This window comes from Ixodes scapularis, unplaced genomic scaffold (genome assembly GCF_016920785.2).
Source record: "Ixodes scapularis isolate PalLabHiFi unplaced genomic scaffold, ASM1692078v2 PGA_scaffold3__209_contigs__length_174095766, whole genome shotgun sequence".
Classification (NCBI taxonomy): domain Eukaryota; kingdom Metazoa; phylum Arthropoda; class Arachnida; order Ixodida; family Ixodidae; genus Ixodes; species Ixodes scapularis.
The window spans coordinates 65,451,825-65,523,663 of record NW_024609868.1 but is presented as its reverse complement, the minus strand read 5'-3'; the positions used below and the strand labels follow the sequence as shown (position 1 = coordinate 65,523,663).

At 45.5% G+C, this 71,839-nt stretch overlaps 1 protein-coding gene and 1 long non-coding RNA gene across 4 annotated transcripts; both read left to right on the top strand.

The window, feature by feature from the left end:
• The first annotated feature begins 21,639 nt into the window (after window positions 1-21,639).
• Window positions 21,640-43,169, top strand: LOC120847730 (hyaluronan-mediated motility receptor-like). The gene is made up of 9 exons (XM_040219594.3): window positions 21,640-21,851; window positions 26,512-26,607; window positions 27,142-27,203; window positions 29,334-29,730; window positions 34,110-35,526; window positions 39,246-39,299; window positions 39,876-39,924; window positions 40,719-40,895; window positions 42,856-43,169. The coding sequence occupies exons 1-9, from the start codon at window positions 21,812-21,814 to the stop codon at window positions 42,994-42,996; spliced, it is 2,433 nt and encodes an 810-aa protein (XP_040075528.1). The 5' UTR covers window positions 21,640-21,811; the 3' UTR covers window positions 42,997-43,169.
• Window positions 43,170-59,258: 16,089 nt separating this feature from the next.
• On the top strand, window positions 59,259-69,348 carry LOC120847728. Of its 3 annotated transcripts, XR_005717434.2 has the most exons (5): window positions 59,259-59,493; window positions 65,389-65,575; window positions 66,200-66,349; window positions 66,431-66,502; window positions 69,222-69,348. It is a non-coding gene; the product is annotated as an uncharacterized LOC120847728 (long non-coding RNA). The 3 variants fall into 3 exon arrangements; XR_006078097.1 differs by lacking the exons at window positions 59,259-59,493; window positions 69,222-69,348 and adding an exon at window positions 62,544-62,775 and having other exon boundaries at window positions 66,431-66,629; XR_005717433.3 differs by lacking the exon at window positions 59,259-59,493 and having other exon boundaries at window positions 65,195-65,575; window positions 69,222-69,262.
• The last annotated feature ends 2,491 nt before the right edge of the window (window positions 69,349-71,839 follow it).

Below are 71,839 nucleotides of genomic sequence, written 5' to 3'. Positions count from 1 at the left end.
GTTTGGAAAAGATTTTTTTATGAAAAAGGTTATTTTGTATTGTGAACAGCTGCAATTAAAAGAGACTAATTCTAATCAATGTAGAAAGTTAATAACTTAATTTTTAGTACTGTATTAACTGAAATAGCCAATCAGTGCTGCACTTAATTCATCTCTTAGCCATTATCATCCTATCCGAAGCCAACTGGCCAGCCTGTCACGCATGCGCACACGAGTCGAACCTCAATAGAAGGTTCGTCAAACTTTCCACTAAAAGTTCGAAAAAGTCGAACCTGGTCGAACTCGAACCGCGGCCGGTTCGCGTTCCTAAAACGAAAACCCATCTCTCACAAAAGGTCGTTGACCTTGTTCTTTCATATCATAACAACCGGTGTAACGAAATATGTTTTCTAGTCATATAGATATTTATAAATCCTTTTTACCAATTAACAAACGTCTGGGTCCATAAAAACAGTCATTTTACCATTCTACTACGTCGGTAAATCTATGCGCTATTTAGGGGTGTCGCGAACCGGCCGCGGTTCGAGTTCGACCAGGTTCGACTTTTTCGAACTTTTAGTGGAAATTTCGACGAACCTTCTATTGAGGTTCGACTCGTGTGCGCATGCGCGACAGTCTGGCCAGTTGACTTCGGATTGGATAATAATGGCTAAGAGATGAATTAAGTGCAGTGCTGATTGGTTATTTCAGTTAATACAGCGCAAAACAATTAAGTTAACTTCTTCAGTGATTATAATTGGTCTCTTTAATTGCAACTGTTCGTAAATTTAATAATAACCCTTCGCATAAAAAAAAATTCTCCAAACCTAGACATGCTTGTATCAAGGTCTGGCCACACTGTCCACAAAGTCGAACCGGTCGAATTTGGTTAAAAGTTCGAAGGTTCGTCGAACCGGTTCGACCCAGTCGAACCCCGAAAGTTCGACCAAAAAATCTGGTTCGACAAAAGTTTGCGACACCCCTAGCGCTATTCAGCAAAACATTTTTTTTTTTCTGTGTCCATTTTGCAGCAAGTGCAAACAAAACTATGTCTCAAAATTTGCTTGTGACCATTTTGTCCGAGTTTGCCATTGGGGCTTCCGCTTGGAACCATTTCGTTTAGGGTTGTTTTCCGTCTGGGGACATTTCGTCCGAATCCCGGCGGCACCCGGAACAATTTCGGAGAACAGAATCTCATTTAGTGACTCTAGTATCACCCAAACGGGACATCGAGGACATTAAACTAATCCCAACAGAATGAGCTAGCAACAGAAAGAATAAAACAAACTCGGGACAACGAACATTTCTTTCGACGTCCCTCGTCCCGAGTTTGTTTTCTTCTTTCTGTTGCCAGTCAATGTTACCAACACGCTCTTCAGTTAATGTGAATGAGCTACTTCCCTGCAGTTTGTGTTTCGATGAACACGTTTCTTCCGATGCTTGTAATGTTGGTATTAGGGGTGTCGCGAACTTTTGTTTTGTCGAACCAGATTTTTTGGTCGAACCTTCGGGGTTCGACTGAGTCGAACCGGTTTGACGAACCTTCGAACTTTTCGCCAGATTCGACCGGTTCGACTTTGTGAACAGTGTGGCCAGCCCTTGACACAAGCATGTCTAGGTTTGGAGAATTTTTTTTTATGCAAAGGGTTATTTTATTTTGTGAACAGCTGCAATTAAAAGAAACTAAATCTAATCACTGAAGAAGTTAATAACTTAACTTTTAGTACTGTATTAACTAAAATAGCCAATCAGCGCTGCACTTAATTCATCTCTTAGCCATTACCATCCAATCCGAAGCCAACGAGCAAGCCTGACGCGCATGCGCACACGAGTCGAGCCTCATTACAAGGTTCGGCGAACTTTTCACTAAACGTTCGAAAAAGTCGAACCTGGTCGAACTCGAACCGCGGCCGGTTCGCGACACCCCTAGTTGGTATGGTTTTATTAAGGGGTGTCGCGAACTTTTGTCGAACCGGATTTTTTGGTCGAACTTTCGGGGTTCGACTGGGTCGAACCGGTTCGACGAACCTTCGAAACTTTTCACCAGATTCGACCGGTTCGACTTTGCGGACAGTGTGGCCAGACCTTGATAGATGCATGTCTAGGTTTGGAGAATTTATTTTTATGCAAATGGTTATTTTATTTTATGAACAGTTGGAATAAAAAAGAAACCACTTCTATTCATTAAAGACGTTAATAACTTAATTTTTTTTGTACTGTATTAACTGGAATAACCACTGATCTCTATTATAGGGGGCTGGATGGCGCTTAGCCGCTCTTCGAGCCGGGCGCGCATGAAGCCACCGGAAGTTCTGGTGCTTGTCCCGGAAGTCGAGCGTCTGCTACACTTCTCTGAGCTTCTGAACATATGAAGTCGCTGTTTTTGCCCGCGATTTCTTGAGGTCTAATTGTGATTTTTAGCATCGTACTGTTAGAATAGGACACTTGAATGTAAAATAATTAAATCTAATGAAGGAAAGTTTGAATAATTGCAAAGAAACAATTGTCAAAGCTGAACGCTGGGCTAGTTGGTATTGGGATGTCAAATTCATGGTAGCGCTTTTAGACGAAGACGAATAAGAGACAAGACACACACGAGCGCTCGTGTGTGTCTTGTCTCTTCTTCGTCCTGGTCTAAAAGCGCTACCATGATTTTAAACAATTGTCACCGCTGTTTTTTTGGCTGTCGACAGAGGGTACGTAATGGGGCAGTGTTGCGCAGCCTTTTTTGGCCTCCGGAGAGTAGAGAAGAATTGACCGCTCCTCAGCTAGTAACATCAGACTATACGGGTTCCGCCCTTCTATATCGGGTTTACGGCTAACCCGTAACGTCAGTAACTGAATGTGCGCGCGCGAAGTATAGTCACCATGAAGTGATGTTCTTAGATGTGCTAGAAGGAAATGCCATGCACGATTACATTCATGAGCAGGGCCTATACCTAAAGGCTCTAAGGGCTGGCTCGGACCTGACAGTCGCGTAGATATGCAACCGAGATACCTGGGCTTCGTACGCCGCGTGCCAGCTACTCGTAGGAATGTCCGGGCAAGTCGCGGGCGTAAGTCGCTGCACGCACCCGTAACGTAGAAAACAACTTTGTCAGTAAAGTGGTCTGCGCGGTATCCAGTAGCTTTAACTGCTTTTAGAGACAGGGAACCAGTCTGCAACCTCGCGTGGGGAGCAGCATATGCTGCAGCCTGCAATTATTATAAAGTATAATAGCTTTCTCAATCATTTTAACTGATTTCCTTAGTACTGTAAAAATAAATGTTGATTTAGGTTTAGCATTCTCTGGCCATAATACTATTACTAGAAATGACACCATATAAGAGCCCCATCAAAGGCCATTACCTGGTTGCTGGCCCTGGGGGCATACTAAATGTAAAAGGAAATAAAATTCTGGTTTAAAAAAAAAAAAAAAACTATTTTGTGCAAAACTGACACGCTTGTCAGCAAGTTTCAGACAGCTTGGTTTTTACTGGTGGTTGAAAAGAATCAGTTTGGTCAAGCGCTTACGCATGTTCGGACCAGCGATCTTCATAGTTGCTCTTTTTGCAGCATGGTGCATCCTTATCTTTATGTAGCATCCAATGACACATTTCACGAGGCGAACAAAATGATTTGAATCGACTGCGGATTGGAACATGTGCTCATGTAGCTCTGGATAGAGCATGTTTAATTGCCCCGAAAGCTCCCTCATAACTCTGGCTGTCAGAGTGTCGGCAGTCATCCCTTTCTTGGGAAAACTGCCACCATCCACCTTCTCCTGCTGTCGAACTACCCGTTCCGCCAGCTGACAGATGTATGTTGTGGAAGGCGATGGCTTGGTCAGGCCACCAGAATTTTTTCTGTTCAGAAGTGCTGACGAGCACGCCTCAGCCTTAGATGCTGAGCGACACGTTGAGCAAGGTATCTTTTTTTCAACCATTCGGCATACAAACCCTGCGATGTAGCCTACAACATCTCCCAAGTAGGGTGACAGCAGAGGAAGATTTTCAAGTTCACCTTCCATTTCACTCTCGTCAGGGAGGTCTACGCTTTGCACAAGGTCTTCTGTATCATTTTGCTTTGCTGTAGTCATGTCCAGTTCATCAGGAGCGCAGAACTGACTGCTCACATACAAAATCCGTGTTTTATCTAGTAAAGCACAGTTTCCCACGCCACCTTTTACCTCATTGTGGACAACCAGTCGTTTGTACGCTGCTATGAACTGACGCACCGTAGGGTTATTGTTCCAGCCTCCCTTGGAACGAACGGCACCAAAGAAAAGCTCAATGTGGTCCTGCGAAAGCTTGTAGGTCAGGAGGTAGCGCAGTGGTGGGGTTTCACCAAAAAGGAGGGAGGATGCAAGGCCCATTGTGCTTTCAATGGTGATCAGGAAACCAAGAAAAGCAGTTTGCCTTGGTGTGTCGAAGATAGGTCTTTCTGCAGCATCAGTGAGTGCTCTTATGTAATCCTTGGCTTTCTCAAGAAAAGAAATCCAAGTGCCTCTGCTGCCAGGTCGGAGAGGAGCCTTGAATCCCTTAGCGAGGGGGTTACGCGAGTTTAAGCAATCAAAGAGTCGATCAAAGAGCCGGATGAATTTCACAGTTGCTTCCGATCCCTTGAATTGTGGGAGTTTCAGATCTTCCCGGCAGAACTCTATGGCATCTGCAACACTAGAGCTCAAGGTCTGGGCAGCAAGATTAACCTTCATTTTTTGCTTCTGCCAGTCAATGTGTGCAGCACGGAGCTTCGTTGCAGCATGCAGGCCTTTATTCTCCTGGAGCTCATACAGTTGTCGGATGTAGTTCCATTCTACCAATGAGCCGGTTGAATCTCTGAGCCACTTCAGTGAAGAGAGAGCATTCCGCACCAGCTTTATCATGTGACATGCATCCAGGAAACAGTATACCCTGCCGTCTGTGACAGGGTGAGGGAATGATGTCACCATAATCGATCTGTCTTCAAGTGAAGCCCCCAAATTCTTGAGCATTGTAAAGTTACAACGGAGTCCATCACATGTCAGCGATGTTACACATGCTCCTGCATCATGCAATTTTGTCAGACACAGTTTGACTATGTTCGTGCGTTCCTTTCCTGAAAGTCCATTGATCAGAAAATATCCGCAGGGGATCTTCCAGTGCGCATCCAGTGATACAAGCATAAAAACGAGGGCTTCAGTAGCGACATCATTGCTGTCATCATCAAGCTCGTTACCAATGTCAACATAGCCCCTGCACTTTTTTCCATCCCATTCTATGTGTTTTCTGATCGCCATCTCGTCAACGACAAGGTTGCAAAGAAGCTCCTTGTTTTTCTGCTTCACTTCGTTGGCTTTTGCCCGGATGGCATCCATAGCTTCACCTGTAAAACCAGGTTCTCCATTTAGAGAACTGTACCACTTGGTCAACGTTGATGGATGTGGCAAGGCACATTCAAAAGTCTCTCTTACATAGTTGTACGCTTTAGTTGAATAAAACTGCAGCGTGAGCGCAAACATACGTAGTGCAGGCGAGTATTTCTCTCGGTTTAGCTTAGCCAGCTTGTCACTTCCGACTGGAGTTTGTTTGAGCAAACGCTGCATCACTGCTAGGGAGACTGTTGAGAAACATCTCTCAAGCATTGCACTAGCATCTTCTGAAATTAGCTGTTTCTTTCTTAGGTCTTCGATAATTTCACTAAATGTTTCTACTCTCCTCTTCAGTCGACGTTCTCGTTGCTGACTGAGCTTGAGCTTTTTCTTGGCATTGGTTGCAGCAGTTGCACAGGCATCAAGCTTCCTTTTCAGGGTTTTTGGAGTGTCCTTGACAGCATAGTTGTGCTCGGCAACCTGAAAACAATGCATTTGATAGATTAATATTATGCAAGTGTAATACATAACTGGACTGTGCATTGCAACCACTTAAAATGTTAGCAAAAGGATTTGGTATCTAAATGCTGCTTCCCCCACTCCTCCTTGATGCTTAATCTCTCTTTGCAGCAAAAGAAAACTATAGAGCATGAAAGCCTTTCTTGTCTACTACTTGCGGTGTCTCTGCATTGAGGCAGTTTGCTCAAAAGCTTACATCATTTGAGGCCTTTTGTGGCCCAGGCAGCACCGAGTTCTGGGCCAAAATTTGGCTTGCGTCTGGCAGTTTAGGGCATTAAAAAGCCCGAAGAAGCCAAAGTAGTGCCAAACCTGACCTCCCTTGGCAACAGTCTGGGTATCTTGGCCCTAATTCGCCAAATAAGTGCCAAACCTAGGCTTCGCTGCCGGGTAGTTCGACCGCCATTTGGCATCTTCGGGCCTAAATCGCCAAACAAATGCCAGATTTAGGCTTACTGCCCCGTAGTTCGGCAGATCTTTGGCATTTTCGGGCCAAAATCGCCAAACGAATGCCAAAGTTAAGCGCGAGACACATGGACGGCAGAATCGTCCGATCCGACGTCCGAACCGACAGTCCGAACGCCGCTCCGAATTGCCGCACGCAACAGTTTGAGACACACGCTTCCGACCTCGCATGCGACACGACGATCCGTTCGGCTCCGCCCAGAACCCAGGAGATCCAGGCGTTCCAGCGGACTCTGGAGGTCAACTCTGGTCCCAGATTGACGGTTCAACTCGCACGAGCGAAATTACGAGCTCGTTCTCAATAGTGCGTGCATTCTTTGCTGGGGCCATCTTTCTCGAATGGGTCAGCGGGATTCACGCGTCCGGCTTCCCCTCGCCCGTCCCGTTATCACGTTCGCTTCGTCCCACCAGACCCAGTACGTCACCATGACGTGCGCGCTAGCTGTGCTGTCATTGGCTGGACGCATCCGACAATCCGTCCGCCGTGCGAAACTATCTGGCGCGTTGGACGCACGTCGGATCGCCGATCCGACGTCTGAAGCGACCAAATTTTTCGGATCAGGCAGTCGTACTGCCGGATCGGACGTCGGATCGGATGGATTTTTCGCGCATGTGTCTCGCGCTTTAGGCTTCACTTTTTGATAGTTCGGCTCTCACCTGGCACATTCGGGCCAAAATCGCCACAGATGTGCCAGAGTTAGGCTTACTACCTTGTAGTTCGGCAGAGCTTTGGCATTTTTGGGCCAAAATCGCCAAACGAATGCCGGAGTTAGGCTTCACTTTTTGGCAGTTCGGCTGTCACCTGGCACATTCGGGCCAAAATCGCCACAAATGTGCCCGAGTTAGGCTTACTGCCTTGTAGTTTGGTTGACATCTGGCATCTTTGAGCCCAAGTCGCCAAACGAGTGCCCAAGTTAGGCTTCGCTTCCCGATATTTCGGCTGTCATCTGGCAGCTACGGGCCAGAGTTGCCAAACAAGTGCCAGAACTAGGCTTACTGCCTTGGAGTACCGCTGATGAGGTATTTGATGTACGCGGGTGGTTTTCGTCTTAATTAAATAGAAATCAAGTCTTTTTCGGCTGGCAACTTTACTTTAGTTTGGGTGTCTCTTGATTTCTGCAGTCCAAAGGTTGGCTGAATGTTTTGACGCGGCTGGAGCAGGCTTTGCAAACGCAAATTGTGCCAGATGTTGTACTCGCGCGTAGGCACACAAGCCAATATCGACTGGTTCGACATTGAGACTGGTTCGACATTAAGGCGCGTTCACACCGGCGATGCGATCTAGTCGCGCCATAACTTTCATCGGAAAAGCGACCATCGCTGGCAAAAAGTGACGAGATTTGAGCAGTTTCTTGCTGACCCGACTTTTTGTGATGCACTCTAGTCGCGGAGAGACCGAGCCAAACAACGGCGTTCGGAGCGAGAGTTATTGAGAAGCGACTCGCCAACGAAGGCGTTGGACTCGCTCATCGCGCACGCCAGATTGACCAACTAATTACATTTTTTTTTCTTTTTTTTTGAGATGCGATTTAGTTGGATCGCGCGACTGCTTACATCCCCGGTGTGAACCGCTTTTACAGAAAGTGCTGCCATTGAGCTAACACTGAGCAAGACGGATGTGCGCACGTCTCCACAAGAGATATCATTATTAGGCGGCGCATTGCAAAAGCGAGCGTGGCTCTGTGCGTGTCTTGCATTGTGAGTGAGCACTGTCAAATCCTAGCGATAACAAAGTGACAAAGCGCGGAAACGACCGGGGCTCCGTGGTGCGGCTCCCGCATCTCACTTGGGGAACGAAAATGAAATCCCGGAAATTTTACTATTTTAGCGTGTTGATACTTTTTAAACATTAAAAAGTGGAGACACAAAAGGGACGATACACTACAGACAGGACAATCTTTGAACTTTAAAGGCCGCTGTACAAACAGGACGTTCTGCAGAGAAGAACCTTCTCTCCCGAAGCTGGGGGACGGGGAGGGAAAGGGCCAGCGTTGGTTAGAAAGAGGTCTAGAGAATGGGATTAGCCTCGGGGCGAGCCATCCTCTCGAGAGGGAGTGGGGACGGAACAAAGCTGCTGTGGGGTTTCCGGCTACAGGTGGAAGAAAGATAAGCTTGTCAAACGGTGACCTCGGATGCGAGGACGGGCACGCCAGAGAATTTGAAAATAGCTGCTTGATTAGCTGGACGACCCAGTGCGGTCTACTGGCTCTAGAAGCTGACTCGGATGAAGAAAACTCGTTCTGCTCCAAAACTCTAAAAAGCATTCTGGAGCGTGAACTCTTGCCACAAATAAAAATAACACATGCATGAAAAACTACGAAGGAACTAAGCTTTCTCCTATGATGGGACAATGCGTGAGCATTACAGGCAGAGTTACCTTGGCGCAACTTGCAATAAAGAAAGAAAAAAAAAAAAGTTATGTTGGCGCAACGGATAGCGCGCTAGTTTCACGATCAACAGGGCCTAGCTTCGAAACCCGGCAAAAGATGGTTTTCTTTCTCGTGTTTTTTTTTTTCGTTTTTTTTGGTCACGTGACAAGAAAAATCACATAACAACAAATTTTTTTGGCTACGTCACCAGAGATTTGTTTTCTTATTTCTCCTTTTTTTTAGTCTTCCTTTATTTTTTTTTTTTCGGTTTACCCTTCCTATCGCAAAACTCTTTGCACCTATTTCGCGTTACATTGGCGTTAGCCAAATAATTTTATTTATGGCAGGGAATTCTGCCGTACGTATCTTATGTTACTATTACCAACCCTTTGCTTGCAATTCGCATAGAGAATTTCGTCCGGCAACCAGTTTGGGAATGACGACGCCAAATTTGTGTTATACACCAACTCAGGTTTACAAACAAACCGAAGTGCCCCTAGCGGACGCCATTGGCGCCGTGCATGCGCGATGGAGGTGTGAGCAGGAAGCTCGCCGTCGCCCATAAACAAACCATTGAAATGGGATGTTGTTGGCGTCGGTGTGAGTCCCCCTGCCCTTTTTCGCGTTCGCATTGTTGATTCTACGTCTTCGTGGCGATGTCTGACTGCTTGAGCGGCGTCAGCGAAATTACCGAGGCTCGTTACACCGCAAAACATCGCGTGAATAATGTGACATGTGCCGATTCGTTCCGCGTGGACGCCGCAGTATGTACGCTAGTGCTTGGCTCGCTTGATGAGATTTCGCTCGCAATTTTCAGTCGCGACGCCACTCGGGCTGCAAAAGCGTAAACCGTAGCTGAGATGGCCGACGTCGATACTGAAAATCGCAAGCAGAATCGGACCAAGTGAACTAGGCGTAACAAGTCGGTGATGGTCACTCGTACCAATGATCAACATCTTCATGTATCTACCGTTTACATCGAGCCTGCTTACCAACCTTCAAATTTAAGTCTTTTGAGGCCTGCACTTACTTCTTATCGCAAGTACCAGGACAACATTTGGTCTACGGGCCGGCGTCGTCTAAGAGAGCAGACGACAAGCAGAAACGTTTGAAAGAGCAGACGACAGTTCGAACGACCAGAAGGCTGTTGGAACTTGAAGACGCACTGAACGTAATCCGCAGGTGGTCCGCACAACTTGGCGGTTTTCTCGCGTTCATGTTGGAACAAAACAAATAAATCTGATGACCACAAGTATCCGTGAATTCAACCCAAAGTGCTTCCCACCCAAGCAATCGTAGTCCGACGGCGTCTGCCTTTCCCTTTTCACGGCACATATCCAGATCCTCGCACGAACCGAACACGTGAAAACTGACCTTCAAACTTTTCTCGACACTTTTGGTGCGACCCCAGTCGCGGCGTTCTGAGGAGAAGGCAGGTTTTTGTCTGGTTCCTTTCAAAACAACGCAGGAATGCACGTCTGGCATGGGGACTTGTGCCCACAGTTCCAGATCGGAAGTGCGACCGACGCGCCACAGCCACGGCGTGACGTAACAGAGATGAGTTCGTGTATAATTTGTTTGAGGTCTAAGCATAATTTCGGCCTCGTTATCCGTCGGTTTCTAAGATTTACTCTTCAAGTATCTTTTGGGAAAAGGTAGACGTAGGCATTTTTAAAGAGCACGTGTGTCGACCAGAGTGAACATTGCTGAAGCGCCTGTAGTGTGATTTTGGCCGTAAATAACTGGAGGCCCCGGGCAAACCCACCCAATGTAGAAAAGTATCTACCTTTCTGGTTTCATAGAGAGCTATGAAAGCCAGAAGGGACGAATCCCAGCCGAGTCAAACTACCGGCTTGCAAACGCAATCGTGTGGATAATAGCGCAAAGGAGTTTGTATGACTCTCTCTGGCGGTGCGCAGAGGGTAAAGGCACGGAGGTAATATATGCTTTTGCCTAGTCACCTCGTGAACGGTTGGGTATTGGCTGCAGAGATCCATTTCGCGTTGCTTTATTACGGGATTATATCTTGATTTCTGTGCTCCTAGTTTCACAGTCAGAACGAAATCGCTTTTCTCGTGTGATGTCACGGCGGGAAGACAGAAATCAATCATTGAACCAAAATTCGACGCATATGCTCGTTCTATAGCCCTTCTAAAACCGTGCGATCACGGCTGTATAACGTCAACATTGCATAAACTGCCGTTACTTGTACTCGTATTGCATCATGAGGGAACGAATATGACTCGGGTAAAGAGGAATATGGAGAATGGGTGCGTGTGATTTGTTGAAGTTCGAATCAACAGATCGAGCTTCCGCGAATGCGATAGTATTGCATTCACTCAACCAGCTAGATGAGTTCTCATACCTTCCAAGTACGCGATTCGTGTTCTGCCAGTGGTACCTCAGTTAGATTAAAAAGCAAAATCCACGCTGAAAAAAAAGAGTTTACGGTGACTCGGCCACTCCCGCGCCGAATCATGTTTCACGTAAGCGTAATTTTGGGTTCGATGCACGACGAGGGGGTCTTCAATCATAAAAACATTTTGATTACGATTATTTGCAGCGCTAAAGATTTGAAAGCCAAGCGGTTTTTATAAATATTATACACATTTTATTTTACACTCTTTGAATACGCTGCCGTCGTTATGTCCTTGAATTATTGGTTAGCTTGTGGCGGACAAGGAAGTCTTGCAGGAACATATGATAGGACCTACACTAAACCTGCCGCGCTTCGAAAAATGTTAGTCTAATGCATACCAGCTTGTTCAAGGCGGACGGAGCATTGCGCATCCGGCAAAGCCCATTCAATCGCTGCCCGCGACGTTTTTTATTTTTTTTATTTATTTATTTTTTTTTTTTGAGCAGCGAGATAATCTTTGTCAAGCAGCAGGCCCCCTGTTCGGCGGGTTATGCCGGATTTAACGGAGGCGTCTCCTAATCCATTCTCCGTGTTGGCCCCTCGGGGGAGGGCGGTAAACAGGTGGCTGAGGACGGTGAGGGGAGGAAAGGTGGGCAGGAGAGGAGGAAACTAAAAAAAGTAGAAAGAGCTAACTTTATTTCCGGCTTCAAGCTCAAAAACCCGCCCGCTCCGTGGGAGTGCCGGAAAGAGAAATCTTGGGGGAAGGAGACGAAGCGAAGGAAGTGTACGCGATCCCCCTGTCCTGCGCGACCAGGTACATCGGGCAAACGGGGCGATGCCTCAACGACCGACTCCGAGAACATCAAATGGACGCCGAAAGGGCTGCTCTGGATTCCAAGCACCCGATCGTCATTCACGGGAGAAAATGTCCCGGCTGCGCTCCTAATTTATGTAATAGCAAAAACAGTACCTTGCCGTTTTTAGATGTACGTGTCCATAGAACTAGTGAACCTTCCTTTAAGATGAAGAAATCCGTATATCGTAAACCATGTGACAGACAAAACTTTCTTGACTACCACTCTCATCACCCTAGTCAACACAAAAGCTCAGTTGTAAGATCGTTGCTTCATCGTTCAGAAACAGTCCCATCTAACTCAACATTTAGCAATCAAGAACTTAGGCATGTGCGGGAGGCTTTGAAGAAACGTAACTATTCCGACCGGTTTATCAATCGCGTTAAGAAACAAATGTCCCGTCGGCGCCCGGATCGAGCCGAACGAACACGTGACGTCGTGTGCATCCCGTATGTTACGGGTTTCGGAGGCATTGGGACGCGCCCTTAGTCCGTTGGGGGTACGAACTATATACAAACCCTACAGAACAATTGCCAATGTTATCTCCAAGCCAAAAGACCCGACCCCGCCAGAGGCAGAAAGGGGCGTGATCAACCAGGTGCAGTGCAAGGAATGTGACGCTTCTTACATTGGAAAGACGGGACGAAAAAAAAAAAAAAAAAAAGAACACGCACGTGATGTCGCCAGTTCCACGAACGGCAGCCGTTTCAAGACCGAATTCGTCGACCACGCATGGACGTCAGGACACCAATTTGACTTTGACAAGGCATCGACCTTGGCGGAAGATAAAGGTGGGGACCGAGGAAGCTGCTGGAATCTTAGTTCATCCAGAACGACAAATGCGGAAGTGATTCATCGCTGGTAAACAAGAACCGTGGTCCCCTGCCGGACCTGTACACAAACTTTATGCCTGAATAGCCTAACTTTTTTGTGCGAATCTCACTCGCTCTGCGCTCTACTGAAGATGCCTCCCGCATGGGAGTCGAAATGTTTAATTAAATTGTCAATTTTGTTATGTCAAGCCGTTTTTGTTATTACATTTATCATGTCTTCGCCCGGCTTCTGGAGTATTTTTGCGCTCCTAATTTCACTGGCACGACAGCCATGGGAGGCCAATGCGAGCGAGTGGGGAGAGAAATAATTGAAGCCTATTGGATGGCGACAAGCCCGGAAAACATAACCACACCGTCCATTTCGCTCCCAAGAAAGGAGATTATCTTTCTGAGGCCATCAATGGAAGCCTAACACTAACAAACTATAAAAAAAAAAAAAAGCTTGTCGCCGCTTTTGCCGGCGACAAGGTCACCGGCAGAAGCGGCCTTTTCTTTTATGCGTTGTTGATGCATTTTCGACCTCGCCTTTTGCAAATCCTCCCCACCTGCTTTTGTGTCTTCGTGTGGCTGTCAGCGAGCGCGACAGCCGCTTTAAGCAAATCAAAAGGGTGAAGCCAAACGCGTGACCCAGCGCGACCTCTCTGCGTAGGACGCGTAGGACAAAAACGTTTAGACGAAAATTTGTCACGTGACTTTCTCTGTTACGCTGATGGGATCTCTGGCGCTGTAGTTTTCGCCGTTTGCCTAGTTATAGAAATAAGCGGGCCACGTAGGTCCGGTTTTCGAACTGCGCTCTTCAGTGTTCTCTTGCTGTCGTGCGTTGCAGACGCGGCCGTGTGTTTTCATCGTAAACAGTCGGAATACGTCCACGCCAATTTTACAGTAACAGCCATTTTTTTCACCACAGTTCGTGGAATACTTGTGATGTGTTTGTTGAACACGCTTCGACAAAAACTGCTCTTCGCCGACGACGAGACGTCAGTTGAATGTGCGCAACCTTCTTCCTCGAATGTGTTTGTGTGGTGCCTGAGTTGGGATTATGCATCTATCAAGGATTACATGATATCGCTCTTTCACTAGTAAGTGCACTGCAAGCATGATTCTGATAGTCGTCCTGGTTTCCTCTCAATCTACGCGGTTTTTATGTGACGAGTTTTGCTTGACATGAGGACAGTGGCAATTGTATTTTATAATTTGCTTTTGGCTTTACAGAGAAGTGTGACCTTTGTAAATAAGTTGAGAATACACTGTGTGTAATGATAGTTGTTTAATAAACTTCTGGGAGCGATCGAAAAAAAATTGTTTGTCCGTATAAGTGATTGGATATGCAACAAATGGCATGCAACGTACACATACTTGCACGACGTTCGGCCAATACGGAGCAGACGGATCGTAGAGTTTTCGCACAATATTGCGCGAACGCTAGGCCGGGGCGAAACAGCTGTACGGGAATACCTGCCGGGTATCAAACGATGGTGCAAAACTGGACATTTGAGCGATATTGGAACCGACTTTCGGCCGGCACTGGCACGATACTGCGAAGTATTGCCGTGCTGCTTGGGAACGGAGGTGATGACATCTTACCATCGTGTTTCCAACGCTTATTTAATTTATTTCTCTTCTGGGACGCGTGAAAGAGCACTTCTGTGACAAACCAGGGATATTCGAAACTTGGGCTGGCCTCTCGGCTTTCTTTACCACTTTTGGCATTTATTTGGCACTTCAGTGGGTAGCCAGAGAAGAGACAAACTTCGGCATGCCCCGAATCGACAAATTAAGATTTACTGCGGCAGTTATGGCTCAAGTCTGGCACTTACTTCGGCACAACTGTGGCAGACCAGAGAAAAGCCAAACTCGGTGAGGCCGAAATACCGAAATTAGGCGTTGCTTTGGTAGTTATAGCTCAAATATGGCACACCTCGGCACTCCTGTGGCGTACCAGAGAAACGCCAAATTTTGGCGTGTCCGAAATACCCAAATTAGGCGGTGCTCTGGCAGTTATGGCTGAATTATGGCACCAACTTTGGCGCTCCTCTGGCAGACCAGAGAAATGCCAAACCTTGGCATGCCCCGAATTCCCAGATTAGGATTTACTATGGCAGTTATGGCCCAAGTCTGGCACCAACTTTGGCGCTCCTCTGGCGGACCAGAGCAACGCCAAACTTTGGCATGTCCAAAATACCCAAATTGGGCGTTGCTCTGGAAGTTTTAGCTCTAGTATGGCACTACTTCGGCAATCCTGTGGCGGACCCGAGAAAAGCCAAACTTTGGCACGTCCCAAATACCGAAATTAGGCGTTTCTCTGGCAGCTATGGCTGAAGTATGGCACCAACTTTGGCACTCCTCTGGCGGACCAGAGAAACGCTAAACCTTGGCACGTCCCAAATACCGAAATTAGGTTTTGCTCTGGCAGTTATGGCTGAAGTATGGCACCAACTTTGGCGCTCCTCTGGCGGACCAGAGAAACGCCAAACCTTGGCATGCCCCGAATTCCCAGATTAGGATTTACTATGGCAGTTATGGCTCAAGTATGGCACCAACTTTGGCACTCCTCTGGCGCACCAGAGAAGAGCCAAACTTTGGCATGCCCTAGGATCGCCCAACTATGGCTATAGTTAGGCACCGTACTTTGGCACTGATGAGTGCCATGGTGCAAAAACCTAACTGCGCCAAAGTTGGGCCCTTATGTTTGCCAGACCTTTGCCCAAGTTGGGCATTCCTCTGGCGTGCTACCTGGGGGTGTACTCGGCGAGCCGCTGGCTTCCCCGTCAAGTAGTGTCACATCTAGGTTCGGAGTTCTCAGCTTTGGTGGCTTCCTTGTCGCAGTTTTCTGAAATAAGCATGTAATAAACATGTTCTGTTAGACAAATTAATCCTCACCGTAAATGCAAGACACTGCAAAAATATTAGCATATAGATAATATTTAATCATTAGCTATTAGCACATGCTACAAATGGCATCTATAGTCCCAGATATTTATATGCCTTTTAATAAGCCAGCAATATTGGATCTTATCATCTTCGAGAACTTGCTGAGACATTACCGGAAAAGTTTGTGATTATACATTACATCAATCAAGGCGGAACTATTGCTGCTATGTCACTTCCACTGGGTCAGTGAATTTAACTTATTGCTTGATCAAAATTTCTGTTGTTCCTTTTCCCAAAAATGCCTGTTCGCTTTTCAGTTCCTACATGCACTGCCTGCTGGTCCTGCTGTTATGCGCACTTAGCCACAAGGCATCTGCAGGCACATTAGCAGTGTGTCATCAATTATAGCCTTGAAGTTGTTTGCTGAGGAACAGAATTTCACCTGTGCGTTGGGAAAAGTTAAAACGCACGTGGTTTTGCAAGACAAACGTCAATACGAACTGCCTCGCCCAAGCAAGATGCGACGACCTGAACTTGCACCCAATCGCGCGTACATCATGCACGGCACAACTAGAACGGTATCCACGCTACTGCTCGTTTACCGCCTGAAAAAGGCAGTCCTACCTTTTGCAGGTGTTCTGGGAAGTTGAAGAGCGTCGGGACTGCGCCGCTTCGCAGCCGGGTTCTGGCTCCTGTTCGGTCGAAGCACGAATCATCGAAGTGGTCGCTGCAAAGTCTGCTGCCGGGAGATGGTTTCCACTTGTCCCTTTTTAAGTTTACGACCCATTGCTGGTACAGTTTCGGCTGACAGCGCGGAAACCTGCATGAAGGAGCCATGTGGCAGCGCCGGTTCTTGCTTTGATCAACCCGAGCTAGAACTGATAGCTAGGTTCGACATTGTACATGTACCTTTTTTTAGTACACGGAAGTGACGTCATCACGTCTGATTGGTTGGAAGCAAAAGTGACGTAATTTCCCTAGAAAAATGTGGGCGGAGTCGGCAAAACTGGGCGGAGTCGGCTACCGGACGTGACAACAAAATGACGTTTCGTTTTGTACCGAGTACGTTTCAAAAGGTACTTGCTCGGAACTAGGTGTCATTGGCAGCATGCTTTCGGCGGCGAGGCGTCGCCGTCTCGTCACTTCGACTTTTTCTTTAATAGAGCTCTTTTTTTCGCCCGAAAGGCTGTATCGGGAACACCGCGATGCATTCGAGCTCTCGGAGGAGATCTTTCGGAAGCAATACCGCCTGCCCAAGATCGTGGTGCGGTGGTTGTGCGACGAACTTCGCGAGGAACCGGAGGTGAGGAGAGTGCATACCTCGTGGACGGTCATGACTGTGGAGCTTCAAGTGTTGTGTGCACTGCGCTTCTACGGCACGGGGAGCTTCCAAGGCATGGTGGCGAGCGTCGAACACGTAGCGCGGGACCAAAAGACAGTCAGCGTTGCGGTCCGCGCCGTGTCCGTCGCTATCGTGCGTCGTCTCGGGGTCAAGCGTGGCTGGATCCACTTCCCCGAGACGCCGAGCGAGAGGTTCGACGCGGAGAAGGGCTTCAGGCTGCTCGGCAGGATACCCGGCGTCATCGGTTGCGTGGACGGGACCATGGTCTCCATCGTCGGCCCGTCCAAGAACGACCCCACCGTCACGAAGGCGACGTACTGGCGCCGCAAGTACTTCTACGCCCTCAACGTGATGGTGGTAAGTACACTCATGTTACGTTGTCAAAACGCGCCCCAAATCTGTAGAAAAAAAAAAAAAAAACGTATTGCCGATACGGTTTAGGTATGCCGTTTTATGACTGCGGGCTGTGGGGTCTCACGGCTGCGCGAGCGTGTGCTCTACGTAGCATGTGAGCCATGAGACTCTTCTCCCAAAAATAATACTTATTTTTGGTTTCAAAACGTGCAAGTTTCCGTAAAAAAACAAACAAAAAAAAACACATTATTTTGTTGTACCTTGCATCCAGGAAGGTGTGTTGACATGCATGTGTCAGACAAAATAACTTAAAGGTTCTGAAATTGCGACTGCTTTGTGAACCATAAGTACAATCTACTACTTGTGGATTCAGGTAATTACACGTCAATATCTCTCTCACTTTCAGGTGTGTGACGCCGACTGCCGGATAATGTGCATCGACCCACGGTATCCCGGGTCGGTGCACGACTCCTTCGTGTGGCAATTTTCTTGGCTCCGAAACCAACTCGAGCAAGGGCAGCTGCCGCGCGACGGCCGGTTCCTGCTTGGTGAGCATACTAAATTCATTCCTTACGCACACGGTGGCTCCCACTGCTTGAAAGCCACAGTACCACACGTACTGTGCTTGTTGTGAGGCACACAGACACAGTTGCTGGAACTCCTTGAAGTGAGACAGCACCCGAAGTTTGGCCATAAATCTCTGTTTATGTCCACATAACTCTCACACTCTGCAGGCTACGAAAGCCACACTACACCAACCTCACGACAGTGATAGACTATGCAAGGCATGCGACCGCAGTGCGAGTCGCTGTCCGGTTCGGCCCACTCACTGTTACCGTGTCTGCCTGTACCCTCTTGCTGGTTGGTTTTCGCATGAAGTTGGAGCTCTTTCACTGATACCTGGGGGCTCGCCTGGTCGCTTTGACGGTCGTCAGTTTGTACGGAATGGGATCAATTCCTCCTTGGCCACTTGGGGCTCGCCAAATCTGTCCTCGGGTCGTCTCTGTCCCACACACTGGATTCTTTTCCCTGACCCTTCTTCTTCGGTCTGCCTATATAGCTCCTCCTACTAGACCCTCCGTGTCCCAACAGGACCTGACTCCTTTCCAATCTAACCACCCCCTCTCTTTTCCCCATCTCCAACTCCACCGAGGATTAGGAAAAAGGTTCGTCGAACTGGCGCCTTATCCCCTTGTTTGCCAAAGACAAGGCCAGTGTGTTCTGCTCTGCCCGTGCCTAAGGTCACGGCCACACTCCCAAAAGCAACAGAGCTTTTATCTGTCGGATGCAAGGGCCTAATAATGCACTTGCATACAACACAGCACCCCTAAGGAATCGTGCACACATCCCATACAACCCACCAGGAAAACATATAGTTACATGAAATAACAGGGAGTTTGCAGGCAAGCTAGTGCTAATTAATCATAATGTAAACTGATACTGTAGTGCAGAAATATTAACACACTTTTAAGTCACACTTAAGTTACATTATAACTGACATAGTTGCACACAGCTGTTTTCTTGCCTTTTATTTTAAAAAGTAAAGAATGTAATATGTTCCATCCTCTACATGTGCAGGTGACAGCGGCTACCCCTTGGAGCCTTGGCTCATCACCCCTGTCCCCGGGAACCACGCGACCTCCACCGCTTGCGGCCGGTTTAATAAGGCGCATTCCTCGATCAGGTCTGTTGTGGAGCGCTGCATCGGGCTGTTGAAAAACAGATTCCGGTGTCTGCAAAGGCACCGGGCTCTGTATTACCACCCTTCAACAGCCACCGCCATTATTTCGGCATGTGCAGTGCTCCACAACATCTGCCTTGCATCGAGCGAGCCAGAACCGGAGTCAGACTCCGACCTTGAAGAGTCAGAGTTGGAGTCTGAGCCGAGCTCGGACGGTTCTGAGCCGAGCTCGGAGAGGTCAGCGTCGGCTCCCGAGAGGCTGGCTCCTGCCGGCCCTCCGGTCGGCCTTCCGGTCGGCCTCTCGGACAGGGGCAAGGCTCTGAGGCAGCGCCTTGTCGCCCGGTTCGGAACCCGCCGCAGACGTGCCCGTGCAGAGCGCCACACGCAAGGGGTCCGCCGCCACGACGGTAGTCCCGACCACCAGGGACACCGTCGGGAAGCCCCTCAGTGCCCTCGCTGCGGTGGTGCCCAGCACGGACGCCGCCAGCGACAGGGAACCTCTCGCCACCACGACTGAGGTCCTGACCACCAAGGACCCCGTCACATCCTTGCCCTCAGTGAAGCCCTACGCGTGGAAGCCGTAAAGTGCACACTTCGCTTCCTGCTCCACAGTCATGGCCGTCCACAAGCTACATACTCTCTTTAGCTCCTACACCTTGTGAAGTTCGTCGCACAGCAGCGTGCTGCCTCCGGATACGTGTCGAGTGCATCGCGGTGAAATCGATACAGCCTTTTTTTTATTCTTATGAGCAGAAGGCACGAGACGCAGTCGACAGTGACAGAAAAGGTTCGCAGGTTTAGTTGCCAAACCAACAGGTCATCTGGATTGCCCCTGCAAAGAACTCAGAAGTAATTTAGACTACCTCTAGAAAGAAATGCTTGCTTTTGCAGAGATTGCTTTCTTAGTTGCTGATTGAACCAGGGATATTGTTGTCATGGACATTGTTTCATTTTACAAATGCTTCAAAGCGTCTTGCCTTCTGCTCCATTTTATTATCTCTTTTATGGTACTTCATCAAAGTTAGGTGATTGTGTTATCTCAAGACTGTGCACATGTAGTTTGTTTTAAAAATTGCTTTATTTCTTAAAGAAAAACCTGTGACTTCATGAATAAAAGTGTGATAACATGGAATGTAATATTTCATTCTTGGAAGTAAAACTGAGCATCGACTGGAACCATGTAAGCAATTGGGCAATCTTAAGTATATATCACAGATATCTTGTTGAACACTCTGGTCTTATTTGAGCACAATAGTTCAATTTCGAAAGGAAAAAAAATATATATATATTTTCTGACTAGCATACCACCATATAAACACTGGACCACTTTGAAAGAATTATCACAGATGTTGCGCCAAACATTCTTATTTGAGCACAGCAATAGAAAGTTCTCGAAAGATAAAAAAATTGTTTCTGACTAAAGCAGCCGTCACTCGCGCGCTCCCCGTTGGTTCCGCCGACCCCTCCGCTGCCCCCGGCACACCCGGCTCCTCGTGGTTCGACATTTTGGTTTGAAGAAGGCGCGTAGCGCACATCCCGCATAATATTGGAACAACTTTCTCTCCAATTAATTCTTAAATGTATTGCAAAAGGGTACAAAAAAGCTGTTTGTTTTAACAACGCCCAAAAGGTTTTGATTGTTTTTCAATACTTTTACCTGTACTAGAACAGATACGACGGCCAGCGACGCACAGGATTGGTTGCCGTTCCTTCGCTAAACGCAGGAACTGCTCCCCGCGTCGTAGTAAATCCTACCCCGTATCTCGCGCGTAGGGACGCCTCAGGGAATGCGTAGCTACTTCCGCTCGTCGGTGGTTGGCTCCGGACGTCGCTGAAACGGGTGACGGGTGTCAAGTTTGCGATGACGTAGCGGCGTCAAAGTGGGCAGAGCCGCCACGTGAGTGTTGCTTGGATACGCTCCTCCTTTGCATTACGTCACTTCCATGTACCTTTTCTCAAATGTCCAACCTAGCGATCCTGAAACTGCGTGCCACTTGGCCGCGTAACACTGAGATCAACGAAATACATACTTACAGGTAAAACGTCTTGCCTGAGGTCTTCTCCGGCCTACTCGTGCAGTTTACCGCAGAGCATGCTGGCATGCTGGCGTCTTTAAAAGGTTGGAAAGGATGGAAACTACAAGCGCCAGCAGCCTAGAAACCACGCGCGAAGAGCAGACCGCGACTCACTTCCGGGACAAGGCTGCTCGCTTCCGGTGGCTTCATGCCAGCGTGCTCGATGCGCCATCCAGCCCCCTAGTGTAGAGATCAAAGGACTAGCCAGTCTAGGGACAGAACGAGCGGGTGTGTATGGATAGTAAACTTGAGGAAGAAAACGAGAAAGGACGGACAAAACCAAAAATACAGCACCGCGGCTGAGGGCATCTAGCGGAGGCCTTACGAAGCTGCCCGAGTTTTTGTCGTGAAAACAGAGTTCAGACCGAAAACAAACGAAACATAACTTACCTCGTCGGTACTGTTATTAAAGATCAATAAGGAATTATTTGTGCGCGGCATTATACCGAAACAAGCGACTGGAAAGTCACAATTCCCATGATACATCACATTGCATTTTGACACTTTTGAAAGTATCTGATATGCGTCGCAACGAGGCGCGCATCACCACCCAATTCAGCGTAAAATTGCGATTGATCAAAATATATCTATAATTTATGTTATTCTGCCTCACGTTCCTGATTGGTGCACGGGAAAACGGCGGTTGCATGAAGCCGTTTGTGTTGGTGGGCGTCTCTTCCGTGATTTGAAAATTGTGCGGATCTTTAAAGCAGTCGGGCGGTTTGAGTTTGACTGTGCCAACTTCAGTGGATTTTAGCGTGAGCTGTTCTTTTTTATTTTACGATGTCTTTCCCACGGGCCAAGCGTTTCACGGAACCGAAAGGTTAGTTAAAACCGCTTCCGTCTAATATTCGTGTTGTGCATTTGGCAGTTGCGTTCTCGTGACCATTTCTGTTCCTGCATTCGCTGTTTTCTAGTTTCCTGTCCTTTCATTTCCGCCAATAGTTCTTGCGTCGAACGTATCTTTTTGTGCATGTGCGTTAGTTTGCTTTTAGCAGAGCGTAGCGTAGAGGTGTAATAATTCACGCCCCCTCGATTCGACGGCACAAAGCGAATCGAGGGGCCGTGGTCCTTTTATGTGTGTGCTTGCGTGCGTGCGTGTATGCCACGACTCGCATGCCAAGGCGTCAACAGTTTAATATCAGTGGCGCATTGTTACCGCGCTGTGAAGACTGGCCAGAAACTGTCCCCCCCCCCCCCCCCCACACACACACACACACACACACACATACACACACCACCACCACCCCGCCCTCCCTGCCCAGTAGCGTAGCCGGGTACTGCCCAGTAGCGTAGCCAGGAATTTTTTTCGGGGGCGCTGAGCTGGGCCGGGATATTCATGACTTCGGGTACGGAGGGGGTTAAAGTATTGGTGTAGGCAGGGCCCGGTTAAGCTGAGGGCTAAAGGAACTGCGGCCCCAGGCTGTCAGGGGGCCCCGTGCTGGCCCCTAGAAATTTGAAGAATGTTAGTCGTTATCAATTTTAGTCGATTCTGGCTCCTATCATAAATGAAAAACGAATAACATCTTTTTCCAGTTTCTGGGGGTCAGCACCCCCCTTGGCCGCCTGACAGCCTGGGGAGAGCAGAAGGGATACTTCGAAGGGCCTTTTCATTTCATTTATTTACTCTCAAGGCCTTAGCGTTAGAGAGGAAAGGCGAAATAAACACAAAGTAGTAATAAACGTCATCATAAACACAACAGCACGGTTACAAAAGATGGTTAAAGATGCCACATTTGAAGCGGACGGCGTCGGTGATCAGGGCGATGGGGGCGGGGAGGTGGTTCCAGTAGACGCAAGTTTTGGGAATGAAGGAGTTGAAATGTAAATTAGTGCGGCTGCTTGGCACGCCAACCTTGTACTGGTGGTCGCTGTGGGAAGGAATATACGATGGTGGCAAAAAGAAAGAATCACTGAGAGAAGAGTTAAAATGATAAATCTTATAAAAGAGACAGAGACGAGACATTTTATGATGCAAAGTTAAGATTTGTTTTCAGTGGCACATTGGCCTTCTCGTTTCCTTCCCTTTTGTTTGGAGCTCCTTCTATACAAGCTGGCGTTTGCGAGCTTGCTCTTCGTACAAGAGCATGCCAAAGCAACAGAATGTAATGCGGCCTTCTTTACCCCTCGTCGGAGGTGGCAAAGCCGTCAACGTTGGCAGCCCCGTTCAAGTCCCTTATTGAAACTCGGTGGAACGACCGCCTTGGCATTCTCTTTTGTGCTGGAACCCTTTTGGCATGTTTTATGCACAATGGCCGGCCTGTAGTTAAAGGGGCCCTGCGATCATATTTAGGCGTCTACCTTTTTTGTGGTTTCCAGGTCTCTTGGGGTTCGGGCAAGCCAGCGGGCAAGGAGAGAGTAACTGAATATATCAGTGCGTCATATTTTAACCAGACAACGCGGAAACCTCCTCCACCTACGAGGGCGACCCGCGTTGACAAAAGCGCGCGATATGTGACGTCTTTGGTCCTGGGCTTACTACTGGTCAGAACCGCTAAAATCTTTTTTTTTAGTCGAGATACAAAATATAAGTGCCGCAAACCGTTTCAATTATGTATGAAAGTAGTTTTTGTTCGGTATATGAGATCAGAAAAGAAACAAATGCAGTTTATAAAGTATGGAAACAAGAAATGACCCGTCGACATACTCACCACCAAGCGACGGAAAAACTGCATGCGTAGAAAGGTCCCGGATGTACGCGGCGGCGCTGCAGTCGAGGATCCGACCGGTTCCGAGCGTTCCGAAGGCTTTCGGCGCCGGCTTTGCTGGCGATTTTGCCATTTGGTGGTATGGCAGCGCGAAGTGGCTTTCGTTCTGAACTGATATTTACCCCGCGTTTGCTGTCGTTTGTGGCCAATGAAGTGTTATGCCGAATTAGTCTTTAATCGTGCTGCAAATGCAATGCGAGCCGCCCTGACCGCCCGCTTCATACAGCCTATCCAACGCTTGCTTTAGTAGCGCCCTCTCGAGCCGTCGACACGGAGTGCGGCAGTCGTGAGCAGAGGTCGGCATTTTAGGTCGCCCTCACTCACCCTCACCCTCACAGCCACACTCACCTAAGCCCCACACTCACTTTCACCCTCACAGCTACACTCACCTTCAGCCCCTCACTCACCCTCACAGTCACACTCACCATCAGCCCTTCACTCACCCTCACTGAACCTCACGGCCCTCACGCACTCACCGCCCTCACCGCCCTCACGGCCCTCATGCCCCTTACTCACTCATGGCCCTCATGCCACTCACCGCCCTCACGCCACTCACCGCCCTCACGCCACTCACCGCCCTCACGCCACTCACCGCCCTCACGCCACTCACCGCCCTCACGCCACTCACCGCCCTCACGCCACTCACCGCCCTCACGCCACTCACCGCCCTCACGCCACTCACCGCCCTCACGCCACTCACCGCCCTCACGCCACTCACCGCCCTCACGCCACTCACCGCCCTCACGCCACTCACCGCCCTCACGCCACTCACCGCCCTCACGCACTCACAGCCCTCACGCCACTCACCGCCCTCACGCCACTCACCGCCCTCACGGTTCTCACCGCCCTCACCGCCCTCACCGCCCTCACGGCCCTCACACACTCACGGCCCTCACTGCCCTCACTGCCCTCACTGCCCTCACCGCCCTCACGCCACTCACCGCCCTCACGCCACTCACCGCCCTCACCGCCCCTCACCGCCACTCACCGCCCTCACGCCACTCACCGCCCTCACCGCCACTCACCGCCCTCACAGCCCTCACTCACCCTCACACTCATGAATCTTCCTGGTTCAGGAACTCCCTCACCCTCACCTCACCTGTAAAGATGAGGGTGAGTGAGGGCCCTCATGAGTGAGGTTTGCCGAGGTATGGCCGTGAGCGCTCGATGCGCTCACTATCCCTCCTCTAGTTCACGGCCGCCCAAGCCAGGACCTTCTACGTCATAAAGGAGGTTATTTTTTGCTTGTTTTTGTAATTTAATTGGCATATAACTTTTAAACTAAAGTGAAATTTGAGAAAAGTTTAAGTTTCTACGTTCAGCACGCTCAGGATCGGTGCAAATTAAAAATCAGTCAAAAAGTTGTTGCAGGGCCCCTTTAAGCAAGTGCCGCCAAAGACTGCTCAAGCAGCATATATGGTAGACTTTTTTTCCAACCTTTTATTTGATTAAAGTTCATGTGCAGTTTACGCCAGAACACAAAGCTTATAACAAGCAAAGAGATGGTGGTACACGTTTTGGGCCCGGACTCCATAACCATCGACAGGCGCCTATAAAAAAATCCTGTTCTTGAGATGACGCACCGCAGCAGTTTTCGATAACCACTGGCTGCAAGCAATTGCTCTGGAGTTGGTGTCAGATTTGCCAGTGCGAGTGAATACTTTTTCTTCCGACTGATACGAGTACTGCAATGCCTTCACCAACCTCTGAGGTATGACCTCTTATTCTTTAACTTTAAGTTGTACATCCAAATGACCACTAAATTCCTATATTTGTAAGTAATGAGATCACTACTAGAACTGATCGACACATTTTACAGCATGTGAACACTCTGTAAAATGTTGAATCTCAATTTTCTTGACATATTCCTTAAATGTCCATGTGCTCGAACAGCAGGGTTCATTGCATCAGAATGGTATGCAGTTTCTCTTGTGGATTAGATGTAGAAGTATGTTTGTCACACAAGGGTTCAGTTGTCAAGAGCTTGGATGAGGTGGCTTTCGGAAACAAAATAGACTGCCTCAACCAGCGAAATTTTCTTTGCTTGTGTTGCTCCTTTTACTGTTCATGTCAGTAATCCTTGAACAAAGGGGTGGTTCAACAACTTATTGTTCGTAAAATGGAAGCTCTTTAGTTTTCTTTATGAAGCTGCTAGATGTGAATCAAACATCTGAAAATGTTCCCCCATTTTTATTGATTTGAGTTCTATATATAAGAGCTGCAGTACAATGTGCCGGAGCAGTTGGTTATTTGCAAAGTAAATTCTGATTAACAATCAAACTCCACCTCATTGCCAGCAAAGGAAGCTTAAATTACATTAGATTCATAAATCTAGAAGACAAAAAAAAAATTGTACAATGAAAAGAGTTCAAATTTTACAAGATGGTGAAATGTACATAATGAAGGCGTAATTCTTTCCTTCACCCCCATCATTGCCATGGTCATCATTATCAGCAGAGAACTTATAACATCCTTGGCCGAGGGCCCAAAAATGCGATAATGCCCAACTGTGTGTAAGGCTGGCTCCATAATCCCCCCCCCCCCCCCCCCCCCCCCCCCCCCCATGGCTATGCCACTACCCCTACCCCTTGTTCAGATGCCACTGGCTTTTGGGTAACCCTCCTTCGGAATCGCGCTTCTTGGCTGCTTTAATTGCCTTGTCTTTCTTTCCCAGATGGATGGTGGTTGCAATATACCCCCTCCCTTCATAGACATCTGAAGTTTTACAATTTCATATTTTGGGAGTTCATACATAATACCCGTAACCATTTGCAGTGTGCGGCCCGGGTGTGGGAGACTACACACCCAAGGAGAAGTACAATGCGCTGTGTGCGAAATTTCTCGCAGCAGAACGCTTCAGACATGACTCGGGTAAGACAAGCTCCTATCGATGTTCAGTGGCGCTTGCATGGTGATACAACCCAATAATACAGCTGACCTGAACCGATCAAACGTTGTTGGTATGCCTCACTCGCGAATTTGGAAATTCCCTCTATAATGAAAGCTTGGGCTTGGCATGAAAGCAGTTTGCGAAGATTCAGAAAAGGTGGATACATGGGCCTGCAGTATATTTAAATATAGTCAGTAAAGTATTTATCGGCAATGATTGATCTTGGAGCAGTTGTCGTAGTGCTATCTCTCTATTGTTTTTTTTAGCCAGCTTTTTATTGTTTTTAGTGCTACTCAATGAAAATTGTTCTTTTTGCACCAATAGATTAGATTAGAAGCGATTCTTCCATGCTGGTTATTCCATTTTATTACATTGGAAGCAAGTGTTGCATATGTCTCTGACTCGAAGAATTAAATTCTTGAATATTTTGGTTTACATGAGCTCAGCGTGAAAGAGAGAAAATATACAATTGTTGTGGAGAAGCACCAGTGTATATGTTTCATGCTGCATTTCAGGATCTGCTGGAACTGCATCAGCATGTGGAACCCCATTCAAGGCTCCTGCAACACCCATGCATGTTAGTACGCTTTAATACTGACAGCATGCCTTCTTGGATGTTTTTACAATGTGTGGTCCAGCTGTTGAAAGCTCCCATGTGTGCGAGGTGCATTTGTGCGAGGTTAATGCCTTGTATCTAGTCCCTGACAAGACGAGAACTGCAGGGCATGTCTTTCGAATGTGTGGCCTCCAGCACTTTCCATGCCTTGCTATGGGCCTTGGCTGCGTGTGTGCGCAGCCTTCAGCGTCTAGTGCGCACGTGCGCAGTAGACACCGAAGTGTTGTCAAAAGTAGGAAGCTCGCGCTGGAGGCAGGAAAACTGAACCTCTTCCCTGCCGTTCTGGATGAATGGATGGATACTAACAGTTGTACCCTTTATAATGGGAGGTAGCTTGCACCAGAGCCGTGTTTAGAGAGAGTTTGGTCAATCGGAGGTGTGGGCAGAGCCAGGGTGTGCACCAGATGCAGAAAGAGGGCTTGACATGCTCTCTTGGCCAACCAGAAGCTGAAAAGAATCCCATAGCGGTGTTAGCGAGAAACAGCTTTAATTGTTTTAATAAGAGCGTAAGAGTTAAATTCAGTAACCCTTCATGGTTGAAAATAGGGTGCACATGATGTGTTGATCATGATCGTGCAGAAAGAGAAATAAATGTGTCTCTGAATTTTGTTTTACTCGGATGGCAGATTCCCGGCTTTCGGCGCTTGGTGTACGTGTTATGTCAGTCGTTCCACTAGTCATGCTCTTCCATCATGATTTTGGATAACCATGATTGAAACATTACGTGCACCATATTTTCCATCGCCGAGAGTTACTCCGACGCTCTTGTTAAGTTTGTTTCTTGCGACCACCGCCAGGGTTATATTTCTGGCTTCTGGTTGGCCACATTCAAATTTGTGAAGACGCCTTGGAGCACGCCCAGCCCGCTTTCGGCCAATGGCGTCTCCTCATTTGCCTCCTATACTTCCCAACGAATGGCCATACTCTCTAGATATATGGCTCTGGCTTGCACCACCTAGACTGGAGCCAAGAGTAGGATTCCTCCCCTCGCCATTCTAAGCCAATGTCCTTCCCCTTTGTATTTTTGTAACTATCGCCAGGCAGTGTGGGATATTGTTAGGGTGACCTCACCTTGTTACTGACTATGGTGACCAATGACCCACGTTGAGATGTAGACCCAGATGGTGATTTGGCGCATGTGAGCTTCAACTTCTGCAGTCGGAGCTTGTGCGCAGTAGAAGCATGACTTAAGCCAGTATACCTTGCCAAGTAGTTTGATGGCAGGGAGCACAGTTTGTTGCTTTAACGAATGGTGGCTGTAGATGTTCACTCCAAAATGCTGCAAGCATCCCTGACGATGAGTCTCCCATCAATGAAGCTACAAAAATGCCAGCTGCAGGAACTCCAGACACTTCCATATCGATTTCACCATGAAGATTCGCAGGACTTATACCCACCCAAACTTTGGGAAAAAGGCTTGGAACGGGCCTTTTTCGCCAAAATTCATATTTAAAGTACTTTTCTGGAGTTCTAAATTTGATATCCCGAAGCCAGCTACAGTCGGAGGTTACTTTAGAAATGGGTGTTACAGCTATTGAGAGAATGAAATGGGTATACTGAGCAGCAACATGTTTGTTGCATCGCTTTGCTTTGCTCATAAATCCTTGCATGCAGTGTAATTGGTTTCGGCCAAGGAAAGCACATTTTCATCCTTTTGCCTGTGGGTCACTCAAAGCTCTTGTGCAGAAATTTCAGCCTCTTTCCATATTATTTTCTCTCAAATAAAATTCAAAACACTTCTTTTTTTCTCTAAGTGTCCGGATAAAACACACCTGCCACAAAATACTCTCCCAACGAAAACAAAAAGAATAAGTTAATGATTTATTTACGTTGCAAAACTTGTCTTATCGATTCCAGGAAGTCTACCAGTAGTCTATTTCAGGGTCGACATCTTGAAATGGAAGCATGTTTTCTGGATTGCTCCTAATTCGAAGCAAGTTTCATGAGCTAAATATTTCATCAAAAATATTTTCCTAGGAAAATGTTTTTTTTTTTTTTTTTTTCTGGCATGCGTCCAATTTAGACACTCAAAAATGAATATATTGTCAGACATTGAAGAGATTTTCTGCCGTTATTCATACCCTTGCTCAGCTGCCCAAAGAGAAGCTGCACCGCAAGATGGCGGAGCTGCTGCAGCAACTCGAGGACCGGGACCGGCTCATCTCCCAGCTGCGGGTCTCCAAGAACAAGCTGTCCGCGCACGTCGGCCAGCTCGAGGGGCTCCTGCGCAACATAAAGAAGAAGATGGGGAGGAGCGTGAAGAACACTACAAACGCAGCCCTCTCAAGACAGCCCGGACCGGACGACGGCGCTGCCGAGAGCTTTGCAGAGGCCGACGTGCTTTCGAGAGATGCTGTGGAGTGCACCACGGAGCTCAGGCTGACCAAGGACACGCAGGAGCTGAGGGAAGAGCTCAGGGTCTTTGTGGAGTCGCTGGAAGACGAGACCGGCTACGCAGATGCAGCAGACCGGGACCAGGATGACCAAGGTCGGTAGGCTGCGCTTTCGCGCAGCTCCACGGTTTTCGTTTGTCGGCAAAGAAGGCGGCAGCCTCATTTTGTTATGCATGCGTGGGGACAGAGTAAAAGCTTAAGATGGTAGACTCGCCCGTGTGGAAGGTGAAAGCTCAATTCGATTCTCGCTTTTGGAGGTCTCATTCTTTGGCACCGTTCTTCGCATTGAAATGTGGATGAATACAAATGTGAGCTCCCGGCACATTAACTGATCGCGTTGCTTTGTACGCAGGTTTATTGTCTCGCTCGTTGTAGAGGCAGGGTTTTGACAAACGAAGCTCCGTCCACTCCGTTTGGCGGTTGGCAAATGTCGGCTCTTATATTTGAGTAAACAACGCGTATATATGGAACTGCCAAGGTGCACCTAAAAGGGAGCGCACCTTGGCAGTTGGTTGCAGGTGCCACCACCGACGGCGTCTGTATCACGTCTCGTGAGGAAGTGCTGCCCGCTCTAACCACTTCTAAAGTCGCAGACAGGGTGAACGGCAGTTGTCCCACCTGCAGCACGAGTTCCCTACCTACGATAACGCTTTGTCGTCTCGCTCGTGCAGCCGAAGCAAGCCAGAAGGCAGCAAGCCTGCGCTAGAGGTTGGGTGTTCGAAAGACACCCTGACATTCTCACCTTGTCGTTGACTATTGGAAGTGTGCGACAAGAAGTGGCGCCACAGCGCGGGTCTTGGCAGCGGCATTTCGCGTAGATATCTCATGTAGCAGTTTCTAATCTATGTCAACTTACTTTGAGCACAGTGCCGTAGAAAATGTTTGGGGCCACTGTCGGCGCTAACACGGGTCCCCTCCATGCGCTGGCAAAAATGGCAGTGATAATCTCGATCCCAAGACTAACGATCCGCAGGCAAGCGAAGAGCAATCTTGTATAATAGGAGCAAAGAATACTTTTCATGTAGGCTTTACCGATTGCTGGCAGTATACTTCGTCCCCTGGTAACTTGGTGAACTGTGGAGGCTGCTGCCCCCGCAACCCAATAAGAGCGTCGGAGCTAGTCTTATGGTCAGTGTTGCCAACTCGGTGATTAAAAACCCGCAGTCAGAATCCCGAAAACCGCTAAGAAACCGCTAAATCCAAAACACAGTGCAAAACAACTTTTTAGACACTTTTTTTTTTTTTTGCTTTACTTTTTGACAAAGGTATAATAACAGTGTAGATCATATCAATGCCATCTGAAAGGAAGCTTTCCTTTTGTTTTCACTAGAAATCTGTCACGCCACAGTTCACCCAGGTGATCCGAAGTCGAAATTGCAGAGTGAGCGCATACAAACATGGCAAGGGACCGTTCAGCAGTGCGTGACTAGTCAGATCCATTCAACTCGTAGAGTCGTCTGGTACCACACGAGAAAGGTGCAGCGGCCGAAACGTGCTTCTTCGTTGCAGCGTGCGCGACCAAATCCACATTCTTCGTAGATAGTTCTGTTTTGAAATAGCGGCACCTGGCTCGTCTGCTATCACCAGGAACCTCCAGTAGCCAGTCGTTAAGTTTAGGGTCTTATAGCCAGTCTTTTCTAAACTTTTGAGCGTACTTCACCACGCCCATTTCACGAAACAGTGACAAAAACGTCAAAGGAAAATTGGAACATTCATGCTGTTCAAACGTGCGCGCACAAAACAGGGAGGCATGTTCCGACATTCGTCGCCTTAATGTTTTGGTGACGTCACAGGCGTTACTCTCACAAACCAGAACATTACTGAGAGTAAGCAAAGACGACTGTGGCTTATTATCCTTGTCTTTATGGATATAAAAGGTGCGTAGTTGACAGTAAATCGATATAACTTGTATATCGCTAAAAAACCGCCAAGGTTTCATAAAACCGGCTAAAAATCCGGCCGCCCGCAAAACAATAATTTATCCCACTAAACAGAACCAAAAACCGCCAAGTTTAGTGGGAAAACCGCTAAATTGGCAACACTGCTTATGGTGACAATCTACGCTCTAGGCCACAGAGGCACCATTACCGCCACAGCAACAGCGCTGCCTACGACTGAAAGTAGTTCCAGGCTTCTTTCTTCTTTTAACTACAATTGAACTCTAGCAATTCCATCTATTATGGATATACAGTACAACTCACTTATAACGATAATGAGAAAACCCGAAATTTCAATCGTTATAACAAAATTTATTGTTGTATCTGGACTAAAAACTGATCATTTCCAGTCTAGAAACTTTAGAAACTGATCGTTAATAAGTGTTGCATCATGATAAGTGGGTCGCACTATATAAAAAAAATAAGCAATAAATATTAACAAATTTTGATTTTTTTTCTTTTAATGTAGTTTTGTGGTTGGTGGCAATTGTAGCCGTGTAATCGACCACTTCAGCTTGAAAGGGATTTTGGAAAATAAGGCCTCAGAAGCATTGAACGGGACGCTATGAACTCCTAAACATCACTGGTACATCAATATCTCAAATGGATAGCCATATTTTCCAAAAAGGGCACGATCAAACAATGACTGAAGTCTCAATCCTCCTGGAACAGTTGAGAACGAGAGGAAGTAGCCTTGCTTTTCTCCTCCTCACTTCGGTTCACCAGCTTGAGGGGACGAGGCAAAGAGGAGAGGGAATGAAAATCGTGATGTCGGATGTCTCTTCGGCCTAATCGGTTGTGTTTGATCGTGCACTTTTCCAAAAATATGGACATCTGTTAGAGATCGCTGTGCGAGTGATGTTTCTGGGTTTTGCAGCGTCCCGCCTATCGCTCCGGTCTTGTTTTGTAAGCTCCGAATTTCGGTTCAATGTCCCTTTAAAATGTTGCCCTGGAATTAGTACCCGCCACAAATTTGCAGGTGAATTGAGCATACAATTGTCTCATGAACTGTTCCCAAAGAGCTTGCTACTCTAGCGGACGGCAACGTTGAGACGGCGGACATTCACCCGAAGTTCTTAGTTTTGCAGCAGACGACTCTTGGCCAGCAGACGACAGCTGGTTCCTCAACGAAGCGACCCACACGCTCCCACGACGTGATGTCACGTGCCTCGCTCAGACGCTCTTATTGGGTTGCGGGGGCTGTAGGCTCCACAGTTATCGTGGAACAGAGTATAGTGAACATTGTCTCGTGGTTCTTTCGGGACAGTCGAGAATACAAGCACTTTGAAGGGCCATATTCCAGCACAGAAAAACGAAAAATGCGGCGGTGTGTTGCCGTTTTGTCCGCCTACAACTCTGGGGGCACGATTGCCCCCCCCAGCTTTGAGCAACTTCTGTGGGTCATACGACGTAAGAACTTATAGTGACTCTGGACACGAATAAGTTTTCAATTGACAAGGAGCCGAACAGAGTCGGGCACGAGACCGAGAAACGCGGCCGCGAAAAGGTGCAGGTGCGGTCAAGACTGCGCGCGCATAGAGGAAGTCCGAGCGGGCAGCGCTGCACTGTGCGATGCAATGTTGATGCTGTCGTTGGTATCGGCCCCGGTCCGTACCAGGCCCGATGAGATGCCTACCTGATCAGGCCCGACCCGGGCCCGGCCCGGTGAGAGGCCAAGGCATGCCTCATCTCTTAAATTCAAAGCTGCCTTTGGGAGGTGTTGGTGCATTTGATTCGTTTAGCCTAATTGGCATGAAAGATGGTGTCATGGCATTGTGTCGGCATAAAAATGTGAATGTCAAGATGGGGATCTTCATAGCACTCGTTCAAAAGACGAAGAAAAGTTTCGAGACATTGTGGGAGATGTACAAGTCACAGGTTCTATGCAGTCCAGTATGAGCTAAAGTCACAATAAATTAGTAATTTTCAGCATTCGTGTATTTCCGGGCCTCAGCCAGGCCCGGACCCAGAAACAATACATACTACTTTGCCTGGGCTCGGCCCGGGTCTGGAAATGACCTGTGCTACATGGCTCGGGCCGTGCACTTTTCATAAAATAAGCGAGATCTGCCGTCGTGGTGGAATGCATATTCCGTGCTGGAATACGTATTCGCATTGGAGCAGTCGTTTTACTATTTTTGATAGTCTCCAATTTTGGCTAGTTTGTGGGAAATGCTGATGAAACGATGGAAATGGTGGCAGTGCTGACCCTGAGGAACTCATCTTCAAACAGAGCATGCATTCTGCCTGTCGACTAATATACCAACGCTAATCATTTTAGCCTGTTAACCCAATTTCTGCTACATGTGTATGAAAACTGGCCTATTCGGTCGAACATTGCTTAGCGTTTGCTACAGTCTTCAGATGTCCTGAATTTCCTCTTCTCCTGAAAGCTTGAAAATAGTGTTGCTTACTCCTGCTCTTTACTCATTAGAGGTGTCTTTATGCTTCCCACCTTGCCGATAGCTAAAGAACAATTTTTGTTCTTTGGATATTTTTTTTTTTTTGACGCAGTGGGCCAAATAACTTTTTTGCAGAGGAGATGGTGTCTGCTGAGAGGATCTATCAGGAGCAGGTGCACGATGAACTGCTGCAGCAAGTGAGCAACTTCATGACTGAAATTTCGCTTCTTCGACAAGAGAAGAAAGAGATCCAGAAGCAACAAGAACAGCTTCAGAATCAGATGACTGCATGGCGAATTGAGCAGACTGCAGCAGCCCAACAACAAACAGAGCTTGCTCAAAAACTCCAACAAGACGTCGATAATGCCAACGCCTCGATTTTGTGCCTCGAGGAAACTCTTCGCTTGAAAACTGATGAAATTGCCGAGGTTAGCAAGACGCTGGAGCACGAAAGGACCAAGCAGGCTCAAGCTACAGCAGTCAACCTTCAGCTGGGCGAAGATCTCGAAAAGCTGATGTCACTGAAGGTTTCCCTGGAATCGGAACTAGCCACGGTAAAGGCACAATGCGAGGAAATTGTTGTGGATCGTGAAGCCGCCGAAGACGTCTTCCTGCAGGCAAAGGACACAATCGCTGAACTGAAGGAGCAACTTTCGTGCGCTTCAGATAAAGAAGACGGCTTGGTAGCGGAATTGATCGCCCTCAAGGCTTACGTCACAGTGGTGGAGACAGAAAAGCAAGAAATCAAGGAACATCTCGCTTCAGTTCTCAAGGACGCCGACACTATGTCTTCCGAGACCAGCAAGTTGGCGATTGAACTTTGCATGCTCCGCAGCGACAAGTCTTCGTTAGAAGGCCAGGTGACCAAACTTGTTGCTGAGAAGGAGGAGTTGCAGAGGGAAGTGTCGATTCAAAGGGATCGAGCCGACGTCGCCTCGACAGAAGGAGAGAGGCTCAATACAAATTTGAGGATTCTAAAGGAAGAACAGCGGCTGCTCAAGGAGAACTTCCAAGCCCGAGAGAAGGTGATGCAAGAGCAGGTGGTGTTCCTCCAAGCAGAAGTGGAGCGGCTGAAGGGTGCATCCCGGGGCCTGCAGCAGGAGCTCGGCAAGGCGCTGAGCGACCTCTCTGCTTCCTACAACAGGGAACGAGAGACCGGGGAGCGACTTCATAACGTGGCTCTGGAGCTTGAAGAGGAACGCACTTGCAGTGCAACTCTGCACACTCAAATCGCTATGGGGGTCCGAGCTCTGACTGAGCTGCAGTCGTCACAAGAGCAGCTGCTGGGTCAGGTGCAAGAAACCGAGCACAGGGAGGCGAGGACTGCAGGGAAGCTGGAGTGCGCACTGGCAGAGCTGCGTGCCGCAGCTGCCGAACGCACAGACTTGGCCAAGGCGTGCGACGACTTGCGCAAAGCATCCGATTTGAAGGCGGAACAAATCGCCACCTTGGAAAGGAAGGCCAAGAAGTATGAAGTTGTTAGCCGGGAGCTGGAACAAGAGAATCGCCAGCTTTGCAAGGACCTCCAGGACGACTCCAAAAAGGATCGCACGTGAGTACACTACCCACTTTTATTTTCCTCTGTTCTTAAAGGGCTACTCCACCGATTTTTTCATTGTCTCCGATTTGCTTGAAATTTTGCTAAACTAACCAACAAACATTGGGGAAATAGTATCCCAAATATTAGGTCAAAATATTGTTTTTTCGCGAAGTTGTTGAATTTACAGTTTTGTTCCTCACCGTGTTTTCCAAGCTCGAAGTCTCTACTGGCAACAATGAAAAAGTGACGTCAGTGGAAGGCAGGGGTTCACTCTTTGGGCTGTAGATTTTGTTTTAAACTGATTCGAAGCAGTTTCATAATGTCAAATGAATGCTTGGGAAGCTCGCTGCAGTACCCGCGCTCCAGCACGGAACAAGTGATTGGCATATTCTATTTTTTGGCTGCTTGCTCGACTGGCAAGCCTGCCTGCCACTGACGTCACGGCCCTGAAAAGCGCGCGTATATTTGAATGTTGGTTTTTGCATCATTTTCATTTGCCGATTTCGCTATAACTATTATGAATTTCGCGATTCTAAATAGCATACCGGAGAGAGTAAAGGTCGGGGAGTCAGAAAATATAGCTGGTTGAGGTAGCTCAAAAAATCAGTGGAGTACCCCTTTAAGTGTGTGGATACTATTGTATGCTCATTAGTCTGGTAGTCGGTATTGTGACAATTTGTGCCTGTCGTGCAGTTCTCGAAATGTTTGCTATGAAACTGTGCACTCTTGGGTGTTGTCTGACTGCCTATGATATAGCTGAGGTTCTATTTGCAGTGGTGGAACTGCTGTGCCAATTGCGCCAAACTGCCAGAACGAATTACCTGCTACATGCTGCTCCAAAGACTGCCTTTGTGCACAATTTGTGCAGTGTCTGTGCCAAAAGGAAGCTGTTCTCGAAAAGGAAACTGAAAGTGTCTTGCACGTGGCATTTTTAGCGATGCCACTGAAAATGAAGTACAGTTTTTTGCAAAGAGTAGGGCTGCATGAATATTCTAATTTTCTAATAGTAGTTTCAAATAATATGTTATCTGATATTCGCTTCCACATTACTACGATATTAATACTTTTCGAAGTGTTGATTGCAGCGAGTTAGCCCCCTTGAGTAAGCTTCTCAATCACTGGTGCACTGCGGGGAAGCAATACCCGCAGAGCAGACATGGCGATCTCGTGACTCGCTTCGCTGCAGCGCAGCCGCACACTTAGGAGAAAAACGCACCTTCAAACTAGTATGGTGCATGCACGCACCTGGTGTATTAAAACAAAAAATAGGAAACTGCGATTGTTGATATTACATTGCAGTAATATCAGCATTTAACTGTGGTTATTATGCAAAGGCATATGTTAGGCAGCGATGTTCTAAAAACCTGTGTTCATTATTTGTGTTTTATTTTTTTTTAACTCGAAATTAAAGAAAATATTTTCTTATAGGATTTATAAATTCCCTCAATTAGGTATGGCTGGGCTCCTTTATAGGCTTAATTTTATGTCATTTGTTGTTTCCTTGCCATCCCAATGTAGGTACTGGGCATTCTGAGGCTACAGTCTATAAATATAGCTAGATTAAATTTAACAGAGTTCACGAGTGGGCAATTAGGAGCTTGGGAACAACCCTCGTGAGTTCAGCTGAATTTTCATTTAAGCATGATGTAACAGTAGTAAAATGCGTGGAACAATGTGCCACAACTTTCCAATATTCAATTAAAAAATATTCCCTCAAACCATAGTTCACTTTTAATTTGCTTCGAACACAAAATCCATTATTTGCACATGCCTAATGAAGAGTTAATTATCAGTTCTTGTGCAAACGGTGCTCACATCGATCACAATGAATAGCTAGCACTACTCGTTGCGATTGGTGAGAGTAGCGTTGTGCTCTGCTTAGCTGCTTTATGAACAGCAGCAAGTTGAATGCGAGCGAGGGCAGTGCGAGACACATTCAACACAAAAGTGTTTGTTTGATGTCGAACTCTCAACAATTGCGTCACTGTGATGTATACCCTATACAGTAGGCAAAAACATCTTTTTACATCAAACCCAGACAGAAGACGCCATCGGTACTCCTAATAGGTTAATTGAAACATTTACAAAATTGCCGGCATAGGATTGTCCTGTAAATAAATAATTGCAGAGGCCAGGTCCTTGGTAGGTATTACTATTTAGTCTTCCAACATTCCAATAACTGCAGTTTTTTCCACAGGCTAACTTTCAAAGAGATTGTATACAATTTTCTGACATGAAAGCTCAAAATTGTCTGCTCTAAAAGTGGGAATCTCTGCTCCAAAACCCGTTTAACCCTGCTACAAGAGCTGCTCCTAATCACCACTTGTCAGTTCCACCACTGTATTTGTAAACTTCATTGCCAAGGGCATTTTTGTTTTCACTGCTTTAAAGGGGTCTTCAAAATAAAATGCACCTGCCCGATTTTATTTTTTTAAATATTCATTAGGCCTCGAAGTGTTGCAGCAAAATATTGTCTGCATTTTATGAACCTTGCTTAAACATCACATTTTTGGGACTGTCTGTAACAACCATGCGACGCCCTAGAGCAGCACGAGCAACAAAACATTGTGGTAGCTGTGTAAAAAAAAAATTGAACAGGTATTCAACTTTAATTAACCTTTAAATAATAAATTGAGAGTGATAAAAACTGTCAGTTGTTTATTGGCGTTCTTGTAATAGTTGGATGCCACTACATCACTTGATTGGAATACAGTTCCAGTTTCAAACGTGTCGGGGGTTTTTGTTTGGTAACAGTCTTAGCCATGCTACTTGTCCCACCGCGGCTCACATTTGTTGTGGAATGCGGTTCCACAATGTCATGGTGGATTAGAATAACAACAAAACATAGCACTAAAATAAACCCCAAGAGGATTCAAACCCAGGACTTCGCAAAATGAATAGCAAGGAGGGACGTGCGCAGGTGTCCTCTCAACTACAGTGCAACCCACTTATGACGATAATGACAACCCGAAATTTCAATCGATAGAACCGATTATCGTTGTATCTGGACTAGAAACTTATCATTTCCAGTCTAGAAACTCTGGAAACTTATCGTTATAAGCTGTTCATTATTATACACTGCATCAATATAAGTGGGTTGCACTGTATTGGCACATACGTTTTGTGCCATTTATTTACCATGGATGTAGTCGTAGGACGTCTTAATTCCCCCACGGCCGGCTTTATGGTTGCGAGTTTTCCATTAATTTTTCTTTACCGCAATCTTCTTAGTGATAACCTGTACGCAAAGGCGATTGTTTCATATTTCCATTTTTATTTTCCTTTTTCTGAGGGCAGATCGGCAGTTGACTAGTCAAAGTGAGAACATATTCACAACTCGTCCTTTGACGATCGTATCGGGTCGCAGCTCGACCAATTGATGTTGCGAGCAATTTCGTAAACTCCTTCGTAGCACGTCACGTAGCTGAAGCGCCATACTGTATAGGCGTACGGCTCGACACCTAAAAGTTGCCCGCGGTGTAATAGGCGATGCTAGAGCTCAGTGAGACAACTATCTTAAGAGTATCTGAGCATTGTGTTGGATGTCTTTTTATGACCGAGAGGGAAGTTCTCTGGGAGGCCAAAATTTTTGCTTTTATGCTGGTAAATGAACTTAGACAACCAAAAGAATGAATGTGGGTTGTATCATAAAGGACAAGGATTCCATAGACAAATCGCTCAGAATTGTGGTAAAATTTTTCAGACCCCTTTAACTTTTATATTGTTTTCAGGGAGGTGAGCATACTCCAGAAACGACTCGAGGACTCTTGTGCAGAAGCCCAAAGGTGAATATGTCTCTGCCTTAAAGCACTATACATGAATTTTAAAGAGAGGCACACTTTCTGAAATGGCCTTTAACTTGGATAAATGCTATGTGGCAAGCGCAATGCGCTATATTTTAGCGTGCAACTTGGCACTTGGTTAAAGCCATAAAAACGTTTACCTCTGCAAGCAGAACTGTAGGCTGAATTCTACACCACTTTTCTCCCGGTTTCCCCGGCAAATACAAGGGTTTCCCCTTGTATTTGCCGACATTTGTTTATTTGATACCTACAACACCTTTTTGGGGTACTATTGTAAAGGGATACATATTGCAAAAAAAAAAAAAACATATAGGGAGTATATATATATATATATATATATATATATATATATATATATATATATATATATATATATATATATATATATATATATATATATATATATATATATATATACACATATATATATACATATATATACATAAACAAGAATTTAACACACATTATGTGATGCACTGGATACGGCACTTTTGTTGTAATGAATTCTGTGCCGCTAGCTGATATGCTCACTCCTTCCATTTTGTATTTTGTATGCAGGTGGAAGAACGACTATGAATTGCTGCAGGCCAGGGTCGCACCCTTCCAGGTTAGTGGGAAAGGACTGTAGCGTTTTACCAGAATAACGATCGGAAGGTTCGCAACATGGTGTTTTCTGACTTGGCAAGGAATAGACTCAAAACCAAATGGGGCCTTGGGATTGTTACTTACTTAGCGCTTCACTTGGGTAAAAGCACCTTCTGAAATTCTAAAAGAATGCATTCTCACCCCTCTCCTTGAATTGAAAAAATAATTTCTGGCAGTAACCAACAGACCCTTTCCAAAGGTTCATCGTGCAACACCGCAGCCGCCATGGTTTGGTCATTGTTTCCTGCGTGAAGCGTGCAGTTAGATTTGAGTTCACACCGAGCGCTGACACAGCACTCGTCTCCAATGCATGCCCAAAATAACACACTCTTGAGCAGTTACCAGAGAGCACACATTCTCAAAGAGGGTCTATTGCAGCTGAAGGATTGAACACCAGATAAAATTGCTTCCACCGTTGTGTGTAGGCATTTTGAGCCAACTCGCTTCACACCAGTACTTTTGGAGCCTGGCTCCAAAAGCGCTGGCCTACGAATCCCCAGGCGGAGAGTTCAAATCCTGGCCGAGGTGCTTACAATTTGATTAAGGCTTGTTGGCAGAGAAGGCACCGGTAATTGAGATTTCAGTTGCACATCAAGACCCCTGGGGGGTCGAAATTAATCCTGTGCCCTCTGCTGGGGTGTGCCAGATGCCCTTCCTTGGTTTAGCCCGTAAAACCCCAAAATTTTGATGGGTACAGTTTTCTCATTTTCTTTTTCCGAACAATGACGATGTGCGGTGGCACTTTGTTTTTTCTAGTTGCAGCTGGAGCTTTATGACGTTGAGAGGCGCCACCTGGCAGAGAGAAACCAGGCTACCGAATCGGAGCTGTCCAAGTTGCACCACAAGTTCTCCGAGCTGATGGGTCACCAGAACCACAAGCAGAAGATCCACTACCTCACCAAAGTCACCGAAGAACGGCAGCATTACCAGACGGCAAGTAGCCTTTTCAGTGTTGTAGCAATAACCGCTCTTTTGTCAATGAGTTATGAATCACATGCTTAATTGAGTACTCCCCAGGGTTAGGCACCCATGCCTTTTTCTGTACTTTGCGTAACTTCTACCTATGCATAGCGGATTTCTAGAGGTTTTTACAAAACATATCATGCTGAAATCCAGAGTCGAAAAATTCTGTATCTTTTAGGCTATAAATATTTATAGTTTGGTTCTCAACCATTCATGTTTAAGGACCTCTTTGTTGGCAGAAGTGATGGGGGACTCATCCACTGGGGAGGACGGGGAAATAATGGACGATTACGAAAACAAAAGAGTAAATAAAGAACACAATGTATGCAAACTTACTTTGAAGTACTAAAACAGAACCTTACTCACTTGCTGTGCATGCAAGATGGTCAGCATAATTTTAATATTGTTTGGTTGAGGGCTTTCAGTACCCTAAGAAGGCGTTCAAGGACCCCGAAGGGTCTACGGACCCCCACTTGAGGACCACTGGTTTAGCCGATGCAGAATTAATTGACCTTTTTAGGAAATCGCCAGTTTAAGAGATTCTGGTATGAAAATGCGAGCATGTGCTCAAACAAGCGCAAGCACTGCCTCGACTGAGGTACCTAGATCCTGCTGGCTCCATTGTCCTGCAGTGACTTAGATTGGGCTTCCCCAAAGTCCCCTTTTTTCCTGTTGTGGCTTATCTTTTGCCCCCAAGTTAATTCTAATACCCCATTCACACGGCAGCAAATATCTACCTTTAGCTAAGGTCCCTTAGCTAAAGGTACTTTTAGTAAATGGCATTCAGTATCACACGGTGAATAAACGGAGGATGAATGTGTGAATAGGTAGTACTGGCCATACTTTTTGTATCAGCCTTGCCGTAACGATTTGTAGCACGTGAACTAGCATAAACGAGGAAGAAAAGCCTTTTTCTACATGGCGGATGAGCTTGGAGCGAGTGGTGCAAAGCGCACCTTGAGGCGGTCCAATGAAGAAGCTGAGGTATTGTTTTGAAGTGAAAGGTTTGTCCACGAACGATTTGCGTATGCTGTCCTGGAAAAGGTTCGCAATCTTATGCATTTGGCCTCCTCGGACCGGCAGTGCATTGCAGCTGCATGACGGGCCCAAGGTTTTAGACAGTGTTTTGAAACTCAAAGAACTGGTAAAATACTGCTTCGAAAATCGTTACCTAGTTTGTTCTAGTTACTGTTTTGCTTTGTTATACAAGAAGCCACTGGCAGCAGGCATTGTACAGATTCACTCTAAAATAAAATGCCTCCTTTCAAGACATTTAAAAATGAGAGGCACATGCCAATGCTTGGATTTGCGTACGCCGTTGTGTTGTATAATTGGCTGTAATATTGAAACGGACACGTTCAACGGAATACATGGTGGCTGAATCTGCTAGCATGAGTGTTTCTCATTAGCATATTGCACCATGCTTGTGTTCAGGCTTAATCCAATAACTGCTACTTGGAAATATTCAATTTGTTATAATGCACTCAACAGCATATATCAGTCATTTTTTATTTCGAGTTCATGGGTGAAGCGATGAGGCGAGTTGGCGAGAGCTCCCTTTAACATAAGCCCTCCCTTAGTTAAAGGGACCTTTATGTGCCGTGCGACGGCCTCCAGCTCTCTTTACTAAAAGATCCTTAGTTAAAAGTACCTTGAAGCTGCCGTGTGAAATGGGTAAAAGACTTTCCTGCCCTCTTCTTCCTAATGCGCACATTGTTTCGTCCTCAAAATCCTGGAACCCAGTCTTCCACTAGGTGGCAACATGGTTGGGCAAAAGGTTGTAAGGTTTTGTAAATATACTTAAAACAAGAAGAAAGTCGGGATTTGGTAGTCATAATCTGCTTTGAATTTCAGATGTGTTGTGTGTCTCGTGCCTTGACTATTTTGGTTTGAAACGCCATCTCACGTGCCCGCATTCTTGCTCTTGCAGGAGGTCCTCAAACTGCAGGAGCAAAACCTCAAGCAGATGAAGCTGATCCAAAAGCTGGAGCTTGAAGTCAAACGTTGCTCTCTCAAGCCCCCTCTTGCTTCTCATAAAGAAAACCTGTTTCCCAAAGATCCCTCTGCATGAACTGTGCACTGATCCGATTTTGCATACACCTGTCGCTGCTCCTATTGTATGCATGCAGCCTTCAAACCAATTGGAATGGTATTTATTATACCAGGATTTTTACTGTCATTTTATTTTTAGATCATATATGTGAATTTTTATATGTGCAGAATAAAAAGTATAAGAAAACATGGTGCCACTTCGTTCTGTTCGTGTACATGGTTTCGAAACCTGCAAGTCTACAGCCCAGAACACCCATGCTCGTTTTAGAAGGTAAACTCGTAATTTGGAATAAGTAATATATATATTTGAATACTTGTCCATCGTCAGTCTGGCACGAATGTGAAAAGTCCATCAAACTGGGGTGCCTTTATGTGCGCTTTGCTTAGGGTAACGACATCTGGTCGTTAATGTTCTGATCGCTTATTTTCCTTCCTCTGTTTTGAAGCTTGTGAAAATCTGTCCCTGCACGCACTCTTTGCTCAGACTGTGTTATGGCGACATTTTTTTTACGGAGATTTCTTTGAATTTTTTTTAGCATGTGCTGTCGGCATTGGGTACAACAAAGGATGGCATCCTCTAGACTAGAGCCACCAAAAGCTATGCTTCAGAGTAATGCTTGCCCATCTTGGGGCTTAAAATCTTAGTTGCTATCTGAAGCTTTATCTGAAGTCTCAAAAGAATGCTTTTTCGTCCTCTACAAATGTTTTAACAGTTCATGACTGAGCAAAGTAATATTACACGAGTTTCCTAACACCGAATCTAATGCTGAGGAAGTCTCACTTTCGAATCTTGACGATCGGCAGTTGCATCTGCTCTGTACTAAGCACCAAGATGCCGGCGTCGGGTGTAGGACAAAGTGGTCCTGGACAGTATGGTACCAAGCGTAAACCTGGACAAAATGGTCCCAAGTGATTTGTTGACTTGGGTGCTCTCTGAAGTTTTAGTGAATTGCTACTCTGGAGCTTCATTCAACATTTTTGTTTTATATTTTAGGAAACAGCTAAAGAAGTTAATTTAAGTTGTATTATTCCTCGCGGCTCTATTGCACCTATTTGAACAAGCCTTAGCACTGTGCAAAGCATGGAGCTTGGAAGTCTACACAATACATATGCATACACTAAAAGCGCAAGGTCGCAATGCACTCGCACTGTATTTAATTGGACAAGTCGGTAATACCACGCAAAAAAGTTAATGCAATTAGTATGTTTTGTCTTCAGCACTACTTTAACATACATCCTGCTCCTGTGTAATGCACATTAAAGACCCCAGGCTAGCAAGTGGGTACAGCACTGCCAAACTTTCTCCACTACAGAATAAACCAGTGTCGCCGCTCCTCAAAGGTAGGCTGACCTTGCACTGTAAACACAAACATCAAATATATGTTGTGGCATGTATATGGGACATTTTTCTTCTCGCGTTGATTATATCAAATATTATAGACACATTATTTGATACATCTAGTTCATACATATTATTTCTATTCCACTGTATATTTTTCCCTTCAACTTAACTCGGCTACTGGCGTGCAGCGCGTCTTGAAATGGACATGTACAATGGCCCAAATTTTTAATAATTTCAAGCCAGCGTCGACTGCCGGGACGGCCAGCGCTGTGCCATGGAAAAATGCGGTTTCACGGGAGAGATTAAGCGCGTGCTTGCAAAGTTCTTTCTGTTGCGAGCATCGTCTGCTAGGCTATTCCGTGGACCGCACACAGCCCCTGTTCATTATCTGCTGGCATAGCTAACAGTCTTTAAGCAAAGATCTGAACAGCGCTTGCTTGTGTGATACTGCTTAGGCGTGGCATAAACCGTGCGTCATCTCGAGTTTAATTTACTTTTTTTGTTCATTTCATGTTTGTGTTTTCTTTTGTGAACACCAACAAAAATGAAAAATACAGTGACACGACAAACTGAATGCAACGATGCATTAAGCTATATACCGCAGACAATGCTACGAGGCATCAAAACCAATCCAATGCTTTCACCCTGACACGTGACATTTTACTTCCCCGTGCAGTTGTACCCAACGGCAAGGCCACGTGACACACTTTTAGCGATGAACTGTTTAAGATAACTTGTAGCGTCGGCTGCGGTACAACACAAAGTGAAATGGAGTATAGACGGGGTTTTCGATTTGGCTTGGTGTTTTGTATTATCAACTGCATTGTTGCTGTCATCATGTAGCCAAGTAGTCAGTTTTCTTCAACGAGGTTGGTTTTCTTTGACCAGTGGGCGTGCGCACATATTTATGCCTCCTCGAGGGCCCATAAAAACACGGGAACGCATTGTGAGAATGTCGATGGGCGGCATGACGCAAAGGGATATAGAAAAAAGTCGGGGTTACACAGGCTAACGTCAATAGGATTTTGAACGCATTTCAAGAGGAGGGTGTATCGCCCATGCACTTCGACATTGCAAGCGCCCTGCCCTCCTTTGCTACAAAGCAAGGGCTGTGTGTGGTCAACGGAATAGCCTAGCAGACGACGCTCCCACCAGAAAGGGCTTTGTCAACACCACTTAGAGCAAAGGCTGCATCGCTGTGAGTTGCAACGTCACAGATTCACGACGAGTGGGCCGACCTGAGAGAAAGGCTTCTCTGCAACACATGCTCTTTTTTTTTTTCCTTAAATGTGTTTTTCCAAAGACGCCAAGCGGCGCATGCTCTGGCCTTTTTTTGTTTTTGTTTTTAGCTTTCTCCAAGCCCAGGGTTCTCCCGACGCAGTTGCGGAATGGACAATTTTTGCCTCCTTTGCACACGGCATCTTGCACAAGTCTCGCGGCAGGAGTACGCGCACTTCTCTAACCGTCTCTTCTCTTTTGTCTTTTTTTTTTTTTTTTAATCTTTTGTCTTTTGTGTTTGGTGAGCGTGGCAGTTAACGAATGGTGGTTGTCAAGTTACGGGCGGCTTTAGGGCTAGCCACGTCTCATAAATGCTGTGTCCCTGGGTGCCATGGGAACTATGAAACGTCTTTGAAGAAAGCGTTTGTGTTTAAGTTCCCGGAGGATGAAGAACTGCGAACAGGATGGGTGCAGGCAATTCCTCGAAAAAACCTGGTTATCAACGCATACCAGGGTGAAAACTCATATCTTTTTCACGTTTTCTTTTTTTAATTATTGAATTTATTTCATTGAATTTTACGCTGACGTGGCAGCGAAGGCGACAAGCACAAGCTAGCTCTCGCCTTTAATTTTAGAAACGTATCTTTGTAGCGCAAACTACCGTTTTCAAAAGCACGGCCAGGAGCCTGTAGCCTTTGTTCTTTATTCCCTTCTTGTTCCTACATCTTTGGCACATATTATTAAAGGAATCAATGAAATCGTTGAGGCCTCAAAATCTGAAGGAAATTTTACCGTGGACGCTGAACAAAGGAACGCGACTCGGAGACGACTTTCAAGAACCAGTGGCTTCTGCAGTGGACGATCCCAATGAGCAGTTTTTGTGTAGTCTGACTGGCTTGGACGCTTGGCTTGACATATGGGAGAGCGAGAACCTTACCAGTGGCACGCTAACCAAGGAGACTCACGGAGCACTCCGTCAAACAACCCGTGCACTTGTACAGATCACCGAATACTGCTTCACTGAACTCGGGCTGAACTATGTCCTGCTGAGAAAGATTCAGACTGATACGTGGGAAGACCGTTTCAGGAATTACAGGCAGCTGGCTGGCTCGCAATATCACCTATCTATAAGGCAGCTTTATGAAGGTGAAAATAAGCTGTGACTGCAGAGTATGTTGCCGACAATCCCATGTGAAGACGAGCAATGGGAAGAGCTTGAAAAACAAGTAGACACGCCACAGCCAGCTGCAACATAGTGAGTCAGTGTCACAAGCGATAAATTAAACCCTCCCAGTCCTAGTCTCCGTGGCAGGGTACACAGTTTATGCGTCTTTGAAAAAGCCGAAATGTCAAAAATGCAGGGCGGCTCTTACCAATTGAAGATAAGACGGCAACAGTTTCACTTGCGCAGGAGAACTATACTCTCTTGTTAGCTTTATCCAACTATGTTCGCCGTTAATGCCATGACACACAACTCTCCAAGCAGGCAGAGTTCATGAAGGTTCCGATGCAGCGTCAGTTCGTCAGCGAGCCTACAATGAAACTGATGTCTACCAACGAGACTTCTGACTTCGAGGCATGTGAAGAAGGACACACAAGTGAGCTCGTGCTGAAGAACTTGTTCCGGTGCAGCACGAACATTGAGCTGAAAAACTGTTGTGGAAAGGTGAACGAAAACCTTATGAGGTTAATTCCAAGTCAAAGAAAAGAAAATGTGAAACCCTAAAATCTAAATAATTATTTTATATTCAGTGCAACAGTTGTCATAGAATTATTATTGCATACATTGCCGTACATGTGCTGTGTCTTAGAGTCGTGAAAGCTACAGAGCGACATCTAAGTTGCTTGTTTTTGAATTGTGTCAAGGTGGATACAAGAAGAAAGTATGGATACACGAGAATATACAATTTGAAGCTTCTATTCGTAGTGTGAATGAACGCGGGTATATGTGTGCATGAAGCTTTCACAGCTGCATGTGTCCCTTACTGAAAATTATGCTTTAAGTTTGCTAAGTTTGCCTGCACTCGGTTAAATTAAAACTTGTGCGCTTCGGTCTAGGCGGCGTCTTTGCCTCTTTTAGTCTTTTCTGCATTTACCGTAATATCCCGAGTCATCGCCCACCCCCCTACCACCTGAAATTCATTAAAAAAGTGGGGTGGGCCACGTCTCGGTGGGTGAGCACAAACACTTGAAAAAAAGCGGAAAAAACCACCTATTTTTCTCTGCGTATCTAGCGCTGATGCACAAGAGATACATCAAACTCAAAACTCGTTTTAGTTTTATTGTTTTATAGAAAAAAATTCTCACGAAAGAATATTTTACTATAGCGAAGTCCGTTGCTTGCATACGCGCTAGAAACACCGCCGATCTGCATATAGCGCGAACGTTTGTTCCGTGAAAGAGTGTCACCACTATGTTCTCCTAGTTAGTAAAAAAAAAAGAAAGAAAAGTCTACAAGAAAATAGAAAAACCGACCAGGCGCAACGAGCGAGCGGACCAAAGAAGCGACCAAGAGCAATGCTGGGAAAGCGGGAAAGCCGGCGGTCGCGTTGGCACATACTTTGGCGTCGGGCCAAGTCGGGCGCCTTGTCAATTGCAAGCTCTTGCGCAACTTTCTTGTTTGGTGCGTACATACGTGCGTCCGTGCACGGCGGGCTATCAATGCACGGTTGGGACGCTCTGCAAACGTCTGTGTAGGGCGTTCCAGCAAAGCTTTATTTACGCGTTGGCTTTGCCTAAAATATTGCACAACTGCGGTCGCGACGGGCGGGAAGAAGGAGCGGGTTCGCGGTGACCTTACTTCGGCGGAGACAGACTTTGACCTAACACTCCGGGGTTACATTAACAAACTCTTATTTTGTAATCTCCATCGTTTTCTTTTCGCACGGATACACGACCACTTTGGGGTCGCTCACGGAGGTAAACAAAAAGAAGTGTCTTTCCCTCTTTTGTTTTACTTTGTCACGGACGTGCTCGAACTGTAAGGTCCGCGGCCGCGTCATTCGGGTAGGATGAGTGTTCGCGGATCGCAGAGTCCGCGCTGGGGTATTTGAAGGGGTGGGCGATGACTCGGTGTATTTTCAGAAATCGATATTGGCCCAAAAAATGGGGTGGGCGATGGCTCGGGGATGGGCGATGACTCGGGATATTACGGTAATTTCTCGTCTTCGTGTCTCCGTTTCGGATTAATTACTTTATGAAAAACGTTCCCCAGTTCATCCGCAGTTTTGCTTTTATTATCATTAGTTTACTTCTGGTAAAAAATACATTTCAACACATTACGTTTTTCGCTGTGGCTAGTGCTCATCCAGACGGAGCACTGAAACGCCTATACCTAACCCAACACCCCCCCCCACACGCCCTCCTCTCTCTCCCCCGTGAACCTAGGGAAGGCGGAGATTTGGACGTAACTTCGGTTACGTCGGACGTAACGCTACACACTTCGTACATTTTTTCATGCTCCAAAAGTCCACATTTTTTTTTTAAGTAATCTTTTTATTAGCTTCACATACGAATTCAGTAACCAACTTGATTGTTGCTGTTATGCATTTTGCGTACAAAACACTAAGCCCAATCGGAAACCCTGTCTATACTCCGTTTCACTTTGTGTTGTACCTAGGGGTGTCGCGAACTTTTGTCGAACCAGATTTTTTGGTCGAACTTTCGGGGTTCAACTGGGTCGAACCGATTCGACGAACCTTTGAACTTTTCACCAGATTCGACCGGTTCGGCTTTGTGGACAGTGTGGCCAGACCTTGATACAAGTATGTCTAGGTTTGGAAAAGATTTTTTTATGAAAAAGGTTATTTTGTATTGTGAACAGCTGCAATTAAAAGAGACTAATTCTAATCAATGTAGAAAGTTAATAACTTAATTTTTAGTACTGTATTAACTGAAATAGCCAATCAGCGCTGCACTTAATTCATCTCTTAGCCATTATCATCCTATCCGAAGCCAACTGGCCAGCCTGTCACGCATGCGCACACGAGTCGAACCTCAATAGAAGGTTCGTCAAACTTTCCACTAAAAGTTCGAAAAAGTCGAACCTGGTCGAACTCGAACCGCGGCCGGTTCGCGTTCCTAAAACGAAAACCCATCTCTCACAAAAGGTCGTTGACCTTGTTCTTTCATATCATAACAACCGGTGTAACGAAATATGTTTTCTAGTCATATAGATATTTATAAATCCTTTTTACCAATTAACAAACGTCTGGGTCCATAAAAACAGTCATTTTACCATTCTACTACGTCGGTAAATCTATGCGCTATTTAGGGGTGTCGCGAACCGGCCGCGGTTCGAGTTCGACCAGGTTCGACTTTTTCGAACTTTTAGTGGAAATTTCGACGAACCTTCTATTGAGGTTCGACTCGTGTGCGCATGCGCGACAGTCTGGCCAGTTGGCTTCGGATTGGATAATAATGGCTAAGAGATGAATTAAGTGCAGCGCTGATTGGTTATTTCATAGCGAGTTCGTTTCACACGCACTGGCACCGTTCGAGTTCTCTCCCAGAATGCATCGCACTCACAGGGTGTTGCACGGAAAACTGGACTCAAACGAACTCGCCAAATGCACCGAGTGCAGAAGACTGATGCTGCCGCCATCTATGTACGTGGTAGAAAAGGTACCGACTTCAAACCGAAACTAGCGCCTTTCTGTTCCGAGTGATGCGTGGGAATGCGAGAATGCAGTCGCTACCAACGTTTATCTACAAACGTTGGCAACTGCAACCTGTAGTTTATAGTTGCGATGTCTTCAAGCAGCTCGGCTGCCGTAGAGATAGTTACAGACGGCGTAAATTTCCGCAACCAGCTGTCCACAAAGCAACTGGTTGCGATCTTTCAATCCTTATAACCGTTTACACTGAAGAAAACTGATGATGCTGTCCGAGCAGAAGCTTGATCCGTTTGAGCATGGTATTATGCGTGAACGACTGAAAGGGTACGGCTTAAAACTAGCCTGTTGGAATATCCAGCAAAACTGGGACTTTCGATTTGGATCGTCATTGTGGATTAGATATTAGCCTTGGTGAAGGCGTCGAGAACGAGAGCTTTCTCGAACAAAATACGACGGGGCAAGTTAGCTGCGTAGGTAAATGTTAAACATGATGATGTTGCCCAATCCTCGGGTAAAGTCACCATCTTTAGCTTTCTCTGCTGCTTATTGGGCAGTCTGAGGTTTCTGCTGGGGGAGTTTTATCGAATAATGTTAAATTTTTCACCCGCACACCGGATGGTGATAGACATCTCGGGGGCCGCTGTTGCGTTTGTTCTGAGCATTTCTTTACACACTGGTATATTTCAGCGTTTGTACGGCAACAGAGCGATTTAAAACCTGCAAATAAATCAGGGGTTGTCGATTGCTTCCTTCGTGAAATAGGAGACGCTCACAATTCAAGCTCGCGTTTGATTTCGTTGCCCGCGGGACGCGATTTCTATCAGAAAATCTACTTTTTTTCCTTTCGGTTCCGCGACACATCGTAGCAGACGAACCCTCGTCGTCTGGCTCCCGCTCAGGGTGTCGAACCGGAACCGAACCGAAAACCGGAACCGAACCGTTATTTTTAGCCGAACCGGAACTGAACCGAACCGAAATCTTCGCCGCCATCTTGGAACTGAACCGGAACCGAACCGAAAAAAAATATAACGGTAACCGGTTCAAAACGGTTCAAGGTATTCTTTTTTCGTTTTTGTTAGTATCATAAAACGAACATATGGGAATATGAAATTGGCGGCTGTATTTCTATCTATTGTTCGAATTGTCACATACAGAATTGCAATGTATGGTAAACTGTGGGTTTTCGTGGCGCTTTTGTACTGGCACTATGATTAACCCTGTGTCACGTTGTCACGTGACGTCATGGTGTCAATACATGCTGTCAAGTAGTGTCACGTGACCCTGTGACGTCACGTGACTCACTGCGTCAAGTCGATTTAATTTGAGAAAGTCACTAGATGTATTAACCTTGTTGACAGCGTGACGTAACATGATATCACGATTTTGCACCGAGTCACGTGACACCGTGACGTAAACAATTTTCATAGCCCCGAATCGAGTGCTCAAGTTCATGCCAATCAGCATCGCTGAACATTCGGGCAACGGCTTGTGTTCAATTAAAGATGATAATAGCCCAACTCTAACAATATCTGAAGCTCCAGCCCAAGCTTTTGCTTTCTAAACCCTAGCGCTTGACTATGATGAACACTGATGGTATATAATTAGCGTCAGATCACGTGGCTGCTTGTTCAAATTGCGAGTTGAGGAGGGGATCGACAGCTATTTGTTTCTTTATTTTCTTTTGCATCTGCTATTCTTTTTTTTTTTTTTTCGTTTCGCAAGCTATCAACGTCAGGGGTTACTTCTTAACAGTATTTATTGAAAGTACAAAAACAAATGTTGCACGACCAATTTTACATTATTGAAGCACTCAAAAATGTTTTCGTTATTGGGGAGGAGGAGCGACCGTGACGCCCCAAGCGGTTAGCTTTAGAACTACACGGATGGGGACAATAAATACAATGACTCAGCGCTCGGCCGACATAACCGAACGCGGCGTCAGCGTTCGGCTGGAGTTCGTGTTCTCCGGTGAGGAAGAGGACAAGCACCACGGATTTTGGCCAAGCAATGGCCAATGTCTGGCGATGGTCTTTTGGCCAGTGGCCAGAGAGTGGCCATTCATTGGCCAATGGTTGGCCGATGGCTGATGGCCAGTGGCCATTGGCCAATGGCCAGATAAAGGCCAGTCACCGGCCAGTCTCTGGCCACTGTCTGGCCACTTGGCCAAGGACCACAGCCAGCCACTGGCCGATGACTGGCCAACTCTGTGCTGCTTGGGGGGGCTCTTTTGTTTCCACTCCGGCCTGCATGAACAATGCAGCATGCATGGTCCCAGCTCAGCACAAAAGCCGAAGTGGGCCCAGCTAGCATTCTCTGAGGATAGATCCGACACTTAACGTCGCTTCGTCGATTGTTAGTATTTTTTACATTAAATTGTGCCTTGCGCTTTATTGTAGAAGATGACATGGACATGCACATAAGGCCTGTGTGCACGTGCAGAGGCCTTGTGTTGAGTAAACACCTAGGTGTGTGGAAACAAACGGGTAAGAACGCCCCCTATAGTTCGATCGCCTGCCCAATTTTTGAACTGTACAGAAAAAAATACTTGAAAGAAAAACAGAAAAAAAAATATTGACCTCAGAGGGAGAGCCGAACATTGGCAGTCGCTTTAAGGCTGTGTTCAAAATCTTACCCAAATGGATCCGAGTTACTCCCGCGGGTCATTTCACGTGACATCACAGATTGAAAAGTGCTGGACGTGGCTAGGTTTTGGAATGCCAGAAAACAAAACCCTTACTCTGGAGTAAGATCATGTAAATTTTAAAACACGGCCTAAGTCTCACACGAGCGTCGTTCTCAAGGTTTCTACCACCTCTGTATTTTGCTTAAAGGAACAATACAAATATTTCTATACATTCACATAACGCTGCTTAAAATCACTTCCTAACGTTAATAACTAAATAAACTTGGCTTTGCTCTTTTTTTTAGGCAATGGCAGTGGCCAAAAAATTAGAGAAATATGAGCATCGTTGATCCCCTCAACTCGGAGCCAGAAGCGGCCTCCTGGCCTGGTACCTATCTGAGGCCGCCAACGTTAATCATGCCCCCTGGTGGGGTTGGAAAGGAAAAAACGCCTGCTGGAGCTCCAGGCATTTTTAGAGTTCGGCTAATCTCATCACCGCAGTGGTTAAACACAAGCCACTGCCCGAGTGTCCGCCGAGGCATTGATTGTTACGAGCTGATGTACAGTGCTCACGCAGTTCTCGTGTCTCATCCATGAGCCGCGCTCGACTGTCATCAGGCGGGTGGGTTCGATCCCCCAATTACGTCGTCAAGCTTTGCGAAGACAATACTGAAAGATATAGTTCCCTTTTATTCTCGTAATTCCACCGTGACAAGGGAACTTCTGAATCAGTGGCGGCCTGTGCGAGTATACTTGGGTCAGACTAGGACGAATACGCCTCTGAAAATTCATGAACATTCCAACCCGATATCATTTGATGACCGCTTTAAACTTCGCGGGGTGCAAAATAATACAAAAAAAAGCAATGGAGGGTTGCTGTTAACAAGTGACAAATAAAATTGTGGATTTAGCACACACAAACGGAGGAGGCAATTCCTCAGGAATACTTTCAGCCTTTCCACCTTGGTGAAGAAGGAACACCAGCGAAGCTGTACTATGGTGGGAATGAAGTAATGGGCCGGCCGCAAGTCGGCAAGCCAGAGTGCAAAGACTGGAGAGGTTGTCGCCATCAATGCGCGACGGCGGCAACCAGACAACCGGGAAGCCGGTTGTCTGGTTGCCGCCGTCAATTATAGATGGCGGTAGCTGTCAAGAGTTTTGTGTCATTATTTGTTTGCTGACTGACATGATGGGAAACTGACCCTTAATAGCTCCGATGTAAAAATCAGCGCGTGTGTGTGCGTGAGTGTGTGTGTGGGGGAGGGGGGTAGTTTTAAAAACATACTCTGTTGTAAAGAGGTTCCTCCTTCCCTCATCTTTGGCGGAGACCAAAAAGCGTGGGCCCGGAAACTACTTTGTTTGCAAAAACACTCTTGCCAAAAAGCATGTTTTTGTCGTGCCAGACGGTTGCGCAGTTCCTCGCGAAGATGCACTACGAATAATAATACGTGCCTTTCAAATACTTGGCTTTCACTGAGCTTGAACCTCCTGCAGCGTGCATTTTGCATCATCGAATTTGATTTTCTTAGCAAGAAGCCACAATGAATACTAGCATATAGTATGATGACGTCACGTGCATGCCATGCTAAACAGTTCAGCTTTCTGGTGAAATGTGATGTTCGCAACACTAGCAATAGATGTCCTACTTGTAAAGTTTTCCAGTATTTATTGCAGTCTCGCGATGATAGATGGCAGCCCAGAAAAATGTTAGAGCGCATGATTATTGAAGCACAGTGTTGTAAAGCGAGGGCCCAAAACAAGTGCAGGTAAAACCGAATGTAACATTAGCCTCGCGAGGTAGTATTTTGCGAAGTTTCGAGCTCATGCAAGCTGATGAAATGAGATTTATATTAAGATTTTTTTAGAATTTCATCGGTCCTTCGCGCTATTCGTGCAAAATTATTAATTTCATTGCGTGCACCTTTACGCATCTCTTTTTGCAGTAAGGCGTTCTGTAAGAGATTATTTAGGAAAATACCATTATTTTCTCTTTTTTTAACATTTCGAGTATTTGCTTTCAGATCTGTCATGTGAACACAGAGTCCTTTTTAGCGTACCCTACAACCCGATGTTTCACACTGCCAATCAGCAAACAGAAAAACACTTTTACGCAGACTCAACAGCTCGCGTAGTTTCGAGTATCTTCCTTCCGTGTCGGTCTCAAGCGGTTATGTGAACTTTTAAGGTAATATTTATTGATCATTATAAAAATATATTGCATTGCTAACTGACTATTTGACAACATAAATAAATGGCCGACCACCCAAAAGCTATGCCCCCCAAAATTATTTGAACTGTGTTCTGCCAATCTTTTCCGGCGTTTGTATCCTCGACAGGCACGTTGAAGGTTGTTTGGGACAGCTTTACACACATTTCTGATTTTGAAGCTAATTTAAACAACAATTTGTTCCTCACAAATATAACTTCTTAAACATATAGAAGCCTGTTATTGCCTCTTCTATATGGTAAACATTGCTTTAATGTGTCTCTGGGCTGGACAAAAACAAAGTAAACAGGGGCGCGCGCGGCTGAACCATGACGATTACGCACGCAAACTGTCAGAAAATATCCAATTAAGTAGCTGCCATGCCGAGAAAAACTTTAAATACTACTTCGTTTTACTTAATAAAGAAGGTACTTTGGGGGACGCTTAAGCTTCGGCTTTAAAATCGCCTCCTTACTTGCCGCGCAAGCGTGCCTCGGTTGCCTAGTCGGGAGCGTCTGACTCGCGACCGAAGGGTCGTGGGATCGAATCCCTCCTAAAATTCTTTTTTTTTTTTTCTTTAAGGCAAAGAGAAATTATTAGAGACATACGGCGACCTGCAATTCACGTTACATGTCATGTTTTAATCACTTTCATTCCATGCGTGATGTCACGTTTCACGTGAGCATTGTGAGTTGTTTGAAATTCTTGAGCGAGGGCATGTAGCTCTGACGTCATGACCTTATCGACCATTCAGGATTTTCCAGTCACGTCACCGAAATCGGCTTTTCTGCGACATGAGCTTCTCAGTGCTATTGCGTTAAAATAATCAATTAGCAAGGGTGATACTCATTTGCAAATTAAATTGACCGGCCTCTTGTCAAGAGCAAACCTCAATAGCCAGGCTATGCCAGCTTATCCTGTATAAGAAAATGTGAACTAACGTGGGCAAGCGCTATTTTGGGCAAGATTCGATCTGAGTGCGAATGTGCATATAGATTAGACTGAACAATTTTGATTGCTCCTTGCTGCATGATTAGCCGCATGCATTGCGGTGCTGAGTGTCAGCAATGTTTGGTTAAAACAACAAGCATTTTGATTGACGCTCGGCATTTCTTTAAAAAAATAGACTGAAGGGGATTATCCTAGAACTTTCGTGACATTTTGAAAATTTCATTGCCTTTTGCTTAGTTGTGTCGTCATCATATACATATATATATTGTGAAACATATTTAGTAAACAATATTTCACGATATATATGGCCACGAGGCGCCCATTTCATAATTTTGTGCAGTAATTAATTCCTTAGTTCGAGGACACAATCACGATTTAACTTTTAATACTGCGACACAAAGTTGTACCAATCAAGGGTATTTTTGGTGACCATGCCACACTTGGCGTCAACACCCTAGTAGCACCATATGTTGCCATAACGTGACTGGAATGTCACAAATGTAATGTAACGTTGGGGCACATTTGGGTATGTTATAGCAATGTTTGAAAACTAACGTACCAGAAACGTTCTCCTGTAACGTTGTTTGACTGTCACTGAACGTCATGTAACGTTACATCACATAGGCAAACGTTCCAGGAATGTTAGAGAAGCAACATTGGAGCAACGTTTAGAAATAACCTCTTGGTAACATTTCCATCCTGACATACGGGCAATGTTATGCAGGGATGTTGGCCTAATGTGACGAAATGTGACGCATCACCACATCACACAGAGGCTGGTCAAGGATACACGAAGATACCAAACTTATAATAGTTCAATGTTGATTCTCTTGTTCAAACATTTTTATTTTTTTACAAACAGAAAGACCGCTCTAATGCTTGTGACGGGCGTGTTTGAAACAAATGTTCAAAATGTACCCTGGAAAGATTGCAGAAAATTAAAAAAATATCTGTCCAAAAGGTTTATGATAAAATTGAATTCATTTGTGTGTATGGCCTTTCCTTGCTTCCTTCCTGCCCCTTAATGGGTTGGCGAGTCTGCTCAATATTCACAAGCTAGCATGCACCCCCATCAGAGCTTTTAGGTTAAGGTCATTCGAATGTCCAGCTTTTGGAACGCATGCTAAAGATAACAAGAGGGTGAAGTCATGGGGTGTTATTGTGTTATCAAAGGTGGAAAACTCACGCTGGTGACGCGACGACCCAAAGACCTCCCAAACATGTATAGGATGGCATGAGAGTCGTAGCCTGTAAATTAATTTGGAACATGTAGCTAGCTGAAATTATCACCAAAAGTGTATTTTAGTTGTGTGCTCTATTGCGTTATTTTCGAAGCGTAGCTCTGTTTCTGTGAAAAATACGAACATGATTACCCTACGGCCAGGTCGCAGAGAGCTCTTGGGGTCGACCAACTGCTCTATCCGACCCGAGCTTGCTGCAAAATGATTTCTACTATTTAAAATAGAAGCGAGGACTAATTTCACGACGGACTCAGGTCAAATCGAGCGACTGGGTGGTTCTTACTCTCGCCCTGTCTCGGTTGTCTGCGCCAGTGCTTGCCATAGAGATTTAGAGAAATCTTGGAGCGTGCAGTATAAGATACACCCTGGTTGAAAATTTGAAATAGTTACATGCAGAAGCTCATATTTCAGTCCAATTTACAGCTCAGCACTCTATTCGGAAAACTCAAAAAGTGGCGGCTCATTGCAGCACACTGCAAGTGAGACAACTGGCGGTAGCCATTGTCTCATAGACAGAGGAGGGGAAAAGGGAGACGGTTGAGGGGGAAGGTGAGCGATGAGATGGGAAGGAGAATAGAGGCAGGAAGAAAGAGGTCAAGTATGAAGGTCGAAGGCCAAAAACACACGCTCACACAAGGAAGAGAGGAGACAAAAGGAAAAGGGGAATGAGGATGAGAGGCCGAGGGAGCATGAAGAGAAAGATGAAGAGAAGTGGGGCAGGGAGGACCAAGATCAGACGGAGGAGAGAGGAAAGAGGGGAGGAAGAGCACACAGAGGGAATATGAGACCAATGGGGGAGAAGGAGTGGAGGGGAATGAGGAGATGGGACGGGGTGGGGCCAGGTAAGACGTAAAACATTGCAGGTCATAGGCCTCGGTTGCATGGACACAAGATCACACCTCCCCGACCACACAAAATGAAGAGCCATATGCAGCTGCCACCAAAAAGAAAAGGTCAAAGGCCATGAACATAGAATCACTCAAACGAGAGAGAAGGGGGGAGAGGGGAGGAAAGATGAGTAGGATGGGTAGCGGGAAGAGGAAGGTGGACAAGAGAGTAGAGGAAGAGGGGAGGGAGGAATAAGGAGACCGAGGAGATAGAAGGGGAGATGGCGAGGAGGAGCAGTCAAGGGTCCGAAGTCGAGATCAAAGGTCAAAGGCAACGAACATATAATCCTATGAAGGTGGGGAAGGGGGGGCCACAAACATTAAATCATGCGAGGACATGAGGAGTGAAAGGTTGGAAAAGGCAACATAGGAGAGATGGGACGGGAATGGGGTGAGATTAAAGAAAAGTGAGTGAGAGGGGGGGGGGGGGGGGGAGGGGCAGGTAGGAAGGAGATCTAGCATCAAGGGCCACGGATACAAGGACGCACTCCGCCGACCACTCAAAATGAAGGGCCCCAAGGGGGGAGGCATTCACTTTATCGAGTGACGTGTAAGCAAATGTTCACGTTTCACCGAATGACACTTTAGCGAAAATTCGGACGCTGCGAAGCGGCGTTTTCGGGTGGGCCAAGTGGGTTTCCTATTTTTGTAATGAGCCGCCGCAGACTCGCCGCGCGGCGGATGGGTTAACGCGCGCCCCCGTTATTCGCTAAAACGTCGATTCGCTCAAATGCCGCTGTTTCCTAAAACGTCATTCGCTCATCTAATATGGACCCTAATTGTAATGAAACAAGTATAATCGCACACACATTGTTAGCCCCCGTTCACTTCTCGCCAAAGAGCCGTCGACACAAGAACATATTTGAGCTTGAGGCTTCGAAGCTTGCTCTGCGTGGACCGCTCTTTGCCTACATTTGTTATCTGGACACATCACAATGGCACAGCACAGTCGCATAGCTACGGCACTACCGTTTCGATGTTAACAGTCCACTATCGTTACCGATATTACGGTCGAGGTCATCCACTGATCACTGCAAGACGTTGCAAGATCGCCATCGTCCGCCATTATTGCACACTAGTACGGCATTACGGTTATGGCTGTACGGCTTAAACCAATTTCCAATTTCTCCAATCGATGTAATGTTTTATAACTCTTAAAAAAAACTTATTTTAGTACTGTTAGAAAAATTTCCACAGTTTATTCCTACTTGAAACTTCATGTTTAGTCGTTTACTCGTTTACGCACACTGTTGACAAGCCAAGACGCCAAGAGTGCAAGTAGCTCAAGCCAAGCAAGGTCGAAGCCAGGTTGACCACGTGACCGTATGTCAACGGACCGTCAAGGCCTGTTTCATCGGACCGCCAGGCCTGTTTCATCGGACCGCCAGGACTGCTCTGCCGATCTCTCGGCGTGGAGGAAACGTAAACAAAGGTATGTTCCATTTTCGTTGTTGTTACTACTTGTGCTGAACAATGGAGCGGGCGAAGCGTTCGCTATCAGAGCTATCCGATCGCCAAAAAAGACGTAGAGTAGCCGAAAGTAGGGATGCCGCGAACTTTTTTCGAATCGAAGTTTCGATGATCGAATCAAGCGGTTCGAAAGGTTCGAAAGATTTCGATTTTTCGAATTATCCATATCGTAAAATTCGACGGACGTCGAATTTTCGAACTTGTTAAGCTAAGAAGTTCGACGCTTTTCGAACCGTCGAACTTATTACGCTAAAAAATTCGATCTTTTTCGAACTTTCGAACTTATTGCGCTGCAAGGTTCGATGCTTGTCGAACTTTCGAACTTGACTGACCAAAAAATTCGATAAATTTCGAACTTTCGAACTTATTTATAAAGAAAATTCGAAAAGTTTCGAACTTTCGAATTCTGAAAAGTCAGAAGTTCGACGAACTTCGAACTTATAGGGTAAAAGTTCGACGTTCGTCGAACTTTGAAAGACCGGCGGACGGTTTCATTTGATTTCAAGTAGTGGGGTACATTCGTAATTTTTTTTCTCGAACTTTTACACGCGGTGCTGCGTTCCTTACGAAAGACAATGTCGTTTATTTCAATGTTCTGGCATGCTTAGGTTTAAAGAAATAAATCCCCGAAGGGGCGAGGACGGACGACCGGTTTTTGACGATTATCGTTTGTGCCAGATTTGAAGAACGCTGCAGCCGGAGCTATTTATGGTAGATATGTTATACTTTTTTTTAAGAATGATCTATGTATAGCGTAGGTAAGTGCCGTCTTAAGATGTGATTATTGTTATTCAACGTGAGTTTCGAAGAAATGTCCAAACATGTATCTGCATGCAATTATGACCTAAACTTGATATTTATTTTCGTCTAAGTTGTTTGAGGTATCGCATTTAAATTAACACCAAAGACAGTACATATCATTGCCATCTGCAGAATACAAAATAATATATTTATTGTGTTTTCACGTTAAGGAATAAATTAACTCATGGCAGAGGATTTCTAGTAGTGTTCAAGTTCAGCACGTCATTAAAAGAAAACTTCTTTTTTTTCGCTTCACGTTCCTGGGACGTGTTTCTTTTAGCCTGTACACATTTTGGTAAAAGAAACTTGTTTCGAAGTTCTGAACCTCTGAATATGCAAGAATAGAACACTTACGACGAATTCTTGATAGTTTTTTTTTTCTCCTGCTTTTTATTCCCGCATTTATTCTTTTTTTTTTTTTCTTTTGTTATTATCGGCACAGGTGTTTAGGTCGAAAAGACAGCTTTGAACTTCCGAACCACTAAGCATGTGACGAGCAGTGCCTTCTGACAACAAGTTTCTAACAATGACCATCTACGCAACCTTTTATGCAGTGAAGAGCGACAGCAGCTATACAAATGCATAAATAATTTCAGATTAAAATAAGCTCGACCACGCCCTCTTTCCCCGTATTGTTTTCTTTAACAGTCCGAAATACCTGCAAGGGGGAGAAGGAGGCTGAAGCCCCCCCCCCCCCCCCCCCCCCGCTACCCTCTTTCCCCCCGTTTTTCCTCTTCCGACGCCACTTGTATGGTAGAACGCTCCTCGACCTCGAGTTGTGTCGGCTTTTGTGCTTTTTGCGAGGCGATTCCTCCGTCCCAGAAAATAAACCTCCAGTACAATTATAAACTTCACCGGATCGGATTACTACCAGCGTGCAAGGGGTGGCGAGCTAGTTTGCCAGGTCGCTTCAAGGTTTCTCTGAGCCTCAACCTCCTGCTCGCCCCTGGCCGTTTCGAAACTGGATGAGTCTCGTAAAACAGTGTGTTCGTGCAATCACTACTGCGTGATAAAGACCCCCCCCCCCCCCCCCCCGGGGGGCTGGCGGTCACAATTCTGCACTGGCAAATATTCTAGCACGTCCGGGACACTCGTCGTCTCATTTAATTGCCTTACCAACTTCGCAGAATCTAGATATCACACCCTAACTTTTCTAAACTTGATTTTGTGAAAACAAGTGAGTCGTGAAAACGTTATTTGAAACTGAAACTGTAGAAAAACTTGAAAATCGGACTTCAAACTTTGAAAACTTGGATTAAAAAAAATTCAAAATCTTCAAAGTTTTTTTTTTTTTTTTTTTTTTGAATTTAGCGTTAAAAGAGAATCGAAACTTTCGAACTTTTCGAACTTTATGCCAAAATAAATTCGAAATCTTCGAATTGTTCGAACTTCATGTCTATAAAAATCGAAGCGTTCGAAGTTTTCGAATTTTTTTTACAAAGAATTTCGAAATCTTCGAATTTATCGAACCTGAAGTAAAAAAATATTCGAAATATTCGAATTCGAAATTTTAGAAACCGTGAAAGCTTCGAAATATTCGAATTCGAAACTCAGCTGTGGACAAAAGTTGCGAATTTTTCGAAATCGAACCTCGGTCGGTACGAAAATATCGAAATTTTTCGAAATCGAACCTCAGTTTGCTTCGCAAATATCGAAACCTTTCGAAATCGAACCTAGGGTGGTTCGCGACATCCCTAGCCGAAAGTGTTCGCAAGGAACTTGAAAGTTGCGGTACGAGCAGTGAGGAGTCGGTGGACACTGAGGAAGCATACCCTCTTTCACGTGGACAACAGGCCGTGGCAGCACATGCAAGTTTTTCCGGAGAGTTTGAATACCAACGAGCTTCCGAGTGTGAATCTGAGTCGAGTGATACGAGTGGTGCACGAAATAACCTAATCTCAGAACACCTGTGTCAAAATCCCCGCTGCGAATTCCCCGCGTTACCTCCCCCTCTTCAAAATCCCCGGCCTTCAAAACCCCCTTTCCTTTATCCCCTTATCAGTTCCCCCGGGCCATTGGTCCTTAAAAACCATTTGGAAAAGCGCTTTTATGGACACTTCATAAAGCTGAGCTGTGTTATGACCATCCTAGCCAGCCCCAAATTTTCTTTGACACACTGTGATCTTGGAGAATCTCTCTTGAGAGAGTTTGTTTCTGGAGCTGGTACCTTGTATGAGAGGGTTTATGTCTACAACATGCACTCCCTGATCCACCTGACAAGACGTTCGACGGTTCGGCCCTGTCAACACCTCCTCGGCCTTTCCCTTTGAGAACTTCCTTGGGAAGCTCAAGAAGTTGGTGAGGGGTCCTTCCTTGGCACTGCAGCAGGTTATCAAAAGGCACTCAGAAGTGAATCCCACCACCGTGTCAAGTTCTGTGCAACAGAAGTGTGCTCTGCTCAAGCAACAACCTGAGCCGCCAAGCTTCAAGAAAACCCAGTGCAGTGAGCTTGTTTTAGACGGAGCACATTTCTCTTTGAAGGCGTTCGACAACTGTGTTCAACTGAAGTATGGCAACATTGTTGTTGTTAGGAACTTCATTGAGTCAGATGGGAACCGTAGCATCTGCGGACAGTTTTTCCGAAATCTCGGCAACCTTTATACTTCAAAGCTGCCATCATCAGAGCTAAAAATTTTTAGAGCTACAGGGCTCTCCATGCAGTATTCAGTGGGGAGTGTGCAGGACATCAGGTGGAAGTGCGTCTGCTTGCAATATAACCAGGGACATGATTGTAAACCTGAGACTGGGGCAGAAAGGAGAACACAGCAGAAGGTAGAAAAAGAGGAGGCAATGTCTCAAACTCCGCTGCAAAGTTTATTTCGTACGCGCCTTATTCGCGTCTCCAGCTCGACGCTCGCCCTCCCGCGGCGGAAACGGGAAGCGCTCTAGTGAGGGTCCCCCGATTCTCCTGCTCAGCGGGCATGGCGGAACTGCTCGCGATCACGGCTCGCGAAATGTCGTTTCCGAATGCAAACAACACTCTTCACTGTCGCAACGTAGTGCTGCAGCCGGTATGGGATTGTACTTTACTGGAGAGTTTTAGTATTGCGCATAGAAGCAAACGCAAGCGGTGTGCGTTTGCGTTAGAGTTGCTTGCCCCACGCTGTGCGTGCGCCTCATCGTCATGCGCCATCCAAGACCGCGATTTCGGGCTCCGCGCACGCGCAGTGTGGAACGCGCAAAGCTAACGCAAACACATAGGGCTTGAGTTCGCTCGTATACGCAATATTAAAACTCATTACTGTTTCACCAGCTTCCAACGCCAACGAAACGTGCTGCAGTGAGCAGACGTGCAAGCAGGTAGGCGTTCCTTCGAACTGGAAAGGCTGAGATTGGCAAAACGACGTCGAGCAAATACAAAAGTAAATAAATGTTATGAAAAACTAGCAATTAAAAAAAAAGTTTTTTTTTTTTTTTTAACTTTTGGGCATTTGGTCTGGAAGTATATTGGCGGCGACTTTGGACGTTTCGCTGATTGTCAAAAGTCGCGACTTTGATAGCACAATATACTTTACCCACAGTTAATGTAATTTTACATGGATATCTAAGATTACTTAATTGATTTTAGACAATTTTAGTTTATTTGTAATTAAAATGCAGCAATTGGAACCAGTGATGATAATTAGCACAGTTTTCATTGTCATATTTCTTCGCGCGTTTAAAATTAGATCACAGGCAACAAATTATATTAGAGCTTGAAGAATTGCTTATTCAAATATGTGAATTTTAATATTATTATCATTAATACAAATAGCGGCAATGTATGCCTTTAATTAACGCCGAAATCACGAGAATACTCTATTTAACCATGATAGTCTTTCCAGAAAGGTATAATTCTGTTTTCTTTTTAGCATATGAAAAACTCTGACATAGTTATCAAGATAGACAAACAGTTAAACGCTGGATGTAATATGAAATCCTACGCGTCACTCGGTGCTATAAAAACACACACACACACACTTCAGCTGTCTGACTCGGATTCCGTCTTGGGTTGTTGCAGTGAGAGCAGCGTTTATTAGTTTATGCGTTTCGTGGACATATTGTAAAAATTTGAAATTATTCTCTTATTCTTGTGTTGGGATAATTGTCATTATTTCCCGTGACAATTATCTGAGCGAGAAAAAGGCAGCGAGAACGCACATATATCAGCACAGATTTTTTCAACAACTACCAATATCAGCCTGGATCGAACAGTATGTCACAATATAAAGTTTCCGCGAACAACTTTTCTAAGTAAATAATTACGATGTGAGACACATCTTGAGTCATGAAAGAATCCGAAATTAAGACCTCTGTTGAGAAATTAAATCCAAAATAGAGGTAAGTTTCGGTTTCGCTCCAGAATTAAAACGCGCATCCTTCCGTAATTAATACGCTAAACACCGTTCTTGTTTTCAGGTTAAAGAGGTGACCTGCGCTCATGAAACATTAGCTTCCTCGTATTACCAGAAGTCATTTATGGCGCTCAGTGAAGCCAGCACACTAGACAGGCTCAACAGCGGCACGCATTTCTGACCCTCACTAAACCCGCCATCTTGGAAAATGAGTGGCGCCACCTATAGTTAGTTGGAGTCGCGAATATACCACAACTCCAACGCTGTCTCTACAAAAAGAAAAATATATGACAAGAGGACAATGAAATTTGGGTAAACCTTCTCTTATCTCCCTTGACCTCTCCTGCGAAACACTCACACAAAGGGTCACATTCTAGCATAACCACCGCCATTCGGCGTTGGAGTTGTGGTATATAAGGCGTGTACGAAATAAACTTTGCAGCTGAGTTTGAGACGTTGCCTCCCCTTTTTCTACCTTCTGCTGTGTTCTCTTTTCTGCCCCAGTCTCAGGTTTACAATCATGTTCAACTTACACCAGCTCGCCTGCACTCTGACTATTTTTTCGATAACCAGGGCTATGCTGTTTTTTTTATCTACTTCACTTGCAAGTGTGATCTATGTTTGCAACTATTGTACATTGGTTGTGCTTAATTCGAAAACTGTATTTTTAGTGACTTATGACTGGTCTTTAAGGTAATAACGGCTTTATTTGTTGATTTCAGGAAATGTACTCTCTTGTCCATTTTTTGGCGGAAAATGATGTCGCAGTTGTCCCTACCTGTTGGGTGTGCAATGGCTGCACGGCATGGCCACCCTACAAATCAAATCTGTTGATGATGGCAATTAGAGAGCGTGAAGAGCCCTCGACTGACTGGGCCACATTCTCCTGTCAGGTGATGGCATCATGTTGTAAGTATAGCAGGGTGTCTAGCAACCAGGAAAACCGGGAATTGTCAGGGAAATTTTAATTACCGGGAAAAATCGGGGATATTGTCAAAAATCAAGCCCAGTCATGGAAAATGAGCCGGAAATGCCATTGAGTGCCCTGAGCAAAGAGTTGAGAACCTTGGGGCAGAGAAATAGGCAATAAATTCTGCTTAGAGCGGAGCGCGGACTCTGCTCACCCAATGTAGAGTGTGCTAGAGCACTGCACGAGCCAGAATTTCTAGACCCGGCCCGGTAGAGGCACGGCCCGGGTTTGGCCCGAGCCTAATAGAATATTTAATTTCCGGGCCCGGCCAGACTTGGCCTTGAAGAGACACGGCTCGGGCCCGGCACGGACCCGACAGAATTTTAGACAGAAGCTTGAGCCCAGCACGAGCCCGACAAAATTTTTGTTTTCTTTAATATAAACCTGAGCTGGCCCAATCCTCACAGATTATATACATGAGCCCGAAAAAGTTGGCAGGCTTTAACCTAAAAGCTGTCTAACCATAAAGCGAGCATGTTTGATTTAATGAACAAAAGTTTAGGATGCAAACAAGCTTGTGGTGGTTAAACATTTGACTGGTGTGCTCGGCTTTCTTGTTTCAGTGACACATGAAGATGCAAAGTACAAAGAAAAAAAATTCGGAAGCGACGTCCGACTTAACATTGAATAATGAAGAGCGGGAGAAGAGAAAAAGGAAGAGACTGCAGCATACTCTTTCTTCATTTGAGGATGAGGACTTCTATGACCAAGATGTATGCACCTAAATTTCTGCAACACCTTTGTATTCGGGATTCATTTGCCCTCCTTTTTCATCAAGCTTGCCTCTTCTGCAGGAACGACGTAACACTCAGCCAGCCCCTCAACTTCCAGAACGTGCACCAGAGCCCAAGCAAAAACGCACACGTGTATGTTTGCTTTTTGTTGCTGCAATTTCTTAACGCTTTCCAGCATTTAGATTTTTTATTTTATGTGATTAGCCTCAGCTTGGTTAGCCGCAATTGTGATAATGAATGGTATCCATATTGTTTATTGAGCACCTGCTGCTTTGATGTTTCTTTTAGAGCGCAGCTCTTAGGCGGCCGTTTCCGGCTTGAGTGCTGTCGCCGTCGCCGTAACCGCGGCGACGTTTCGGCAAGGTGACTTTTCGGCACCATGCCAAATTGTCCTCGCGGGGTCACGTGACCCCCGTCAGGAGGGTCACGTGACCTCACGGTTACGGTGACGCCGCTCAGAGGGAGGTGTGGCAGGGAGGAGGGGTATACCCTTTCCTCGGGACCCTTCCCTCCTCCTCTAGAGCTGCACTCTAATTTAGCGTTACAGGGAGTTGTAAACGGCTTTCATTTTTTTTATCTAGTAATTTTTAATTTACAAACCTGCTAGTTGTGGTATGCTTCCTCGCACAAGGACAGTTATAGCCTAAGGGATGGTGAAGTGGATATTTTTAGTTTGACGGTGCATATGTTTGCTTTGTATTGCTGCAACCTCATGTTTGCATAATTCTGCTGTACTAGTCATTTTTATTTTACAATTTAATTTATTTTGTTTATTTATCTATGCTTTCTGATCAAAGGATACATTAGAATGCTTGCTGTTTGTGCACTCTAACCCTAGCACTTTTTATGAACCTGTCCTCTGCTTTATATGTGGAATGGTTTGGGCAGCGTTAGGATTGACCACTTCTTAAAGAAAGGTGGTACATTTTGTTTTACACCACCGAGCACTCTTTGGTGTAAGGTACATTACCATATAGCTGAATGACACAATCAGCTATACACGTTTGCAAGCAGTCATGTTTCCAAAAGTAGTCTAGCCACCATGGGTAGGGAAACATGCTCTCAGGGTACCAATCTGTCAATTAGCTTAGTGACGCTTTAGCAAGCCTTCATAATCGGATTATCTGGGGTGCACCCGAGCTGGAAGATGGCAGCGCGCAAGGGCCCGCCATTTTGCAGACTCTGTCTCATTTTTGTTAGTGAGCGAAAACGAAGGCTTCTTCAGTATCATCTAGGAAAACCACATGTCCAATATTATCTCCATTTAAATCTTTATGAAATGGATCAGCAAACTGCTAACCCTAGCTGACAATGTAGGCGCAAACGACAGCGCAGTTGCTACTACGGCTTCAGTGCACCAAACATCAATTTACTATGTCAGGTGCATTGTTACATTTTCTTTGTTTTTTCCATGCACAGTCAGTCCTTGACTTGAGCACTGTCTTCTCCAAAAGTTGGTTCAGCGGTGTCCACATGATTGGCACAGACCTGGATGTGCACGTTTCTCATGGTTCACCTCTGTTAAATAATAATGGCATTGTTTGCACAATGTTCACATACTCAATGGCTTATTTATGTACTATTTAGTAGACCTCGCTGCATACTAATGTTCTTCAGATATTTATTCCTTTGAGAAAACTTGGCTTTAGCGTAGGTTGCAGTGGTGCAGATGTCGTCAGACACGGAGCAGACAACACTCAGGCCCGTCTGTTTGCGTCGTCCTCGCAGGGGTAGCACATCATCATTTGTACCATGGGATTGGTCATGTCTCCTCTGACTCTGCCATCGTTGCCTGTAGAAGCCGATGTTTCGGGTTTTACTTGGGCTATGTTTAAAGCAAAATTGCATAGGAAATATTCCACCAATGCATGAAATAAAATAGTTATTTTTATATTTCTTTTTAAATTTATTTTTTATTTTTATTTGAAGTCTTATAATTCCAAAAGTTTTGGAATTAAGCAGAGTTGCCTTTTAACAACAAATGGCTATAGCTAAACAGGGCACACAAGTGAGGAGCTTTTTTTTCTAAAAAGGTGAAATCCACATGAAGTAAAACAGATAAATTGGTATGTTTGCTTATCAGTATAGCTTTGAGCCATGTGCCGCAGCCACCTCTGCTGTGGTTTTTATAGCGTACTCTGACCGATTTCACTGTAGCAGCATTTGAGATCGATAGACCAACGAATATAGTTTGAATTCATACAAAAATTTGCTTGGTTTCAGTTTTCTGGTTGGCTCTTTTAGATGAAAGGAAACTGTCCTGGTGAAGCATGTGACAGCAGCCCACATAACCTCACTACAGTGGAGTTTTGTCCCATGCCTCGCTCCCGAGCTATCTGGCTCATTGACAGGGTGTCTAGCACCTTGGAAAAGCTGGAATTGTCAGGAAATTTCGGATCATCTGGAAAAGTCAGGGAATTGTCAGGGAGATAATCAAAAAGTTAGCCAAATCAGGGAAAATGGCCAGGGCGAGTAATGCGGTGGTGTGCGACGAAGCCAGGAGAGTCGTGCATTGACGTGGCTGTGGTAAATAACATTGCCCGAAACTTTGTAAGTCTTTGACTTCTTGAGCAACATAAAGACAGATTTCAATAAATTGTTTTAAATTGTGAGTGGTGTTCACTTATGAGGTGTTTAGCAGCAGTTCGTACCACATCTCCAAACTTCTGTAATGGACAGGCAATTTAAAACCTGGAAAAGCTGGGGAACTTAAAAGGAGGAATTTGCTAGACACCCTGGCTGATTTCATAGTTACCGATGTCTGCCAAGTTATGCTAAAGTAGGGCATGAAATTGTCGATATTTCACTGTGGTAGCTGACGTTGTGTTGTAATTATATACTTTTGAAACAGGAGCTGTGCGCACCTGCTTTAAACAGAAGGCAGAAAACATGAGCCAGCCATCATCGTGCAGGAAGCCGACGCCAAATGGGCTGCTGCTGAATCGGTCAGGCATGCACCAGCTAGGACCAAGAAAATGGTAATATGATATTCCTAATTTTGCTTAAACTCCCGAAAAATACTTTTGCATCCTAAAACAAGCCCAGATTTCAAACAAAGGCATTAGTCTACTTTACATAAAGACATTTTTAAGTATTAAGAAATTTATTTAGCCAATGAAAGAACACCATGTTATGACATTGTCTGCAATGAGCTTGACATTGTAGAAAATATGAGGCTCATTGACATTGCCCCTGGGTCCGGACAGTTCATCAAACGCCGTTTCATTGAACATTATTTCATCGAAGCTGTTTCATTGAACGCAGTTTTATCGAATGCTGTTTCATTGAACGCCATTTTATCAAAGTTGTTTCATTGAACGTAGCCTATTTGAGCAGTAGAAATATTTTTCTTTTTAGTGCCGGGAGGATAGCAGTGTTTTAATATTTATTGTAACTTATAAACTTATATATATATAAAAGGAAGGAACCTTTTTTTGTCACCTTCTATTCTTTTTTTTTAGTAAATGATGACTTCTGTTAATGAGGCCAATAAGACACAGTAACACTAACGACACTTTTAAAAGCTGTGATCATCAGGTGCAGTGATGAATGCACGTCCATTCAAAAGCGTATATATATCTTCGTCCTTGAAGAGACCTATTCTGCTTCAAGACGAAGCCGTCCTTGAGGCAGTGATCTGTCTCCGTGGCCCATGATACGGGGAAAAGAAAAGACGTGTCTCCTCTCTTTGTTAATTTATTATAACCGACAGAACCGTGGACCTGCCGGATATTCGACATACAGTAATATACTGCATGTCAAAGATCCGACAGGTCCACGGTTCTGTCGGTTACAAAAAATTGACGAAGAGGGCAGGCACGTCTTTTTTAAGAACATCTATGTTCTTAAAAAGAAAGCTATTCTCTTAGGATAAAATGAAAACAAAGTTAAATCTACAAATACAAAATAAAAAAGGCGCTGCGGAAAATAGCTGTTTCCCTCTTAAGAAAGTGCCTTTCACGCATGAATAAATAGAAGGTTGAAGTGGGAAAAAGTGAGTGGCCGAGAACAGCCGCCTACCTTGCCAGAAAAGAATAAGTCGCGTATCCACTGTCTTCTGTGGGTAGGTCACACTTTGCGGTAAAAGTCTAAACTGGATGAAAAGAATGGCTTATGCATGCAAAGAAACTGTGGTGAAACTGCTAGGACAGATGTAGGCATTTCTTTTTTCATCTTGATGACACACTCTGCCCTGAAATAGGCACCCATTTTCGGAATGCAACCAACTTTTTTGTGTTATTTTTTTGCAGGAGCAGTGTGCCTCTTCTCAGGAGTGACTGAGGCGCTGCCACAAGGGGAGAAGGCAAGCATGTTTCTGATTACAAGGATGGACAGTTGGGCTGGGCTAGTTGGTAAGAATTCATGTTGAAAAACGGTGCGAAAACCAGACAAAGGAAAAAGAACACACAGTGCCTTGTCCTGTGTGTTTTCTTATCCGTTCATTTTGCGCTGTTTTTCAGCATGTTTCTGCCTTGATTTTTCTGTTAGTTTTAAATGTTAGTAGTTGGTTACTTTGATCCCAGTTGGAAGCATGGAATTGGTTAACCGTGCTAAATGCATAGAATTGAAAAAAAAAAAAAAAAAATTCATGCTACCTAAATCATTTAAAATGCTTTTTTTTCTAATGATTTCTTTCTCTTTTTTTTACAGCCATTCCATGAGTAGAGTCCCTGTTGTTTGAATTTTTTATGTCAATTTGTAATATGCATATGTTACCTTTAATTTCTATTCATGCATACATTTTAGCCCCAGCTAGTGGTTTCTTTTACTTAATTTATGTACACATTAGTGTGGTATTTTTAGAAGATTTAAAATTTATGTTCTTTTTTCTAGTCATTTTTGGTTTATTGCCTCCGTTATTTATTTATATGTCCTAGCCCAAGATCGGGTGTAATTTGAGATATATTTAGAATTTTATTTTAAGCTACTTGCTTTATGTTGCTGGGAGTTTTAATATTTTACATTTTTATTTTTATGCAGATCAGCCTTGTAATTTAGTGTGTTCTTTACAATTTTGTAGATCTAATAGCTTGTAAGAAACAGAAGAATTCTCTGGTACTTGTAATGTTGGTTTCGTTTTTGAAATAAATTTATTCCAATAACTTCTTGTTTTCTTCCGGAGTCCTGCTTCTAGGATTTCAAAATGCTGATTCATTAATGGCCTGTAATGCACATCCATTTGCTCATATCAGGCACCAGCTCAAAAAATGACTTCATGACAACCATAAATGCAGTTTCCTGGCAGCGCTTGTCAATGTATTTTCGGATAACATTGTTCAGTAATGTTCAAGTAACACATGCAGTAATATCTGGCCAGTGCCAGCATATTGTAAAAATGTTTACTGAAAGTTAACAGAATAAAAGCACAGAGGAAAAACAGATGACCGCTCTTTCATTTAGTTACGACGCTCGTTTTTTGGAAGCAAAGACTCGCGCACAGGTCAAGATTAACTGCAAAAGGAAGGTTTG

Excerpts from the sequence above, each read along its gene's own strand:
- LOC120847730 (XM_040219594.3), top strand. The coding sequence starts at position 21,812 with ATGTCTTTCCCACGGGCCAAGCGTTTCACGGAACCGAAAG. Across the intron at positions 26,608-27,141 it reads ACGCTTCAGACATGACTCGG|GATCTGCTGGAACTGCATCA; the intron begins GTAAGACAAGCT and ends GCTGCATTTCAG. Across the intron at positions 35,527-39,245 it reads GACTCCAAAAAGGATCGCAC|GGAGGTGAGCATACTCCAGA; the intron begins GTGAGTACACTA and ends TATTGTTTTCAG.